Source organism: Hevea brasiliensis, chromosome 13 (assembly GCF_030052815.1).
Source record: "Hevea brasiliensis isolate MT/VB/25A 57/8 chromosome 13, ASM3005281v1, whole genome shotgun sequence".
Taxonomy (NCBI): domain Eukaryota; kingdom Viridiplantae; phylum Streptophyta; class Magnoliopsida; order Malpighiales; family Euphorbiaceae; genus Hevea; species Hevea brasiliensis.
Genome location: NC_079505.1, coordinates 58,117,265 through 58,189,353, shown reverse-complemented (window position 1 = coordinate 58,189,353; position 72,089 = coordinate 58,117,265). Strand labels below are relative to the sequence as shown.

Genomic DNA, 72,089 nt, shown 5'->3' with positions numbered 1-72,089 from the left:
TGTGGGTAGTTGATTTATGGGAGAATTTTTGAAGTTTGGTGTTTTAATGGTGGTACACCATTTCGGTAGCTATGAGAACTCAACATATTTAGTTTTTTTTTACTTGTTAATGGTAGTTTAAGATGTTGATGTAAGTGTTTATGTGTATAGAAATAATTTGGATAATGTATACTAAGTGTATGTGTGATAGTGCACTTGGTTTTGGAAGTTTGAAAGCAAATTTAAAGGAGATGTGTTCATGAGGTGATTCGGCAACCTTAAAGTTTAGTTAGAAATTTGTTGCTTCATGGTTTGGTTTGTTGAATTATGTTGCTTATGGTGGCAGCATGTGTATGTGTATAATTGTTTGGATTTGGATATGTAAATGAGGTATGTTCATGTGGTTAAATTGGGTAAATGGACTTTGGAAAATTCTGAGTTATAGTGCACATATTGAGAATGGTTACAAGCTATCCAAAATGACCAAAATGTGTTGTTAAGTGTGTTAATGGTATGGTACAAACCAGAATTGGCATGAAAGAATTAGCGTGGTAAGTATAGAATGTGTAATTGGTAAGTGATGAAGAATGTATAGTAGGGCAGTGTATGTTTTAGCTTAGAACCTTAAGTGTGTGACTCCAATTGGTATGAGACCAATTGGAGGTGAAACTAGGCACAAAAAGTGTCAACTTACATGAAGGAAGTTTACCTAAATTCTGCCTAGAAGGTGACTTGAAAAATGACCAAATCCAGATTAGTGACTTGAAAGCCTGAAAATTGACCATTTGGGCAGTAGTTAGTTTTTTTTATCATAACTTACTCAAAACAGGTCCAATTGACTTGAAATTTTTACCATGAATATTTTAGAAATAGAGCTACAATTCTTATGAAGACACCAAAGCCCAGAAATGGCCAGAACCAAGCCAAATAGCTTGCACAACTTCAGGTACCAAAACTGGCCGAACCAAAAGTGACCTAAAAATGACCTAATCCTACCATTTTAGTGCATTCTGTCTAGCATTGGTAAATTGACCATATCTTGGTCTATGCAACTTAGAATGACCTAAAATTTTGCCCCACGTGCAATAAGACATAGACCTACAAGTTTGTAGTTTGGATTGAAACCTGAAAATCGAGGGAACTAGGTCGTTCGGCTAGGTCAAAATAGTACACCGAAATCCGGTAAATTACAATAAAATGCAATACACTTGGAAATGAAATTGGTAACATATACCAACACTTAAGGGCTATAAAATGTGATATTGGTAACATTAGAATTGACTCACTTAGAGTGCATTAAGGGTCAACATTATAGGTTGACTAATGAAATGAATTGAAGGGAATAGTACCAAGAAAATTTAAATATTGGATTTTATTGTTAGAAACGAATTCATTGAGTACTGAAACACTTTAAATTGTATGTTGCAGTTGAAAAGGATATTGAGAAGCATAAGGAACATTGAGTCAAGGCCTAGAGGCTACTCAAACCAGGTCTGTGCACAATACTTTTTATATTCACTGCTTTTACCAGAAAATTTATTTGGAGAAATGAGTTATGAATAATTTTTTATTGTTTTGGCTTTGGGAATATTATTTAGAAATTATTGTGTTGCCTACTTAGCAAATGAAAATTTTGAGATAAAATATGATTTGTGGTTTGTATGAAATATTAAATATTGTGATTTGGAATTGTTTTGATCCACACTTGGCATGACAATGTTACTATGTCCCTCCTCCATTTATGGGGTAAGTGTGATTATATTCCTCCCTCTTTGACTTACCACTCTAAGGTGAGTGTGGATGAGTACTCATTATCTAGTTAGCTTTCACCCTCATTGATTTCGATTAGTGGGGTGAGTGTGCCTTGTCGTGATGTACACACGACATGTTCGAAAAATTTGTGTCATGACCTAAGTTGTGTTATTGATTGGCAACACTGTGTTATTCAATTGTTTGATCAAATTTGTGTTATATGAGCTTTGAAAAATAGTGAATTGTTTGGATTGTAAATTGTCAATAAAAGTTTTACATACCGCATTTTAAATTGTTATTGTGCACCACTGAGTAAATTTTACTCAGTAATAGCTTTTTTATTGCTGTCGCAGGTAGACAGACAAACAGAGCAGCAGAGTAGGCTGCTTGTACCACATTTTGAGATTTTGCTGGGTATATCGAGTATACCATATTGTGTAGTTTTTATTGTAATGTATGTGCACTGTATGTATATATTGTACTTGGTCTTGAGCAGTTGTAAACTAAAATTGTAAATTATTTTGGCTTGTAAAAATATTATGACATATTTCTTTTATCTCATCTTTTGGGAACACTGGAAAATTGATTGTTGAACTGAGTTGATAATGTTGATAAATTTATTGTGTTGAACAAATTATTGGAGTTTGGGATTGAGGAATTATATATTTGAAGTACTTTTTACAGGTTTTTGAAGAACTGTTTTATTCAAAATACAGATGGCACTCTGCCAAAATTTTTACAGAAATTGTTAATACTTCAAATGTGTTATTTGGTTTCACTTCAGTTAAAAAAAAATTTTAACATCTGTCAATAGTGCTCACCACTATGAAAAGAAGTAAGAAAAGTTTTAAAATCCCTTATAGTATATTTAATGGGTTATTAGTAGACGAAGTTGGTAATTCATTAGGTATACTACGGGATCATTTATGCCTAACAGAGGGGTAAGGTGTGACAACAATTAAATCAGAAAATAATAGATATTTAAAAAGACATAAATTAAATTAAGAACCTGTTCTCTCAAATCACACATAGGAACTTGAATCCCTTAAACTGAATTAAGAACTTAGCCACTCATGTTCATGGCTTACAGAAAAATAAAGAAAAATAAAGAAGAAATCTAAAAAGAATGAAGAACGAATGTCTTCTATGGAGAATGAAGGTCTGAATTGGGATGCTTTTAGATGCTGCCCAAAGACGTATTTATACTAAAAAAACCTAATCCCAAAGATAGGAACCAAACCAAACTAGGAAGGTTTTGAAATTCAAGATGCAGATTTTCAGCCTGCATTCATGTTTCTGGAATCAAGGCAGATTTTCAACGACTTTCTTTCCGAATCTGCCTCTGCCTTTTTCAGGAAATTTGTAGCCCTATTTCTTAGCTTTCTAAGGGGTACTCATGGAACCAAAATTGAGGTCTAACCCCCAAGTTATGGTCCAAAAACCGGGACTAGTTCAGTCAGACGGTCCAGCCCATTGTAACAATTTCATCACCATTTTTGACAAATAAAATGGCCTCATCTCTCGTCCAGCCCCTCATAGAAGTTGTAGAGGTGGCTCTTAAGGTTCAATTGGGCTTTGCCCTGCTTCATTTGGACATCTGAAACTCCACATACAAAATAAATACTGAAACTGGTCGTGACCCATCGAGTCTGAGCTTTTGCAATAGATCCATAGCTCATTTTATCAACCTTAGAGACTGATTTGGGCTTTGGTCCCTCTTTATCATTTGAAGTGCTCTATCTTAGCTTTTTAATAGATTAAATAGCAATTAATTTGGAGACCCACAACTTTAGAAACACCTGAAAAATACAGCAAAGGTCAAATGCTGAAAATTTCTCCATTTAACACAATTATTCCACAACTATCTAAAAATATGTCTAAATGATAAATATATTTTAACCAACTGAAATAAACATACAAAACACACTAAAAATACTTAATGTAATGGGAGTAAAATTAATAAATTATACACTTATCAAATTCCCCCACACTTATTCCATGTTTGTCCTCATGCATGGCTTAAACTCTCAATCATCTCCACTTAGAAGTTCCTTAACTTTACCCTATCACAACATTTTCTAATAAAAAATTAGAAGTTTGAAAGAAGAGGCAAGTAAGGTAATAACCATCATAATAAATTCCATCAACACCATACCAATATATCAACAATTTTCCAACACAAATCAAAAGACTTGAAATCAATTAAGCTCACACAATTAAAGTTCACTAAAATTTTAAGTCAATACACACCAAAACACAATGCTAATTTATCAAGGCACAACAATTATAACTTTTTGCAAATCTTAGGGGAGATAGAAATAAATAAATAAATAAATAAATAAATATATATATATATATATATTTATTTATTTATTTATATATATTTGAAATTGGTACTTCTCTCTTGTCACAGTTACTTTTTTTTTTATTTCAACCGTCACCTTCAGAAAAGTACCTTGCTCATATCCTAGCTAGCTTTTGTCTTGAGAATTGATATGGGATTCATGAAGACCCCTGGTTAGTTTGCTTAACTAAAATAGAGGAGCAAATTTCAAGTTCAACCTTTTATTTCTCCCAATCTATGCATTTACATATTATAAAGTGCCCTGATAGATTAAACAAAGTTCTAAAATATGTATGACACTAGTTTAAAGGACACATAACTAATCATTTCACCATTAAATCAAGCCTAAATGATTTATGCAGGATAAAAAATTGCTCTATGGTATGGAGAAGAGGGAAAATCCATCATTAAAGTTACTATTACCTTGCCTAAAATCTCAAAAATTCAATCTAAAAGAGAAAAGTCATTTCAAGGACAAAGCACTTCTCTCCGAGAGTTAATATAAAATCATGAATCAAGCTTTTTTTTAAATTCAAAAATTAAAAAAAAAATTGTAGCAACACACTTTCTCTTCCCCCACTGTTAAAACTTACATTGTCCCCAATGTAAAGCCCAAATGCAAAAGAAAAGAAAAGAAAAGAAAAAATGCTAGAAAATAAAATAAAATAAGGGAAAAAAAACAAATCTGATTGTGGCTAACAAGCCACCCATGGGTTACCTCCTAAGAAGCGCCTTTGTTTAATGTCATTAGCTCGACATGGTAAAGCTCCTTAATCAACTGAATGCTCTTGAAACCCCTCGTAAAATGGCTTGAGTTCATGACCGTTGACCTTGAATACTTTGTTAGTTCCTAAACTTTGAATTTCAACTGCACCATAAGGAATCACATTAGTAATAACAAAGGGTGCAATCCAACGAGAATGCAACTTACTAGGCATCAGCTTCAATATGGAATTATACAATAAAACTTTTTGCCCAATCACAAACTGCTTCCTTATTTTGTCATGGAATGCCTTTGTCTTTTCTTTATAGATCCTAGAATTCTCATAAGCCTTAAGTTGAATTTCTCATTAAAGTCCTGCAATTGTAATTTTCTTTCTAACTCATCCTCAAAAACATCCTGCACAAATGTATCAACAACGTTAATAGAAAAGACAGAATGATCATCAGCAGGACACTTCATGACATCAAAGATATTAAATTTGACAGTCTCTCCATCAAACTCCATAATTAAGGTACCCTCATCCACATCAATTTTTGTCTTGGCAGTTTTTAAGAAAGGTCTTCCAAACAAAATCAAAGCTGACTTTGATGTGGGAACACTATCCTCCATATCCAGAATGTAAAAATCTGCAGGAAAAATCAATCCTCCAACCTGCACCAACACATCCTCAACTACTTCTAATGGATAAGCATTATAACGATTAGCTAATTGAATAATGACACTGGTTTCTTTCAAAGGACCTAAATTTAAAGTTTGAAAAACTGATTTTGACATAACATTAATAGATGCTCCTAAATCTGCCATTGTACTTTCAAATTTAGAATCACCTATTCTGCAGGGAATAGAAAATGAACCTGGATCCTTACACTTAGGAGGTAATTTTCACTGAATTAGTGCTGACACATTTTCCCCCGCACTGATCTTTTCATTATTCCTCAATTTGCGCTTTGTAGTGCATAACTCCTTAAGGAATTTAGCATACTTGGGAACTTGTTTGATCGCATCAAGTAAAAGTATATTCACCTCCACCTTTCTGAAAGTCTCCAAAATTTCTTTCTCTTGTTCTTCTTTCTTATTTTTAGCCAACCTGCATGGGAATGGAGGAAGAACAAAATTATTAACCTTATTCAGTTTAGGTTCAGTATTTACCTCAATTTCAGGAACTTCAGACTCTTTTTCTCCTTGCTTCCTCTTTTTTATTGACTCATGTGGAGTCTGATTATCAACTTCTTTCCCACTCCACAACAGTATCGTACTCACATTTTCTCTAGGATTCATGACTATTTGTGATGAAAGCTTTCCAGAACCTTGAGCTTTTAGCTTGCTCACAGATGAAGCTAACTGACCAATCTGCCTCTCTATATTTTGAATGCTATTTCTAGTCTCCTGTTGAAACTGTTGTGTATTGTTAGCCAAAGCCTTAACAATTTCATCAAGTGACGTACCTTGATTTGAGGGAGGTGGAGGTGGAGGTGGAGGTGGCTGATTCACTTGTGGTCTCTGCTGATGGTATCGGTTTTGCACTGGTTGATTCCCGTAACTTAGATTGGGATGATCTCGCCATCCTGGATTATAAGTATTAGAAAAGGGATCATACCTGTGTTGTGGATGTCCATAATGTCCTACTGCATTAGCATGTTGCATTGATTCATCCTCTTGTAACACAGGACACATGTCAGTAGCATGACCCAAACCCGAACAAATTCCACATACCTTAACAGTTTGCATTTTTCCTACAGCCAATTGCCTCACCAAAGAAGTTAAATTAGAAATCTATTTCTCAAGGTTAGATGTACTTACCTCATTAACCTTCTTAGGTACGTGATCCATTCTCATTCCAAACTGCTGAGAATTTATTGCCATGTTAGCAATCAACCTCCTTGCCTCTTCTGGTGTCTTATTAACCAAAGCTCCTCCATTCACAGCATCTATCATAATGCGGTCCATTGGTAGAAGTCCCTCGTAGAAATACTGAATCAAAAGCTGCTCACTTATTTAATAATGGGGATAGCTTACACACAGCTTCTTAAATCTCTCCCAATACTCATACAAACTCTCTCCATTGTACTACCGGATGCCAAAAATTTCTTTTCTTATGTTGGCAACACGAGAAGCAGGAAAATACTTCTCCAGAAATATCTGTTTCATCCCATTCCATAAGTTGACAGATCCAGAAGGAAGGTAATACAACCAATTCTTAGCTGTGTCCTCCAGTGAGAAGGGAAAAGCTTGAAGCTTGATCTGATCCTCTGAAACTCCTTGAGGTTTCATGCTGGAACACATAACATGAAATTCCTTTAGATGCTTATGTGGATCCTCACCTGCAAGACCATGAAACTTAGGCAACAAATGGATTAGTCCAGATTTCAATTCAAAAGCAACATTTAAAGCAGGGTATTGGATACACAAAGGCTGTTGGTTTAGATCAGGAGCAGTCAACTCTTTGAAAGTCCAAGCAGCCATGGTTTCATTTTCGGAACTTGACTCTGAATCCGAATCCGAACTTAGCTCCTTTGGATATTGGACTCCTTCAGATGTACTTGGAATCTGCCTAGCTTGCTTAGCCAATTTTCTCAACCGTTTAGCTGTTTTTTCTACTTCTGTATCAAAGATCAACTTACTAGATTGAGAAATTTTTGTCATAAAAAAAAATCAAAGTAAAAATAAAAAAATGCCTCAAAACCCTAGAAAACAATGGAATTTGGCCTCAAGAGGGTGGGGCCAAAGAATCTTATGGATTATTAGTCTTGATCATAGCATTATTTCCTTCAAAATAGGTATGGGCCACCCTCCAAATTCAACCAAAATCCTTAATGAACAGTAATAATGAATAGTAACACCGTAATTAAATTTTTTTTTTCAAAAACCTGAAAATAGCAGCACTTCACAAACAGAGTTAATAACAAAATATCCTAACACCAAAAACATGAATTCTAATAAATTTCAATCCCCAGCAACGGCGCCAAAATTCCTGATGGGTGTCGAATCCACCAGAAATTTAGATTAATTGAAATTACCAGTAATTAAATATTTTCTGCAGCAAGTGATAAATCCAGGTCGAACCCTAGAAACTGAATTATTAAATTTCATGCACTTGGGTGTAATGGAAAATGAAAGAAAAAAAGATTGGGGGGGGGGGTTTGTAACACAAAATCAGAAGAAATTAGAAATTCAAAAACTAAATATGAAAATCTCAATTTAAACAAACTTCAGTCTAAGGTAATTCGCATTCCAATGCATTGATTTGATTATAGACAAAAGAAATACAATTATATCTTATTGAATACTCAACGTATATTTACCAAACGGCAAAGTAAACCCCTGACTTCCCTATACTCATCAATTTGAGCCCAGCACTCTTATTGACTCTAATTATTAACTGAGTTGGTATTAAGCAATCCTCATCAAATTAATAACTGCTTAAAGAAAAGGAAGTAGTTAAGTTGAACTACAATTTATGAAGCATAAATCATTTAATCCACCCTATTGTTTCCTTAGGTTATTATCGAAAACTTGGATCATAATCAATAAAACCTAATTACTACTCATGTTCAATCTTACACAATAATTACAGATTATGAAGATGAACTAGCAATTGATCAAATCAAACAATTAACTAATAGGCCTTTCTAGCAAATCATTCAACAGATAAAAAATAATTAAATAAGAAAATAATAGATATTAAAAAAGACATAAATTAAATTAAGAACCTGGTCTCACAAATCACACATAGGAACTTGAATCCCTTGAATTGAATTAAGAACTTAGCCACTCATGTTCATGACTTATAGAAAAAATAAAGAAAAATAAAGAAGAAATCTAAAAAGAATGAAGAACGAATGTCTTCTATGGAGAACGAAGGTCTAAATTGGGATGCTTTTAGCTGTTGCATAAATACGTATTTATACTAAAAAAAACCTAATCCCAAAGATAGGAACCAAACCAAACTAGGAAAGGTTTTGAAATTCAAGATGCAGATTTTCAGCCTGCATTCACGTTTTTGGAATCAAGGCAAATTTTTAGCGATTTTCTTTCTGAATCTGCCTCTGCCCTTTCTAGGAAAATTATAGCCCTATTTCTTGTCTTTTCAACGGGTACTCATGGACCTAAATCCGAGGTCTACAGCCCAAGTTATGGCCCAAAAATTGAGACTGATTCAGTCAGATAGTCCAGCCCATTGTGATGACTTCATTGCCATTTTTGACAAATAAAATGGCCTTATCTCTCATCCAGCCTTTCATAGAAGTTGTAGAAGTGGCTCTTAAGGTTCAATTGGGCTTGGCCTTGCTTCATTTGGATGTCTGAAACTCCAGATACAAAATAAATACTGAAACTAGTCGTGACCCATCGAGTCTGGGCTTTTGCAATAGATCCATAGCTCATTTTGTCAATTTGGAGACTGATTTGGGCTTTGGTCCCTCTTTATCATTTGAAGTGCTCTATCTTAACTTTTCAATAGATTAAATAGCAATCAATTTGGAGACCCACAACTTTAGAAACACCTGAAAAATACAGCAAAGGTCAAATGCTGAAAATTTCTTCATTTAACACAATTATTCCACAACTATCTAAAAATATGTCTAAATGATAAATATATTTTAACCAATTGAATTAAACATAAAAAACACAATAAAAATACTAAATGTGATAGGAGTAAAATTAATAAATTATGCACTTATCACATTAACTCCTCAAATCCTTCAAATTTTTTCACCATTTAACACTTCTCAACCTCCATACAAACTTTAATGAAGCAAAGAAAGGAAAATGGCACTTACCTCTTTTAGGAGTTTGCTAAAACTTCACCAAAACTCTTCTTTCTTGCTTCCAATATGCTGCCCAAGATGTGAAGATAAAGTTTAGTGAAGGAAGTCTTGAATTAAAAGTTGAAAATGATGGTGATTTGAAGATTTCTTGCAACTGTCCATGGAGGAAGAATGGTGAAGTGTGAATTGGCAATGGAAGGGTGAAATGAAGAAATTAGATGCTGAAGTGGTGAGTGCTATCCACTTATGGGTATTTATACCCCCATTATCTCCACTAATCATTATTTAATTAACTAAATAAATCAAAGTTTCAATATTTCCATTAATCACCCCTTATTTTTCCCTAATTACATTTTATACATAAGTTTATTTTTCATATTATTTGCAAAGTTTAATACCACTTATTTTTAATGGCATTTAGGTCAAAAGCCAACTCTAGGTGTCAAATGATCAAAATGTCCCTTTTCGAGTTGCATTTTTTATTTTTCGATAGCACCGAATTTTGTCAGTTTCTTGATTTTTTGTTTTTCATTGTACTAATTTATTAATTTTTTTTTGACATTTTTAATGTCAATTACACCTCTATAGGCCTTTAATTATGTCCCAAAAATTATTTTCGAGGGTTCCCCACAGTCTTAGGGTTGGCAATTGCCTTCGCCGTAACTTCCCAGTGCAGTCATCCATCGCTATGGCGCCGGCTCGTTTAACCTAGTTCATTTTCTCTCTTTTATTTTTTCTTAATTCTTCTTTTATTTTCTTATTATTTATTTCATCATTTTATGCCTTCTCACTATCACTGAAGTGTAGTCCCAGATATCCTGACTTTTCTGAGCAGACATTAGGTCACCGGAATAGCAGAATGTACGGACTACGTAAAGTGAGGGCATTACAATATATTACTTAGATTTTATTTTATTAATTAATCAAATATTCCCAAATTTGTAAGCATAAAAATGGATCATACAATAAAGAAGCAAGATTAACCTCCTAATGATCAATTCTTGGAGCTTTGAACGGTAGTTGATGAATTCTTCATCATTAGAAATATATTTTTGTTCACTTGATTTGGGGCTCTTTTATTTATTTATTTTCTTTTTCTAGAAAAATAAATTAATTGCTGTAGAATTAAACATGTTTTAACTTGATAAAAAAATTAAAAATTAAAAATTATTAAATTATTGAGTTAATATCATTGAAATGCACAAAATATATTAATTGTAACAAAATATTGAAGAAACACTTAAACAAGTAAAATATGTAAAATAAAAATCTAAACATATTCAAAGGATTTGTTGATATTGTGGTTTGTGCTTTTAGCTTTTTAGGACTGCATAATGTGATACATTGATAACAGAACATTCTTCCATGGAACGAAATAATTCATAATTAATTTAATTTCTCGTTTACCTGAAAATTATTCCCTCACCGAAAATTACATTTTAAAATTCAAGAGAATAGACATTCAAAAATTTGATAATGATTGGGTTGTGAAAATGCGCGAGGCATCAACACCATCGAGGATAATGTGAAGGCAAGAACTGAGGAAATCAATGCAATTACAAGAGAGCGAGGCGAGGAAGGGACCATCAAAGAAGACCAATAGACTTTTTAATGATATCTTAGTATTGCAATTAGAAATAAGTATAGATTAAAAAAAAATACTTTGTTGTTCATTTTTATTTCTCGTTTAAAATGTTTACAAGATGGTTAAAAAAATAATTAAATAACTTAAATTATAATAAAATATTTCTTAATTATCTATTTTACAATATTAACTGTTTTAGAGCTTTCACTTGTTATAATAATTATCAACTATTTTACTAACCATTAGTTATTAAATATTAATTTTTAGTGATTAACTATTCATGTAGTGATTTAAAGTAAAAATATTCGGTAAAAATAACTATTAGATTATATGTTAAATATATTAAAAAAAAGGTGGTATTATCTTTTTTATCATAGTCAAAATGCTCCCTTAACCTTTAAAAGTTAGAAGAGGTAATGTCTCATGAACCACTCCCTTAACATCTAAACACTAGTATAAACACCATACCATCAAATAATATAAATAAGAGAGGTAGTATTTTGATTAGAGTCAAAATACTAAATACAACTTTAAAAGCTATTACTGAATAAGGCCTAACTTGACTAAGTTACCCTTTATTTCACCTAATTAAGAAAGAGATGGGGAGGTGTTAAGATGGATTTTAGGAAATTATACAAATATTACCATGTTTAGTAGAGATAAGGGTAAAATTGGAATAAAATAATTAATACTCCTTCATCTTTTCCAAATGATAGATAAATATGGATAAAACAAAATTTAAAATTGTATAAAACACTTTTAAAAAATGAGTGATAAAAGTGGATGGAGAGAATATTAAAAAGAACTATAAATTATAATGGAATAGTCAGGACTCAGCTCTATGGGTTGGATTGACACTAGAACTTAGACCAGAATAAAGCCCCCAAATTTCACAGTAAGTTTAACTATTCTCTAACCCATAACCAAGCCTAAACTCTAAGCCTAACATATAGAAATAGCATATATAAAATATTATAGTACAATTTGAAGAGTCTAACTCAATCCAATCTATTAAAAGTCTACAAGTAAGAGAGCCCAGCTTAACCCTAATACCCAATGGAGTTCTAAGTGTGAAATAAATAAATACAAACTAAGTAGTACAACAACTTGCAGAAGAAAATACAGGTTAAACTCTAAAAGAAAATGCTCCTCTTACAACCTAGGGAAAAAATATTGAATAGGAATAAGCATTCGACTCAAAGAGTTTAGATATTGATTATAGTTATAATTTCTATATCTATCTATGTCTAAAGCAATCTTATAAATAAGAATGCACCAAATAAACAAGTCAACCAATCGTCACATGAAAGGATAAATTAGAGCTACACACGCATACCTAATACATATTGGGAGTCGACCCTATACCCTAGCTCGCTGAAATCTAACATGATCTTTTAGTCCTTTTTCTATGAGAGTCAGTGATCCATATAGCCTCCATACCTACCCTATAGTGGTGAGAGTCAATCGATCATTATAGCCACTGTACCTACCCAGGGATTATATATATATTCTTAAGGTGACACAACACAAAAAATTATAATGCAACAAATAAGGGGTGCTCCTAATATAATAACTAAATATGTGTGTGTGTGTGTGTTATAGGTGAATACATGAACATGCTAGAAAATATAAATAATATTAAAATTATGAAAATAATTAATATCCAATTGGCAGACGGGTTAACCCGAATGTAGTTGGTTAGGCTAAAAGAAGAAGATGGCTGGTTTCAATTACCTATACAGACATACCAGCATTTATTATTGTTATACCCTACTCCCCTGTAAGATGCAACATGATCCCGTAGTACACCTAATGAATTACCGTACTTCGCCTACCGATAACCCATTAGATATACTACAAGGGATTTTAAAACAATTTTCGTAAAATTTAAATTATCGGTTAAAATCTGGTGTTATAAATTTTTTTTTCAAAATTTCGGCAAAGTGCCGGCTGTATTTTGAGAAAACAGTTCTTCAATCCTGCAAAAGAAAATGCTCCCAATATGTTTTCTCAAATACAACTTCAATAACTTCATTTCAATTCACAATTCAATTCTCAATAAACAATCAATTCATTTTCAAACTACTCTCATCATAAGAAACATTTCATTGATTACAAGACTCAAAATTTATAATACAAAACTATTCAAGTAAATGAAATCTCAACTTTATATTTACAATAATTTACATTTAATTACATACCAAAATATTTTACAAGAGTTTTTATACAACTGCTCAAATAATTTACATACATATTATTACATGCATACATCAAAACCTATGTACATGGATATACCTATAATATACCTGCAGCTGATCTGAAAGTGTCTTCAAAGAAACTTATTCACTGCTCTATGCTCTTTTTACCTGCGATAGCATACAAAGCTATCGCTGAGTGGTGAACTCAGTGGTACACAACTATAATTTAAAACATAGTACAATATACATTGACAAAATTTACAGTAAATAATTTGGAAATTTGAATACTCATCAAATTTCAAAACTCAAAATATTCATTGCCAATAATGTAAATCATTTGTATAAATGGCTTTGATCACAAAATTCAATTTATCAAATCATGACTAACCATTTAAGTAATTCCAACAAAATCAATTATACATAAACCATAATTGAAATAACAATTCTTTACCATTCAAAAGCCATTCTGTATCTCAAAAATCATTATGTATCTCAAAAACCATGTTGTATCTCAAAAATCAATATTTATCTCACTAACTATGCAAGACTAATCCGAAAGGGCCATATTCGATGTGATTCTAACTCCCTATGGTCGAGGAGGTCGAATCATCGTGCACAATACCATCACAATAATGAATCTTCCGCTAGGGCCATAACGATAAAATAAACTTAGATCTAACCTCAAATCAGAGGAAAATCTAAGCCTGTGCACGTACCATGGTAATCAAAACACAACTAACTCCATTGTTTTCTCAACAAATGAGAGAGACGGGTAATAACCTAGTTAAGCATCTATAGTGAGATATAAAACAATATCACAATCCTTTTAGTGAGCATAAATCACAATATAATTCGATTCAAATTCAATTCCAATATCCAATAATTTTTATGCTTATCACAATTCAAATCATAAATTTGCATTTTTCCATGAAAATTACCATAACAATTCAAAACATGTTCTATCACAATTTTCCAAAACATAACTTATTCAATCCATAACAATGCTTAATACTTGTGGAAATACCATTTCACAAAGCTAAATTCATACATACTATAACAATTTCAATAATCATTGAATTAAATCCAATGCTTGCTGAACATAATACATAAGAAAAATATGTCATTTAATCATATGAAATATTCAAAACAAAATCAGTTAAAAACTAGTTGTGCACAAACCTCTGATAACTGTCTCCTGGTCTTGACTCAGTGTTTCCTTCCCTTTCCCTGAGTCTTTGCTAACTGAAAAACACAATTTGAAGTGTTTCAGTACTCATTCAAACTGTCTCTAACGATAATGCTTGATAAGTAATTCACTGAATTCTAATATTTGCTTAGTCAACCTAATATGTCGACCCTCGATGCATTCTAGGTAAATTAGGTTTTAATGTTATTAATATGTCACATTCGATAGAATTTTAGGGTTGGTACATGTTACCAAATTCATTTTCATGTATCTTGCATTTTCTTGCAATTTGTTGGATTCCGGGATACTAGTTTGACCTAGCCGGACGACCTAGTTCCCTCAGTTTTTGGGTTTTGGTCAAAACTACAAACTTGTAGATCTATGTCTTATGGAATGCAGGGCAAAATTTTAGGTCATTCTGAGTTATGTAGACCAAGTTATGGTCATTTTACTATTGCTGGTCAAATTGCACCAAAATTGGTCACTTTAGGTCATTTTAGGTCATTTTAGGTTCGGCCAGTTTTTGGACCCGAACTTGTGCAAGCTGTTTGACTTGCTTATGGTCATTTCTGGGCTTTGTTGTCCCCATAAGACTTGTAGATATGGGTCTTAACTATTCATGGTCAAAATTTCAGGTCAATTGGACCTGTTTTGAGTGAGTTATGGCCTAAACACTAACTACTGCCCAAATGTTCAATTTTCAGGCCTCAATTGCACTTAATCCGGATTTGGTCATTTTTCAAGCTACCTTGCAAGCAGAATTTTGGAATGCTTCCTTCATGAAAGTTGGCACATTTTGTGCCTAGTTTCACCTCCAATTGGTCTCATACCAATTGGAGCCACACACTTAAAGTTATAGGCCTAAAACTCAAACTGCCTTATTGCAATTCTTGCATACACATCAAGGATCACTTTTAACACTTACCAAACTCAACATTCAAACCAATTCTGGTTGTACCACAACCTAAACATAATTTAAAACATATTATAGGTCATTTTGGCAGCTTACAATTATATTCAATGTGCACCAACAAGTGCAGAATTTGTCCAACTCAATTTACAACAATTCAATCACCAATTCATGCCCATTTACATGTCCAACTTCACACCATCATTCATGCACTCAAACTGCCATAACAACCAACACATTTTAACATCATTATTCCATAAACCAAGCATGAATTCCATCATTCCTCAAGAGTTAACAAACTACCACAATGGTACACTTACATTCCATTACTTTCCAAGCTTTAAATTTTATTTTATATTTACATATACTAAGTATACATCACCCAAACAATTTCCTACACAATATACATTTAATCAATCATTTAATTCACCATTTACAAGCACAAATAAACTGCCTTCAAGGTGTTTCCATGGCTGCCAAAAGTACATATTCCCATTCAACATCAAATCTTAAAAATCTCTCCATAATTCAAGTACCCATAACCTCCTCACAAACTTTAATGAAGCACTAATAAAAAATACATACTTACCACTTTGGAAACTCTTCAAAACTTCACCAAAACTTGATCTTCTTGCTGCCTATCTACTGCCCATGGTGTGAGGATTAACTTTAGTGAAGGGAAGTGGAGAGAAAGAAGCTTGGATCACCCTTGCATGGAGCTCCAAAACCATGCGGCAATGGAGTTCTTCCCTTCTCCATTTTTGGCTGAATTTTGAGAAATAAGGAAGATGACAATCTGCTGGTCCAAGATGAAGATTAAATGGTCCACTTTAATGAGTTAGTGGAGCACTATTGCAAGTTTAATGTTAATTTATTCAAAAGTTTCAATTTCCCACATTTAACTCTCCATTTTTGCTATTTACATTAGGTACCCCTAAATTAATTTTTCATTATATTTTCCAAGTGTAATATTATTTATTTTTTATGGAAATTTAGGTCAAAAGACAACTCAGGGTGTCAAATGACTACAATGCCCCTGTTCGGGTTGCATTCCCGATTTTTCGGTAATATCGGGTTTTGTCCGTTTTTCGATTTCTCACTTTTCTTTGTACTAATTATTTAATTTTCATTTAATATTTCTAATGATATTTATACTTCAATAGGGGTCTATTTAAGTCCTAAAAATATTTTCCAGGGTTCTCTGCAGTCCAGGGTTAGTCAACAGTCCACGCCGTGACTTCCCCGTGCGGTCACCCATCGCTAGTGTTCCCGGCTCGCTTAACTTGGTTGCATTTATTTACTATTATTTTTCCTTTGTTTTTCTTGTATTTTCTTTTCTTGTATTTCAGTATTTAATGTCTCCTCACTCATATCGAAGTGTAGTTCTAGGCATCCTAGCTGTCCGGACAACACTGGTCACCAGAACAGTAGAACGCATTACCGAACATAGGGGTGTTACAATTATACCCCTGACTAAAAATAATTAGAAAATTGGAGAAGAAAAATAACAGTCCTAAAATTGTGTCGAAATTTTGGCAGAGTTTCCATTGTAACTAGACCTAAACCCCTAGAAAAAAAACCCAACCAAAAGTAGCAAGAACAAAACACAAGGTCTCGGGCCCATAACAACAGTCATTACATACCCATTTGGGGCCTATAATAAACCTAATTTAAGTCAAGATCTCCAAATTCATCTTAGATCCCTAAACTTCATTACATTCCAAATAATTTTTTGCAACACTTCATAAATTATAAAAACTATTCTTGGAGGTCTTTTACATCGTCATTCCATTAATTAAATTTATTTTACTTAATTTCACTAAGTCAAGAATATTTTATATCAACTAGCTTAAACCCAGGTAAAAACCACACAACTTGAGTTTGAGATTACCTTTGTGAATTCTACTACTTGGAACCCATTCAGAACGTTTAAAAACACTAGGCATGACAACCTTTTGGGATAGCTCATTAGGCCTCGGTCCCTTTTATCGGTGAGCTATCGTAAATCCTATTACACCTAAACAATGCTCATAAAGTGTTATTAATTATCATATATTATATTTAATTTATAGGAATAAAAAAGGCTCAAAAGTTTTCCAATCGATCTAGGTCGTCCGACGATCGCCTTTTCTAAATGGTGGCCGATCAAAGCGGAGTTGGTTTCATCCTAAATTTTTTAGTGTATTGAGTTCAATGGTGGTCTCAGATCACCGATCTGATAGTCAGATTTGCCAAAATCTTGTTGGAAAGCCATTGCCATACTCATTTTCTCTCTCCTTAGTTCTTTCTCCTCCAACCACCATAGCAGCTACCACTAGTTGGAAAAGAAAGCTAAAAAGGTGGGGATTCCGATGCCAATGAGAGCAGGCTCGTCGAAGTTCAAGTTTCGCTAGAAAAAGCCATAGAATTTGCAATGGTGTTTTTCTTCTTTTTCTCTCTCCTCAATTTCATGTCAACCCACCACTACAACCCTTGCCATGTTTACCCTAGAGGTTGTCAGAGGTTGTAACATCCTCTCAGTAGCAACTCCGTACATTCTACTATTCCGGTGACCGGTATCGGTCCGGACAGCTAGAACGTCCGAAAAAATATTTAAACTAAAGTGAGGAACCATAATTAACTCAAATATTAATAAGAAAAATTTAGAAAAAATTTTAGAAATAAAATACAACCAAGTCAAATGAGCCGGTGCCCAAGCGATGGGTAACCAGAGGTAAGTTGCGGTTCTCGCAACTAGGAGCCCTAGACCCGGGGAAAAATTCATAAAATAATTTTTGGGACTCCAGAGAAGGGTCATTAAGGTTCCTATGGCATTAGAATGCCAAGAAAATATTTAGAAAAATTTTTCAATCTGTACAGACAATTTTGACCCGTTAAGCCAAACGGAGGGCATTTTGGTCATTTCGCCTTCAGAGGTGATTTTTGGCCGACTTGTCCAGTTGAGTAAATAATTATTATGACATAAAATATGAATTAATATTGATGAAAAATTTATTTGAAGTTAGTAAAGAAAAAAGAAAAGAAAAATCCATAAAAATGCCAAATATGACATATTGTGATGTCATTTAAGAAGCTTCCTCCAATCACAATTAAACAACCCTTTAATTAACTAATAAAAGAGACCAAAGGAGACCAAAAATTCTGGTTATCTTCTTCTTCTTCAGCCAAAACGTGAACTCCCCTCCATAACCCTCCATGAAAGTTGTTTCCTTTAATTTCTTCCATTTCCCATGAAATTCCACCACTAAACCCTAACTCCTTTCATTAAAACTTGACCATATCTCTTTGGGAAGCTTTTGGCAGCCAAGAAGAGGAAAGAAAGTGAAGTTTTGAGTTGGGAAAAATCTGCCTACAAGAGGTTAGTGCACTAAAACCTTTTCTTTCAACTTTAGGTGTAGTATGCATGCCAAATTAAGTGGGAAATTCAAGAAATTGAAAGAATTAGTTAAGGAATTAAACATCCCTAATTCAGCAACCTTGGGAACCTTATGGGGTTTGATGAATTCCTGCATATATATACATGATTAGTGATGATGATTGATGAGGTTATATGCATGAGAAGTGATAGGAATTTAATTGATTAAGTTTTGAAATTTGAAATTAGGGTTTTGAGAGTGAAGAATTGGACTTGGTTTATGAAGTGATTAATGGAAATTTTAGTGGTCAATTAGTGACCATTTAAGGCAAGTTAATCATAATTTGAAGTGAGTTAATGCATGGCAAAGTGAATGTGTAGGCTGCCTAAAGACAGCAGCATGGTGACTGAGATTTCAGTCCACTTGCACAGCCATATCTTTGGCTGTGTTGGTCCAATTGGTGTTTGGCCAATTGGACATGAAACTAGACTTATAATGGCACATTTTTGCTGAAGAAACCATGCCCAAAAGACCAAAGCAAGATGACCAAAAGTTGGCCCCAATCCGGGTACCCTGCAAGCCAATTCTGCAGAATGACCAAATGAACAGTAACTGTTCATTTGACCATAACTCACTGTAGAAATGGTCAATTGACCTGAAATTTTTACAGCAACAAGTTAAGACATAGACAAACAACTTTTATGAAGAAACCTACCCCAAATTATGACCAGAACTTAATCAAAATGGCAATCACAGTCACTGTTCATGGTACTGTAGATTTGATAAATTCTGCAGAATTGAAATCCGGCCAGCTGTGGTTTTTGGACCATATCTGGAGTTACAAAACTCCAAATGGAGTGATTCAAAAAAGGAAATTCAACTAGACAAAATAAGAAACAACTTTCATGTTTACCATTTCCTCAAATTTCCACTGTAACAGTCCCTAATAGAATAGTAAACTTATGGTACAAAAACTGAAAATTCTGCCACTTAGTGTTAGGCTTAGAAATGGTAATGGTGATCACTTCCAACAAGTTTTAAATGCAAAATGTGGTATGTTTGGAGTGTCAAAACCAATGTACCTATTTTCTATCCAAAAGTCAACATTTTTATTGACCAATGAGGTGAATAGTGACACCAAACTTGAAATTCAAAGTTTAAAATTTAGAAATGCATCTAGGGGACTTTAAATTGCAATTGGCAATTAATACTAGCAAATATAAAACTCAAAATATGGGATCTTGGTGTAATTAGAATTAATATATCCATTAAGTATAAAAAAGTCAACATTTTGGTTGACTAGTAAGGTGAATAGTAATCAAAATGATTAGTAAATTAAGATGAAAACCTAGAACCAATTCTAAGCTTAAATGCTTAGAATTGTATGACAAATGTAGACTATGCATCCTAGTCAAAATTGTTAAAAAGGAATTAAGGCCATAAATTTGAAATCCATGAAATGTTTATGGATTACTTGAAACATGAAAAATAAGTCACCTAATTGATGTGAATAGATAGTTAGGGCTTATATGCCCATCACAAATGGAATTCATAAAATATTAGTAACTCAACTTGAAATATAAAATTTATAATTACATAAGTAGATTCTTGAATGTATAAATGAGAAAGGAAAAATGTTTTGAATACAATGGTACATGTGAACCATTGTTTAGAATTGTGATCAATATGAATAACATAATGAATAAATAAATAAACCATATTAATGTATAAATGAGACATTAGTTCTCATTATTGTAGAGAGGAGGAGTATTTTGAGTAAAATGGTATAAAAGGATAATTGATGTGAATTGTGATCATATAAATGATCAAATGAATGTATGAATTATAATTGAAATTTATCATGAAATAACAAAGTCATAAAACACAATATATTAATATTTAATGATATTATGTGCCCTTGTATTACCTAGACATGTGTGTCAGATTGGATAGTTTGGCATGCCAATAGGGTATTGTTTTAGCAGTACTGCGAAAGGCTTTATGCCTGTATTCATGGCTTTATGCCCGCATTCATGGCTTTATGCCCGCACTCATGGCTTAATGCCCGATTATGTGTTATCATGGCTTTTTAGCCATACTGACTGCATACGTGGTTGACGTTTTGTGTCCCATAGTATGACGGCCCGAGGCACCATGATGTCCAAGGTCAACGACTGTTATCGATTTAGTCGACCGTCAGAGGTTACTTGGGCAGTGTAATTATTTGAAAAAATAAAGACTATTAGTAATTAAAAATTGTTAAGTAAAATAATAAAAGAGTTGCATAAATAGGCATAACTTAACAAAATATTTTAAATGTACCTTCTAATGCCATATGAATATAAATTGAGTATTTTTATTAATTTTGTATATTGTACATTATCACTGTGAATTTCGGAATTAAACGCTTCCAAAGCGAAACAAATGAGAACAAAAGATATTTAATATTAGACACATTGTATTAAATTAAATTGATTCCTGAATATTCAAATTATGCTTCATTCTTTCTTTATTTGTATATTTTATTTTCTTGTTCTATTATTGCACCACTAAGCAGCAATGCTTAGCGCGATGGATTTGTTTCTCGCAGTACTTTGACTAAGATTTTTGGAGTCAGATCTGCGAAGTGCCCAAGTATTCAAGGTTGTCATCTCCTCAGCAATGTATGTAGATAGGGCCCATATAGATCATATTTTGTATTTAGTATAAAATGCTAGATATTGTATTATAATGTAGATTATGAGCAGGTAATTAATAGAAATGTAATGTAATTTAATAAATTAGCTTTTTCATATGTAATTAATTTATAGATCATGTAAATTATGAAATTATGTAAATTAAAGAAATTTGAGAATTTTACTTATGTGATTTGAGCATAAATGAGATTGTATGGATTCGAAGACAGATTTGAAATATATAGTTAATGCATGGAAATGAATATGAAATTGAGATATATGAATGAGATGTGAATTATGAGATAGTTATGAAAATATTTGATGAGATTTTATTTGTAAAATATTATTGAAATTTTCAAACAGGTAAATAGTAAAATACGTCAACTGGTAATAAAATAGGGGAAACTCCGCTGGTTTCTCCGTCGAAAAATAATTAATATTAAAATATAATGAGATCAAATTATGAAAGGAATAAAGTAAGATAAGATAGGGTGCTCCGGCACCGATTGTAGCACGCCTTGCTCGGCTACACTGTAGTCGGGTGAGGGGTGTTACAGAGGTTGTCGTCTCACTAGAGGGGATCACCACCATTAGCCCATTGCTTGAGTTAGGGCAGAAATGGGGAAAGGGCATCTGGGAAAGAAAAACAAAGGGGGGAGGGGGGGGGGGGGTGTAGCTGGATGGTTTTCAAAAATTATTTTCTTTTTTTTGTACTTCTAATTTCTTGTAAATCCCTTAACTTTTCAAAGTTATGCAATTAAGTCCTTCTTTTTTTGCTGAATTATGTCCATAACAATATAATTTGGTTAATTCTACATATAAACTTCATTATATAATTAATACTTATTAAATTAAAACTTTAACATTATTTAAAATAACAAAATAATACCATTAATTAACATTAATAAATTGATATACTTTTTAAGTATTACTATATATTAAAATAAACTTAAATTAAGATAGTACTAATTTTATTACTTTTATGTTCATAGTAATAATTAAAATCAAAATATAAATAAAAGTGTAGTAATATAACCATATTAAGCTTGTGCACAAAGAAAGAATTTGAAATACTATGTTTACATAACTTCTTTATAATAATAACAATACTTTAATATTAGCATAGTATTAAACTTTAGAAATAATCATTTAAACTAAATTTATGACTTTAAAATAATAACATGAAATGTATTTATTTAATAAGATAATATTAAAAAAATAAATTCTATTAAAATTTTTCAAAATTTATAATTTTAAAAAATTCAGATTATTACAATCTTCCCTACTTCAAAAAAATTCTTCATCGAATTTTAACAAATAGGGGATAAAGAAAGAATGTGATTGGAATAAGTACGAGTGCTTATAACTTGAGTCCTGCATAGATAGTTGAAAGCACGTTACTACTACTAGCCTTTATTATAGTATGTTAGCTACTGTCCTATATCTAAAGTAAAGTTGTCACATTTGGCTATCTATTAGCCGCTGATACCATCTCTGGTGCGTAAATACTCTTCCACGGTTCTCTAATGTGATATCTTATAACTCCAATCCTCATTCTTCTGCTTCATCAATTTGTGCTCCCCAGAAATGAGACCGACATCTCTTACCATGCAGTGTCTTATGAGATACTTCCCTAAAGCATTTGTCATAGGCATTTTGTTCAACATCATTACTTATCCTATGGCTATTGAAGCCTTAGTGAGAGTTTTTCTTTGCTTAACACGAATGCATCTTATTAATTCCTTGAAACTACGAGCTTCCAAACTACTTTGTGTCCCTATTGAGGTTCTTATACCAACTCTTATCCATATTAGGTAACCCACTATGTAAAGCTTTATCCAAGTGCCAAACATCTGTACACTATCAATCGATATTTGGAAAGTGAACTGGGTCTCTTCTCTGACATGACAAAAATCTATGTATTCCAAAGCAATCCAATTAGCATGATTTTATCATTTCCCATAACTTGTCCTAAACATCCCTTTGTGTGTCCCTCACATGCTCATTCGTTCTTATTCTCATCCTTGTAACCAACTCTTATCGAGCCTTTTCCTGTCCTTTGGGTCTTATTTGCTCTCTCTCTTTCTTAATTATACTATTGTTGATATCTTCTCTAACCTATTATACTTCTTCTTTAACCTTTGTCTCGAGTTTTTAAGCTTATCGTACCAATAGTACTTAACTATCCATCTTGTCTGTCCTTAACCTTGTCCTTTCTCACCTTGTGCCTCTTCTTTCGAAGGTGTCCATCCCACCACCTTCAAATTTAACTTTCTTCTTATTTTTTAGTCCTAGCTTGATTGCCAGCTTTATTACTTCTAGAATTCTAACTTTATGACATTACAATACAGAAACTCCTTCATATTATATGACATTACAATACAGACCTGCCATTCATATTATGCAACATATGCACTTCACCATGGAAGGTTCTTCCTATACCTCCTTCCCCAATTTGACCATCAGAACATTATCATTCCCTACTACACTTATAAGAAATTATGCAATATGGTTAGTTAGGAGCCTTAAACTTATATGTTCCACCTAAACTAACATGGCAATTGTAAACTTGTGTTCTGCCATAATCCTAGACAAGATATTTTTTGCGTTCATTCTTTTTGATATAGTCACATCTATTGTCCACACTCTTCAACTTTAGCCTTATATTTAGCCATCTTGATCTTCCTTTTCAAATTTCATCATTTCTTCACAATTATTGTGTTCTTTCAATGGTAATTTAGCTATACCAACCCTCTATTGCACCACTATCCTGCCTGACATATCATCTTATAATTTACAACTTCTTCTTATACTCCATATATCCTCTATACCTAACATCAATTTGTCTAGTGCCCTTGTACTTTATTGCATTCTAGAAGATACCTCTCACTAAAAAACTCTTCTAGAACTAGCCTTAGTCTTACCTACTACCATTTCTCTTATCCTTATACTTCCTAGTGACTTATAACTACCAATTGTGCCCATCTCTTTGAAGGAACGGAAGCGTGAAAAACACAAGTTTATACCATTAAATTCAAAAATTTTCACCTAGGGTCACATGCATCATGCAAGATTTATTTTTATCTATTTAATTTCAATGATAAACAACATATTAAAACTCTTTTAATATGTTTTTGGATTTGTATTTGCCATTTAAGATTTTAAAATTAATCAGATTAATTTTAGAACCCTAGATTAAATCAAGAACGATTACACTAACCTCTTGATGCAACTGCAGTGTCTGCGCCTTTGAGATTCGTCTTCAGGACACCAGATGTTGTCCCTCTAGCTTGTCCACACCAAGAACACCTATGGCAGCCCTTGAACAGCTTCTAAAGCCTTTTCTATTAATTAGAAATTCAAGTTCTGCCTTTTAAGAGATTAGAGATGTAAACAGGACACTAGAAACAATTTCTAGTGTTCTTAATTCAAGAGATTGATGGCTAATCTCTTTGAATTGATGAGAGATGAAGAAGAATAGAGGGAGGGCTGCAAAATGGCGTGACCAAGGAGTGTGGCTGCTGGTTGTATTTTATTTTCTCATAACAACACTTAAATAGCTAGGTTAACACATTAAACCCTTGCCACATGTCACCCTTTGATTAGCTCTAGGTTTAAGTGACCCAATCACATTGTGCCAAGTGTCAAACCTATATGTAATCTTGATTTTAATCATCTTACATGATTAAAAAACATTTGGCAAGCTTATGTGTTATGCCATGTGTCACCATCTCATGGTGCCACGTGTCACACTGCAAAATGACCAAAATGCCCCTGTGTCTTAATTTTGAGTTCTCAACCCAAAATAATTATTTTTCTTCTTCTAATTAATTTATATCAAATATAAATTAATTAATTAATCTCTATTAATTAATTTCTCATTAGTTAAATTTATATTTAAACACTTTAAATATAAATTTAACTTATATTATACATCCAATAATCTAGATTTGGTTTCAAGTCATGCTAGGGACTTTGCAAACTAATTGCAAACTAAACCTATTTAATTAATCAATTAAACTCTTTAATTAATTAATTAAATCATATTTAATTAGGTGATAACTTGTGTATGTGTGTGACTTACTAGACTCATCACTAATTGGCAATGAGACATGATATCAACTCTTAATATCATCAGAACTCTTTCTTACCATAAATGATTTCTCTAAATCATTTTATGAACCTCATAGACCATGGTTAACACCTAGCATAGCATGCCATGGCCACCCAATTAGTAATAAGGTTTACCTTAAATGAACCTATAATCATATGTTACCATGCTCTAGAATCTCTCTGTTACAAAATCCCAACTCAAGCTGGAGTCATGGTTTATGTCAAACTCCATTTGCTATGAATATTATATTCTCTTTTAATTCCAGTTCTTGATTAAAAAGATTTTCTCATCAGAAACTCTTTTCTGAATAAATCTATCTGTCCTGGCCAGGAACTTGAAACATCAAGAACAATTAAATGAACATAGGATTTTATCTCTATTTACTTAGAGGAACAGATTCCATCTTGATCAACACCTACCTCCATATATAACTAGTAGGAGCCAACACATGCCCATATACCCATACACAGTACAAGTATGAAAGCAGTATCAAACTCAAACTACCTATATACAAGATAACTGTGCTATCTCAGGTCTAAAGATTATATGCACTGATATGATTTATGACAAAACATTGACAAGAGTAAACTCCATGTGCTTGTCATAAGTGTCACTAGTTCAGCCTACTTATCATTTATAAGTGCCTATCATGTTTGTTATATGGCATGAGACTCACCATTCCATCTTATTTATATCTCATATAAATAACTTGGGAATAAACATGAATACAATCTTTCTGAATAAGTCATGTCCTTATTATGAAGTATCCTCAATTGTGAACCTATTTATGATACTTCGTGCTAGAAATATTGTCACTCATATTCTTAATAACTTAAGAATAATATTTCTAACAAAATATCAATGGACCTTTTCTATTACACATAAATATATTATGTAAACGGAAAAGTGGAAATGCCTTTTATTAATAAAAATATGTACAAGATACATACTAAATGATATGCTCTAGGGCATACTACTAACACTCTTCCTATTCTATCCCCTACTATTATTATATCATTAATGCTTCTGCACAAGTGACTCTATTGGCCACATTGAGGTCATTCGCATGATCATCCCTCATTCTTTTTTCTCATCATGCCTATTGATCCGTTAGATTAGACTTTTATTCAACTTATTATTTACTAGTTTTGCGTCTCTACCTAATAGGACAATTTAGGATACCATTGCACACCCTTTAGTTTTTACTAACTCTAGTTAGTTTACCCCACCTAATATCATGATACTACCCACATATAAAGTGATCATTTCCTATTACCACTGACTCCACCTTGGGAATGAGGAATAGACAAAGTCTAGTCCTAATCCTGTAACCCTAAGCTCAATATTTTGGCCCCTGACATTGCCCTAACTATAACCTGCTTTGAATCCTGCACTTATGAGTTTTATACCTTAACAACTGTTCTCATGGATGTGGTCCTATTATGGGGTCTCTAATCTTGCTTTTCAGCTCCTCTTATTTATATTGCTTAAACTAGTACTCTGTCTACTATTCTTCTTGATTATATTCTCCCTCTTGATCTATCAGCTCTATTAGAATCTTATAACTTTTTACTTTATCTTTTAAGTCATCTACACCCTTGTGTTACTCAAAATTGGTTCTCTGACTACTCTAGCTAACACTTCCACTAGCATTTATGTATCTCTCCTGCTACATAGGAAACTCTAACTGCCTAACCCTCATTTTTGCTATTATTTTATGTACTAATATATTATAACTTGACTCCACTGACTTGCCATCCTTGTCCTTTTATTCGCTTAGAGGATGCTCTTATCTAAAGTAATAAGAAGCTAAGAAAGAACTCAGGGAACAGTAGTCATACAATCACAGCTTGATCTCTCTTATAGTCTACCAAACTACAGACTATCCTCTATTACCTTGAGGAAGGGATCTACAAAGATTTTCTTTTCCCACTTCTATTCAATTAGATGAAACTTAGGGTTTTAGGTACCTAATCCCGATCACTAAGCTCTAAGGCTTTGCAACGGTCGTGACATAACCACTTTTAATTCCTACTATGGAACTTGTACCTCTACAGGATATCTAAACCAACAATTATCTATCACAGTATAGGCCTATTTGGGACATCATCTCATGGGTTACAAACACCAATAATAACCTCCTGTCTTTCCTAAAAAGACATTACCATACTCCGCAGCACAATTGACTCCAAGGGAGGTACTACACTATTTGAAACTTTAAGAAAAACATCTACCCTATTTCCATTACATGATAAGGATGTCTACTAAACTTTATGCTCATATTAGGACATTACAAGAAATTATGATGATTGAAATAGTCGCTGAATATTCTATTTTTCTTTTGGTGACGAAATATTTTTGTTATAGAGACTATCATTGTAACTTAGTAATAAAATGTATACCATGACAAAATTTATAATCATCACTAAAGAATAACCTTTTATGATGAAAAAATTAGTTGTCATAAAAGTTTATACCTATAGTGACATATTAGTCGCCATAATTTATGTTCAATTTTTGTTATTTAATTGTTCATTTCATCACTAAATCTGCGATTTTTTACGATGAATTCTTCATTTCGTCACCAAATAAATAACCCTTTTGTGACGAAAAAAGATTTGTCATAAAAACCTATATCTTTAATGACATATAACTCATCATAATTTACATCGAATTTTTGTCATTTAATTGTTCATTTTGTTATTAAAATTGTCATATTTTACTACGAATTATTCAATTGGTCAACAAAAAATAACTATTTTATGATGAAAAAATGAGTGTCATAAAAGCTTTTATCTTTAATGATAGATTTTTCGTCATTATTTACTTCTAATTTTTGTCATTTAATTATTAATTTTGTCACTGAAGTTTACATTTTTAATTATAAATTGTTTATTTTGTCACTAAATAATTAACCATTTTATGATGAATAAATTAATTGTCATAAGAGTTTATTTCTTTAGTGACAAAAATCTCATCATAATTTAAACCCATTTTTTGTCATTTAATTGTTTTTTTTAATTACAAATTTTTTGCTTCATCATGAAATTTACACATTTAGTGATGATATTAAAACTATCATATTCTTTTTTAATTATGAAAATGCTAATAAATTGTCATTTTTATTTTTGTTTGGTGACAAATTTATTAATATTATTATACTTTAAATGATGATTCTTTCGTCACTAAAATAATTAATTAGTAACATCTCATATTTTGTAACAAAAATATTAAAAATGGTGACAATTTAAAACTAAATTATGCATCACCAAAAGTATTATAATTTACCTTTTTGATCATTATAAAAAATTTAAAATTATAATAATTTAATAGACTAAAAAAAATTATAGTAATATCCAAATAAAATATTCGACTCGATAATTAAGCAAAATAAGTTCGATCAATATCTTGAAACTAAGAAGTATGCAAAATATCAATTTGATAAACAAAACACCATAAATTATTCAAATATACTTAAACTATCAAATATGGAAAAAAAAATTCAATTTAAATCTTAACTAGCAAGTCTTCAAAAATCTTGAAGCTCCAAAAAAATCATTTGCAGTTGGCAATTGATTTTTTTTTAGTAGCAAAACAAAATTAAAGCATTAATTCCACATATTCTAAAAATAAGTAAAAAAAAAGGCTAAAATTTTTATTAGTAGTAAACAATTATATTAGAAGGACTATGTGGATGGATCACTGGTTCAACCAATGGGTCATAAAAATACTAATGAAATATATATATATATATATATATATATAAAGCATTAAAATAACAAAACAACCTAAATTAAACTATAGTTAAGTTAAAAAAAAAAAAATCAAAGTTCAATTCAAATATCAACATCCAAAATAGCAGTACAAGTAAAATTAATTTAAATACTTGAAGTCTCATAGTAGTGCACCATGTTAATATTCTCTGGGATCTCCATACATAATTCACATCCATGAATTAAAAATTATATCAATGGTAGAGTCCAAATATTTAATGGCTTCTTTTCCACACACAAAAAAAAGTAAGAATTCATTAAAAAAATTCACTCATAGTTTATTATCCATTTTCAAATGTAAAATCATAATTAACTTTATTAAACAACCCAATCAAAAACTTATACTGAATCACCACAAGTTCTAGTATATTATTTGTAAAACCTTACATATTTAAACAAGCAATCACTATTAACTACAAAATAACCAGTAAAAGCCAACCTTGACATTCAATCCAAATATTCCAAATTCACCTCCAATAGTAGATCATCAATATAAAGTAATCAAAATTCTAATGTTAATATGTCCTTTTGTTCACACCAATGTGTGCGTGTGCATATGTATAAACAAATCTGTGAATGAAACAAAACTTTAATGAAACTTATTCAACCCAAAAAATTATGCTTGTATAAAAATATTCATATCAATAAATTTCAACACAAACCATTACTTCCAAATACAAGAGCTACACAACATCAAGCAACACTCACAGCATCAAGCATACGAACATCAAACAGATACAAGAGCTACATAGTAATGAGAAAACCTTAGACATGTGTAACACAAACAGAAACAAGGCATCCATAGGATTGAATTTGAAATGCAAATAAATAACAAAAATATCTTTATTGAAATGCAACATAGTCAGTGATTTCCTCCATAGGTGGAATTGAAATGAAAATAAGTAAGAAAAATAAACTAAAGTATCATTTAATAGAATTATTTATAGGTGGAATTGAAATGAAAATAAGTAAGAAAAATAAACTAAAGTATCATTTAATAGAATTGTCGACACCATATTTTGGCCGATCCCCAAAATTAATAAAACTTTGAAGCCGATCTCTGGTACTAAGTCTCCTCTGGACAGTTAATTACATTTCCGATCCTTCCTTGATAGGTAGTCATTATTCCGATCTCTCCTTAAAAGGAAGTGAATCAACGCTAAGTCCTTACATTCGTCAAAGCTCCGCCGATCTCTCAAAACATTTACCGAACTCTCAAACCCGCTGTCGAATTTCCTGACTGCGAGTATATTCCTGATCTCTGTTGATAAAATGAACTGGCAATAGATCTTTTCCTACCTGTTTTATTACCGACCTCCTTTCCAAAAGTTTAAGAGCTAAAGTTTTGGTTCGATTTAATGAGGATTCCGATCTTAAGTGTTCGAGTTAAATTTTCAATCAAGTTCCGATCTCATGCTTAAAGTGCTTTCCGATCTCTCATACTTAGATTAATAATCACATTTAGTTTTTGTTTTGCTGTGCTCATACAATCAAATACTCAGACAAACAATGGTTTGAAATTTTCCGATCACAATCATTCATTGAACAAAGAGGCATTTCATTTCATATCATAATCTGTACAAGTTATTCGGCTGGGGGATCACCCCCAGCCTGATCTACATTTGGATCACTCTCCCTCTCTCCCTCACCTTCGGCTTCCTCCTCACTATCTTCGCCGTCGCCCTCGGGAGCCAGGTCATCCATCCAGGAGAAGTCCTCTTCAGGGTAGCGCTTTTGGAGTTCGGCCAAGAGATCCTTATGAGCATTCACATAGGCTCCGGCTATTCCTGACACCATCTCTTCATCTTTTTCCTTAAGCTCTTTGCCTTTCTCTGTAAGCTCCTTATCCTTCGCGTTAAGCTCCTCTATAAGTTGAGCGACCTGAGCGGCTTCGTTGGACTGAAGTGCACGGACTTCTCGAGAGCCGTTCTCTTTCGGCCAGTCACGAGACTTCTCGGCGGTGGTCTTCATGGTACTTCGCCCGTCCCTCGACTTGAGATATGTAATCCCGGCGGATGAGAGTTGGGATCGAAGGAAGCCAATTCGATTTTTCTTCCCGACCTCCTTACCCACGTTGAATCTTTTCCCAACCATGGTCCGGTTCACCAGACACTCCACATTCAAGCTCATGGTTCGAGTAAAGATATCATCAAGACCATTCCGGGATAGCCTGTCCCGATACTCTTGAAAGAAGATGGTAGATCCCAGGACTTTGGCAAAATCGGGGTTCTCCCTAACAGTCCGGTTATTCTTCAAGCGATCAAGATTCGAGCGCCACGAGAAGAGGTCCTCCCGTAAGATTGAGAAGGCTCCTTTCCGTGCTTGGAATAATCGAGAGAGGCGGGGCTGCTCTTCCGATCTAGGAGGAGATCCGACGGCTTCAGTGGTCGCGACCCAAGGTTGAGGCGGGTCTCTTTGTATCTCCCGTGTTCGTGATCGGTGTTTGAAGTCGTTCAACGCTTCATCTCTTTTATCTTCCGAGATCTCTCTTTCTTTCTTTCGCTTCCTAGAACCTTCACCACCCGCCATACCGCATGTAAAAGAGGTTAGTGAGATCGCTAAGGTCCCGAATCGAGATATAGAAAATACCAATGCCGAGGTCGAGAGCGGAAGTTCGCGATCTCACGGTGATCGCTGCATGGTCCAATGGTGCGATTCGGCCACCGCATTTGGACAGAATATTTTAGAGTGGCAGCGACTTTTCAGCTCCATCACTATTAAGCTTTCCTCTTGACTCGTGGTAATGTGCTTGAGCGGGGCCCTGTACCACCAATACGAGGAAAGTCCTCAAAGCGGATCTTTACTCCTCGTAATGAAGAACCTGGTTCTTCCAATTCTTAAGGGATGAGGGCGATCGGAAAAGAGTCCGCAATGAGGCTTTGCTGAAAGAACCAGTGTTCGTCATCCTTTCGCGAGTTAGTGCATGCAGCTGGCGAACACCTTAGCCGAGGTCTGATTCCCTTAGCTCGGCATAGACCTCGGAAAGCTACCAAGATCCGCCACGAGTTGGGGTGGATTTGAACAATGGATGCTCGGTGAAGTTTTAGGACCTCCTTATAGAAATCGAGAGGGAATCTCGGACCGCTTTTAAGCGTTCCTCGTACACCATAACCATGTCATCCTCTTCAAAAGAATGATCGACACGAAGATCGCCATGGCACTTGATCACCATATGAATCGGGACAAATATTGTATTCTTGAACAAACGATTGCGGATCGGATTCTCGAAGAACCGACTAAGCTCGTCTATAGGAAGGGTCTCTCCTTGAAGTAGGTGCAAGCCTTGATAGTATGACCCGCCCCGACTCGGCAGAGACCCTAGGGGGTTTAGGTTGCGTGCTTGGCCCGACTACCTCTTCTTCATCGGAAGACCATGAGAACTGAATGGAAGGAGGGCTCGCCGCTCTCTGACCTTCGGCACCGCTCATTTTCAAAAGAAACAAAGAACTTAAACTAAAAAGAGGATCAAAGCCCTTACCGGAGTCTGATCGGCGTCGGAAGAACTTGAGAAAGCGAGAGAACTTCAAAGTTGTGAGCAGGGGATTGAAAATGGAATGAGAGAACAACTGGCTAACCCTCCCACCCCTATTTATACTAGTCCGAGCATTTAATGCTCGCGAGGTTCTAGGCAGCGCATCGATTGGTGGGACTCGATAGTCGTTTCGACACTTCTCTCAAATATCCGAATGTTCAGAGATCGGTTAATTGGAGATCGGCATAATAAGTTAAATATTTTGAATAAAGGATCAGTTAAGTGTCATTCAAGTAAAGAACCAGATCGGATAACCACATTAGAGATCGGAAAATAATCAATGCAAAAATAATAAGATGATAACCGACAAAATAAAGTCTTTATTTTCAAAAGTTCGGATTACATCATTTGGGCGATCTCTAGGGATCGGATTACACTAACATTGGATCACATCATTTCGTGATCTCTAGAGATCGATTGCATTGAAAATAAAATACATCATTTGGGCGATCTCTAGGATCGGACTACAATAAAGGTCTAACTACATCATTTGAGCAATCTCTAGAGATCTGATTACATTTCGTGATTACATCATTTGGGCGATCTCTAGAGACAGCTGGAACATCCTATCAAAAAGGACTATGTCAAAGCCTAGTCTTGTGGTGAATCAAAAGATGTGTTTGACCAGAGACCAGTGTTGGCATCGGATAGGTGTGCACTGGATGGGGTGACTATGAGTCCCATGAAGATGAGAGACATCGCCACCGATGTTACCACTCGAAACCGACCAGCCGGAACACCCAATGTGGAGGAAAACGCCGGAACACCCAATGCGATGAGAAGCCGAATGAACTCAGTTGAGCGACTCGAGATCGGTACAACCAAAGTCCGCAATACAGATCGGTCAAATCCAGTCCTCTCACCATCATCAGTAAAGGTCATTCGATCACCGGGATCGTGAATTTTCAGTCGGTAAGTAAAGAAGTTCATCGGACAAAGATCAAAGCCACGATTATAGCCGAACTTCCACCGAGCAATAGAACAGAAAGTAAGAGAAGAAGAGAGGAAAGTCGATGAAGAAAATGTCTCCGTCGACAAGGGTATATATAGGGGAAATGGGCATTTAATGTCGAAGGAAACGGCGGGCGCTTGAGAATCGGGATGTAATTAATGCTTTGACCGGACCCAGGCTGATTAAGGGATAATAGAGATCGGAAGATAGGAGATCAGCATGAGAGATCGGAATGGGAGCGTGTCGAGAAGATCGAGAAGGGGGAGGGATCGGAAGACAAAAAGAATAAGACAAATTCCAATAACCGTCGTCAGAATCAGAGCCGAGGTAGTTAAGGTGTTGCAGACGAGATCTCCATCGCACGCCTAAGAATCGCCCGCAATGCTGACAGGTGCCAGGGTATGTCATGACAGTCCTGTACATCCCAATCTCCACCGTTGATCCCACTTGTAAGGACAAACCCGGAACCCTTAGATCAAGAGAGAAGACGACAATACCGGCGTCTTTCGCTCTTAACCCTCGGATCGTTCCGGACAAGGAAATTTGGGACCGTCAGATGGAAAGAAGAAAAGGACAAATATTATGAAGAGTGATCTCAACCATTCATTTTGATTCTCTTTAATTCCTGAACCTCCGATCATGTCCTTCGAAATCTTGACCCTCCATCTCCCTCAAAATAAATCCTGACCCTTCACGAAGAGCATCCGATTCCTATAAATACCTGCATGAAAAACTGTTCAAAGGGGACGAAAAATAGACAAGAGGTTGTTATTATAGTAGAGGAACTCTGAAAGTTCATTTAGTTTGTTACTCTGCTATTTAGAAGTATCGATCAAAAAGACTTTTGAAACTAGTTTTCTGAAGTGTTTTCTTGAAAAGATTCTGAATACTGGAACTCTACATTTCCAGCTTGTTCATTATCTGGTCATACTCTCACTTTCTGCCTTTTATTATCTCTGCTTTCGCTGTCCAAGCTCAATATCATTCGTTTCTTTTGATCTGATTGCATTTTAACTAAGTACTCTCCAGTTCACGAAGAACACCGCTCTCAGGCTAATCGGTCCACTGTCTTATCCCTGTTTGCCACCCCATAACTATTTTAGCAGATCCGGTTCCTCACAGGTAAGAGTCCATATTGCTGTTTACGTTATTTTCCACACTTTCTTTGTTCTTTATACATCCGTAACTTTCTTCAAGGTTATTTTGTACAAGAGAACCCAAGAGAAATGTTATTGTAAGAGTTCATGCTACTGCTTTATTAAGTATCTACATTTATTTTCCGCATTTTCCTTGTTCTTCTTACGTCTACTATTTTCTTCAAGATCACTTCTGCATAAGCAATCCCCAAAGAAAGTCGCTCTCAAATCATCTTTTAGTGATCAGTTCATTTTATTGATCTTCATCTTTTTTGAAAGCAAGTTTTCTAACTCCTAGTAGTATGTAAATGGTTGGGTAAACGTAGGTAACTGCAACTTAGGGGTCTCTTTTAAAAGAGAGAACGTGAACAACACGTCAGGAAGATAGCCAAACTATTAGGCCGACGTAAACAGCAATTCGACAAAGATGTCATAAAGTGGAATAAGACCAAAGTAAACGAAACAGAGTAGATCGGTCATTAATAGATATTGGTAAAATGAACGCAGGGAAGGTCGGTAAATCAAGTCTAGTTTTCCCTATCTAGTCAAAAGGTATCGAGAAGCCTTATCCCCAGCATCTTAGAACGCCAGAATCCTTAGCTTTAGGTTCTTATGTCATGTAGTTGAAATTAAAAATCCGGGAGATCGGAGAAATCCCTTCCAGGCTCTTGTTAATCTGAAAGAGATTTTAAGAGAGTTCTTGTCCAGTCTCAATCCAAAATTTTAATAAACGTAAAAAGAGATCGGAGGAGAGTTCTTATCCGGTCTCCCTTCAGAATTTTAATAAACATTAAATAGGGATCGGAGGAGAGTTCTTATCCGGTCTCAACTCAAAACATTAATAAATAACTCTAAAGGAGATCGGAGGAGGATTCTTATCCGGTCTCCCCTCAAAATTTTAATAAATAACTTAAAAGAGATCGGAGGAGGGTTCTTATCCGGTCTCCCCTCAAAATTTTAATAAATAACTTAAAAGAGATCGGAGGAGGGTTCTTATCCGGTCTCCCCCCCAAAATTTTAATAAATAACTTAAAAGAGATCGGAAGAGGGTTCTTATCCGGTCTCCCCTCAAAATTTTAATAAACAACTTAAAAGAGATCGGAGGAGAGTTCTTATCCGATTCTCACACCCGTTCACTAAGGTTGTCTCATTTACTTATGTATCTGGGTGATCCAAATTTAGTGAAAAATCAAATATTCCTTCTACCAAAAGGATTAACATTGCCGTCTAAGCCCTCCTAACTAATTTATAAAGGACGCAGAATTAAATCTACTTACCCTTATTAAGGGACAGTGGTTTCATTTTTAATTTAACTTCTCAAATGGTTTTCTTTAGTTTCAGAATTATTTATAACAATCTATCTATTAACTCTTTATATAAAATGTTTATATCTACTATTATTATATTGCTACTTGATAATTTTGAAATATCAATACACTCCTACAAGTCAACTGATCTGCAGGGCTTACTACATTGTGATGGGAAAAAAAAAGAAAGTACTTAAAAGCAAATCACAAATCTAGGTCCACCCCTTTCTTTAACAATAATGCCAATAGTTTATCGAACTTTTCTCCTTGATTGGTTAGCTAATTTGTCACATCATTCAATTGATTCCTTAGTTCATTCACCTCTTTCTCGGACTTACTCAATTTTTCTTATATGGCTGAAAGTTCTTTATGAAGCTTTTGGGTTGCCAATTCAGTTGATGAATTTCGTTTGCTGGGAGGTTTAGGACTATGCCCAAGCCCTTTTATGTATCCACATCCATGGCCAAGGACCTTAAGAACTATTTCTTTTGTTGTCTTTTTAACTCCTTCATTATCATACTGATTTCTCTTCTACACCTTTAAATTCTATCATAAAAATAATATGAAATGTGAAATCATATCCCATTTACATCAAAAATACGCAAACACACATATATGAAATTGCCTAATTTTCTTCAACTGTTAGAGATGACCATCCTTTACATTCAGAAGAGTGAGTTAGTTTATATAGTTCTATCATATCACAAGATTCTCCATTCAACTCTTTTTGAGACTTACATTGAAAAACATATAAAGGAGTTAAATAAAATGTAAAATAATAAGGAATGCAACTTTGATAAATATAATTTTCATTTATTGCAAAAGAAAATACTCATAATTTCCTGACGACGAATAGTAAATGGTTTTCTACCAGAAATATGAAGGGCTTTAACCTTCTTTCTATTGGGTGCATTAATTTCACATTTTTTCTACAATGGAAAAAATAATTAATAGTGGTAGAAAAATCATACAAAAATAAATATTTAATATACAATTATACCTGATACTCGGGTGATGCAAAATAATCACAGAATTGTTCCCAATCACTTTGATTTGGATAATTTGTTAGCTTATTCCTCTTAGCTTCCTCCAAAGAGTCAAAATTTTTAAACTTTTCATATAATCTAAAGCACTCTTGTCGACGACTACTTTTAAGCCTAATCAATCACACAGGCTTTTACCTCTAGATCATCCAAATCCACATCCAAAGACACCTATATGTATCATTGAATTGAAAATTATAAAAATAAAAATAAAAGGCTAAATATATTATAGATCTTTTATTTTACTAAATGAAGTTTACAAGGAAATTATAAAAAAAATATTAAAACAAAAAAAATGATGCTAAAAAAATTTGTGATTTCACTTTCATTTAAGTGGGAAAGACTTTGTTTCAATTGACTAACTTGATCTTTATTTTTAACTTTATCAATATCACTCCATTTCTCTGGAACAGGAAGGATATCTCAAGCTACTATTCCAATTTGGCTAGCGAATTTTGTTGACTCCTCCCCATTATTTGGATGCCCAATTTCAAGATTCATAGTGATCTTCATTCTAGTGCCTATTGTTGCAATTGTCTTCATAAGACCTTTTGTACACCCCACGCCCGTCTATAGTATAGCCGAGCAAGGCGTGCTATACGGCGTGCCGGAGCACCTAGTCTGTAATCAACTCATTTTCTAAACTCAATTTGATTTTAAGAAGTCTTTTATGTAATATTCATATCATGCTGATACTATTTTCATACTTTAATAAAATCAGTATTTCAAAAATGGTAATAAAAATTTGGCGCGGTACCGTCTGTATTTTAGACAAAATATACTTCTAAACCTATTAAAAATAGTTCAGTATGATAATCTCAATCATCCAACTAATTTTTCAGTCTCACAATTTTATAATTTCCAAATACAGTCCATCAAATTTTACATTCATCAAAACACTATCCATAGGAGTTTAATATATACAAATTATTACAAACTTTAAAGTTTTATGAGATCTATACATATTGCATGAGAAAATGTCAAAATACAACTGATAGTCACTACACAAGATCCTAAGTCCTACCATGATGTAGTGTAGTGCAGATGACTCTGGACTCCTATGTAGATCTGATGTCTCACCCGGTCGTAGGTCTGCTGGGCTACCCAGCTGTGTCTCCAATACCTACGCATTACAAAAGCAACGCGCTAATTAATTTTGCTTAGTGGTGCCAAATATAAAGAAGTATACATTAAAATAAAGTAAATGAATTGTTTATGAATTTATGACATCGATATTCTTTGCTGTTGCTGTTTATATTTTTATTTGCTAACATTTCAATTTTTGCTAATATTGGTAGTGCTATATGTTAGAAGACTGGATTTAGCTATTTGAATTTAATAGTGCTTCAATTAACTGCCCGTGTAGCCTATATACTGACCAGACTGGATAAACGGATATATTGGCACTAGGTACCTAGTACCTCGAGCCGTCACACCATTGGTCACAAATTGTCTCATGGTGTGCAAACAGTGTAGCTAAAAAGCCATATAGTCAATCTGGCGATAAGCCAAGTATAATAATACAATACGTATAGCCGTAGGCTATTAAAGTCACAGTGCGGCATAACATGCTGTAAAAATACAGTATGGCATAAAGCCATTTATAGAACAGCTGTTAGAATCCTATTGGCATGCCAACCTATCCAAACTAGTCAACTAGGCAAACTATGACACATTATAAATTAATTGTTTAATTCTTCAATTTCTAGAATTTACTAGCTATTATGTAATTTCATAAGTCAATGCATATGTTGACCTTTTTAGGTAATATAAATAAGTTGTTTCTAGCATCAACATATCACAATTTACAATTCAATATGCTGTCAATATAATGTAATTTACCCTTTTCACAAGTTGGCATCCATTGCCAAATTACCTCAAGTATCACTTTATGTAATTGCCTAATTTTCAGTTTTAGTGTGCTAGATTGGTCTAGCTTAATGTCCTATTTCTCTTGGTTTTTAGCTTCTGGTCAAAGAAACAAAATTGTAGCTCTATGTCTTATTGAACTCTTGGAAAAATTTTAGGTCATTCTGAGTTGTATAGACCAAGATATGGTCAATTTACTAAAGCTGGACAGATTGCACCTTTAGTGCAAAATTTGGTCAATTTTAGGTCACTTTTAGTTCTGGCAGTTTTGGTACCTGAACTTGTGTAAGCTATTTGACTTGGCTTTGGCCATTTTTGGGCTTTGGTTTCTTCATAAGAATTGTAGCGCTATGTCTAAACTATTCATGGTAAAAATTTCAGGTCAATTGGACCTATTTTGAGTGAGTTATTGTCATCCTAATTACTACTATTCATATGGTGAAAAATCTGGGTTTGCAAGGTTGCCATTCCGGATTTTGTCATTTTTAAGGTTAGTTTCTAGGTAGAATTTTGGCAACATTTCTACATGAAAGTTGGCCTATTTGGTGTCTAGTTTCACCCCCCCATTGGCCTCATACCAATTGGGTTCACAGTTTTACACTTATGACCTAATTTAGGTATTGCAAACACACACAACCTGCATTTGACAATTACACTTCCAATTTTGACAATCCTCCTCCTCTCAATACTTCAATATTCAATCTTGGCACTTCTATATATATTGTACACAATTGCAGCAAGCATTTCGGGTAGAACACTCAAGTGCTCAATGCACATAATACACCATTAAAGTTCAACATTTACTTCAACCCAAATTCAATGTACATCAACACTTATATTACACATACACTTCCATGGCAATTACACAAACTGCCCACCATTTAACACCATCATATTTAATTAATAAATTTCATAAAATCACACACAAATTCATGATATTTAAGGCTACCCAACATGGCAGTTTACTAAAGTATCAAAGTCCCACTTTTAAACCCTTAATTCAAGCACTAACATATACATACTTGGACATTAACCTACTACAACTTCCATTTGAGTTAATCAACCTTAATTCTCATCCATTAGAGGTAAGAAAAACTCAATTACAATAAACCTTAATGGCTGCTGAAAATGGACAAGTTCATATCTCAATATTTCCTTCCTTTCTCTTTACTAAATTACTCACCTCAACCTAAACACAAGGTTTACTAAAGCAAGGGAGAGGATTTGGACACTTACCACTTTTGGAACTTATTAAAACTTTACCAAATCTTATTTTTCTTGGTGCTAATATGTTCCCCAAGGTGAGTAGGCAAGTTTTAATGAAGGATCCAAGTGGAAATGATGGCTTGATGATGGAGAGAGGAAGCTTCATGCATGGGCAGCCATGGAGGTTTTGGTTGGGATATTCATTTTGGCAAGATGAAGTTTGATGAAGAAGAAGATGATAATGAGTGGATTCTGCTGTCCCAAGGTCCCATATGCCTCCCTAATTAGGATTTAGTGGAGCACTAAACTCATTTTTAATGTTTAAGTATTCAAAGTTTTCTAATTTGCACATTTATCTCAATTCTTTCACTATTTACATAATGCATCTCATTTTAATTTTTCATGGCATTTTCAAAGTGTAATATCATTTATTTCTAATGGACATTGAGGTCAAAAGGCAACTCTTGGTGTCAAATGACCAAAATACCCTTCTTCGGGTTGTATTCCCAATTTTTCGATAACACCGATTTTTGTCTATTTCTCAATTTTTCATTTTTTTTATACTAATTTATTAATTTTTATTTGATATTTCTAGTATCAATTACATTTCAATAAACCTTTAATTATGTCCTGAAATATAATTCCGAGGGTTCCCCGCGGTCCTGGGGTTAGTAAAGGCCTTCCCGGTGCAATCAACCATCGCTGCGGTGCCGGCTCGTTTAACTTAGTTTCATTTTCTTTCTTTTATTTTTCTTTATTTTTTCTTGTATTTTTTTTATTTATTTCATTATTATATGTCTGTTCACTATCACCAAAGTGTAGTTCCAGACATCCTGACTTGCCTGGACTGATATTAGGCCACTAGAGTAACAGAACATACAGAATACGTACAGTGGAGATGTTACAACTCTTCCCCTCTAAATAAAAATTTCGTCCTCGATATTTACCTGATGTGAAGAGCTGAGGGAACTGTTGCCTCATTGTTTCCTCACTCTCCCATGTTGGCTCTTCCGTGTTGTGGTGCCTCCATAGGATTTTCACTAGTGGAATTGTCTTGTTTCTGAGCTCTTTTACCTCTCGTGTCAAGATTTTAATTGGTTCTTCTTCATATGTCAGGTCAGGTTGTACAATAATTTCTTCTACTGAGATGACATATGAAGGATCTGACCTGTATCTTCTGAGCATCGAGACATGGAACACATTATGTATCTTGTCCAGCTCAGGTGGTAAGGCTAATCTGTAGGCTACTGGTCCCACACGTTCAATAACTTCATATGGGCCAATAAACCTAGGGCTTAATTTTCCCTTTTTCCCAAATCTCAGCACTTTCTTCCGCGGTGATACTTTAAGAAATACCTTCTCGCTAACTTTATACTCAATGTCCTTTCTTTTCAAGTTAGCATAAGATTTCTGTCGGTCCGAGGCAACTTTCAAATTAGCCTTTATCAGTTTCACCTTTTCCTCTGTCTGTTTTACCAGGTCTGGCCCACTAGCTTATCTTCACCCAATTCAGTCCAACATACAGGTGTTCTGTATTTTCTCCCATACAGTGCTTCATAGGGTGCCATTTGTATGCTAGCTTGATAGCTATTGTTGTATGCAAATTCTGATAGTGAAAGGTATCTGTCCCAGCTTCCCTCAAACACAATAACACAACTTCTTAGCATATCCTAGAGGACTTATCACATATGTTCGGTTATTATTATCATTATCAGTTCAATTTATTGTTTGCAATAACTCAATGAGTTTCAGAATTTACCTGGATTATTCTTTCTGACTATCCATCCGTCTGAGGATGAAAAGTCATACTAAAATGGAGTTGTGTGCCCAAGGATTCTTGTAATTTCTTCCAAAATCTAGATGTAAACCTCGGGTCTCTATCAAATATAATGGAAAGAGGAATTCCATGTAGTCTAATTATTTCTGTAACACCCTGAACCTTCGAGTTATGAATAGTAGCATTTTTGGTCTGTGACTAGTACTATTTAAAGACACCTTGAGGACCAAAAATAAATAGAAAATTAATTGACATAGACACAATAAAAATTCAAGTAACCCAAAAATATAAGGATCCACCGGGTATATTGAAAAAGAGGGATTATGAACCGATGAGGGGTATTTTGGTCAATTCACCTCAATAGTTGACTTTTGACCAAAATGTTAATTAATTTAAGTGAAATTAATGAATTGAATTATGGAATAATTTTTTTAGGAAAAGAATTCAAGTATAAAGTGAAAGGAAAATAAAAGAAACAAAAATCTAGAATTTTAGGTCCATTTTGACCCAATTAAAATTTTAGAACCAATGGGCTTTGGACAACTCAATAAAAATTAATTAAATAAATAAATAATTGGGATAAGTATAAAAGGAAGCCATCTTCCTCTCTCCCTCATTTAGTTGCCCCCCACACACCTCCTCTCCCTCTCTTTTCTTTCTTCTCTCTTCATTCTTCCACTTACAACCTCTCTCAACCATTGATTTTCCCCACTTTTTCTCCATGGGTTTTCTATCTAATTGGTAGAAAATATCAAATTTATCTTTCATTGAGAGATTAGAAGCTAAGAGAATAAAAGAATTAAAAGAAATTGAAGATTAGAAGTGGTCACTTAAGGTAAGTTTCTTTTCATGTTAGATTAGTTGTATAAGCCTTGAATGAAGTTAACTTATGTTGAAATTTCATGAGAAATTGAAAGGAAACATGCATGGAACCTAAACTAGGGTTTTGGCCAACTTAGGGAAAATTAGAGTTTTGATGTATTTTAGTTAAATTGATGATAAATATAAGTTAAATTGAGGTAGTGTGCATGAATGGGAGTAGTAAGATTTCATGGGATTGCATAAATTAAATTATGGAAGATTAGGGTTCATGGGAAAATTAGGTTTTGGTGCTAGAGAGTGAAATTTGTATGTGTAGTGTTAAATTATGGTCATTTGAGGTTTATTTAGTTTGCATTGACATTGGGTTGATGAATGGAGATAATGAAATAGTAGGATTAGGGAAATTGCAAACTTTGATATTTAAAAATTGTAGGTTTTGTGCTAGGAAGTGCCATTGATGTGTTAATGCTAAATTATAGTCATTTTGAGTGAATTAAATGTGACTTGAGATTGGTTAGTAGAAGTAATTGAAGAAATGAAAATTTTAACTTAGGACAGAATTTTGCACACTGAATTCGGTGTGTTTGGAAGCCCATAACTTGAGCTACACAACTCCAATTGGTGTAAAACCAATTGGAAATGAAACTTGATACATAGGGCTAGAATTTTCGTGAAGATACCCTACCCTGAAAATGACCTTAAGCTATCCGAAATAAGCCTTGAACTTAGAGACAAAATTCTAGAACCTACAGAATTTGACTATATGAACAGTAAATTTTGCATGGCCATAACTCTCTCTAGAAAACTCCGATTTAGGCAATTCTTGAACCGATGGAAACATAAGACATATTAGAACATTTCATATGAAGAACTTGAGGCCAAATTATGGACTTAATCCAATCAAATTGTTGAGAAAATTTGAATCACCGAATCTACAGAATTGCAGATTTATCATATGAATAGTAAAATTCGCATGGCCATAACTCTCACTAGAAAACTCTGATTTAGGCGATTCTTAAACCGATAGAAACCTAAGACATAGTAGAATATTTCATATGAAGAACATTATACCAAATTATGGACTTAACTTGACCAATTTGCCGAACAAAATTAGATTGATAAATCTGCCAAAACTAAATCTGTAGCATAAATAGTGACGTGAACAGTAATCATGTTTTAGGCATAATTTGAGCTACACACTTCCAAATTAGGCGATTCAAAAAGGAAAATAAAGTTAAGACCTAGATGAACAATTTTCATGAAGAACACCTACCAAATTCTGATCGAAACTAGGTAAAAATTGGGTTCAAAGATTGGGGCACCAAGTTGTCCAAAACCAAAAGTTTCTAAAATTTGCAAAGCTAACTTGGGATGCATTAGACATGCATGTAATGAGTTTTTGGAAGCAATTGAGATTGGTATTGAGGTATTTTATTTGTGTATTTTCAATAGAAAAAGAATTTGGAACAGACAAGGAGAAGTAGGTAACAAGGAAGGAGAATTATTGAAGGTTTGTGCACAACTAACCTTTTCTTCGTTTTTAAACTTGTAAATTGCTTGGAATGTGTTAAATTGAATGAGTTTGCTTTGAACAAGTTTACTTTGACTGAAATATAGTTTTTCTCTTGCATTTAAGAAATTTGGGTGTTGCCACCTTTATATGGATATTATGATGAATTGAAATGTGTTTATTGGTTTATAAATGTGATTGTTGAGTGGGAAATTTTTGGAAATTGTTTTGAAACTACAGTTAGCATGACAGTCCCTTTCGGAACTCCCCAGTAGTAACAGCTACTTGGGGTTGATAATTGATATTGATTATGTCTCCCATAAATAACGGTTAGTGGGGTAAGACTACATGAGTACTCATTAGCTAGCTAGCCCTTCCGTCATTAATAACGGTTAGTGAGGTTGAGATTGCTTTGTCGTGGTGTACAACACAGCACTGATCGTGAAATTTTGTGTCATGGCCTGAACTATGTATTAATGTGGCAATATTAATGCTTTGTGAATTGTGATTTATGAAGTGTGATTTCTCTTTTGAAATGTTATTCCAATAAATGGCTCTTATAGACTTAGAACTATTATGAAGTTTTCATGCTTAAGAAAAATTTTATTTATTATGCTTTGACAAATTGTGTTTGACCTTAAGTTTTAAAGTTATTAGTTGTGCACCACTGAGTGATATACTCTGCGATAGCTTCTTTATGCTGTCGTAGGTAAGGGAAAGGAGAAGGCTGCGAAGTGAGAGACTTGGAAGCAGCATTTTGGTATTGATTGTGGGTATTTATGTTAGGTATACCCTTGTGATTCCTTTGGATATATTTTGTACCTATATGTATGGATGTACAGACATTGAGCAGTTTGTATTAAAAAGTACTGCATTACTAAGTATTTTGTGTTTGTAACTATTTGTATTTTATTTTGAGACTTATAAAAATATAACTTTTGTAATATTTAGTCTATCATTATTTCCAATGAATGTTTATATGAAATTTTAACTATTCTCATGCAGTTTTCCGCAAAAGAATTAATAAGATAAAAATGTATGATTTGTTTTAAAATCCTTTGTAACATAACTAATGGGTTATCGGTAGATGAAGTTCGATAATTCATTAGGTATGCTACGGGAACATGTCATGCCTTACCAGGGATAAGGTGTGACAATTTCACTGATGTACAATTATGCTAGCTTTTTCAGTGAGTAGTCAGTTTTGACTGGCAGAAAATGTGCTGATTTGGTCAACCTATCCACAATCACCCATACTGCATCGTGCTTCTTCTGAGTGAGAGATAGACCACTGACAAAGTCTATAGTGACTCGGTCCCATTTCCATTCAGGTATGTTTATGGGCTGTAACAAACCTGATAGAACTTGATGTTCTGTTTTGACTTGCTGACATGTCAAATATCTAGTTACATAGTCAGCTATGTCCTTCTTCATACCCGGCCACCAGTATCGAAGTTTCAGGTCATGGTACATTTTTGTGCTTCCTAGGTGCATAGCATACACACTGTTATGTGCTTCTTTTAGAATACTGGTTTTTAACTCTTTATCATCTGGTACACACACTCTTTCTTTATAGTACAGGCACCCATTTTATTTTACTTCATATTCAGTTTCCTTCTCCTCAGTGATTTTGCCCATAACAACTATTAATTTCTCATCTGTCTTCTGCCCATCCTGTATCTGTTGTAACAGATTCGGCTTCACTTACAGCTCAGCCAAAATAACTCCGTCATGAGTTAAGGGTAGTTGGACATTCAGAGATCTTAATGCTATAATAGATTTTCTGCTTAAGGCATCAACGACTACATTTACCTTCCCAGGGTGGTAGTCAATCACACAATCATAATCTTTCAGGAATTCAATCCATCGCCTCTGTCTCAAATTAAGTTCCTTCTGGGTTGGCAGATACTTTAGACTCTTATGGTCTGTGTATATGTAGCATTTTTCTCCATACAAGTAATGCCTCCATATCTTCAATGCAAAGATAATTGCTGCTAAGTCCAAATCATGAGTAGCGTAATTCTTTTCATGTGACCTTAACTGCCTGGAAGCATATGTGACCACTTTCCCTTCTTACATGAGTACACATCCTAACCCATAATGTGAGGCATCACTGTAGACTATAAAGTCTTTTCCTGACACTGGTTGTGTTAACACTGGTGTCTCTATCAACATAGCCTTCAGCCTGTCAAAACTGGCTTGACACTTGTCATTCCAGTCAAATTTCATATTCTTGTGTTGTAATTTGGTCATTGGAGCAGCTATCAGGGAAAATCCCTTTACAAATCTTCTATAATATCTAGCTAACCCCAAGAAACTTCTGATCTCAGTTGTATTTCTGGGAGGCTTCCATTCCATCACTGCTTCAATCTTCTGGGGATCCATTCTAATCCCTTCAGCTGATACTACATGTCTAAGGAATGCAATCTCATTCAACCAGAACTCACACTTGGACAATTTAGTATACAGTTTCTTCTCTTTTAGAGTCTGTAGAACAATTCTCAAATGCTCATCATGTTCTGCTTTATCCTTGGAATGCACCAGGATGTCATCAATGAAGACCACTACGAATCGATCTAAGTATGGATGGAAGATACGGTTCATAAGGTCCATGAATGCTGCTGGAGCGTTTGTTAACCCAAATGGCATCACCAGGAATTCATAATGCCCATACCGGGTTCTAAATGCAGTCTTAGGCACATCTGCATCCTCAACTCTTAGCTAATGATACCCTGATATGAGATCAATCTTAGAAAACACATCGGCTCCCTTCAACTGATCAAACAGATCGTCAATTCTAGGCAACGGATACTTGTTCTTCACTGTTACTCTGTTAATTGCTGGTAGTCAACACATAACCTCAGTGTCCCATCTTTCTTCTTTACAAACAGTACCGGAGCTCCCCACAGCGACACACTGAGGCGTATGAACCCCTTGTCTAGTAATTCTTACAGCTGGATTTTTAACTCTTTCAATTTAGTAGGTGCCATCCTATACGGAGCAATTGAAATCAGAGCTGTACCCGCATAATCTCAATAGTAAATTCAACTTTCCTTTCTGGTGGCAAACTAGGTAATTCCTCAGGAAATACCTCAGAGAAATCTCTTACTGTGGGTATATCAGACAAGTTAAGTTTACCCTGCCTAGTGTCAACCACGTGTGCCAGATAAGCTTCACACCCTTTTCTCAACCATCTCTTTTCAACTGTAACTGAGATGACATTAGACAAGAAATCTGTCCTTTCACCCATAACTGTTATTTCTTCATTCTCAGCAGTTTTCAGAGAGATTCTCTTCAATTTATAATCTACTATTGCCTGATGATGGGATAACCAGTCCATTCCCAAAATCACATCAAACTCATGGAAAGGTAGTTCGATTAAGTCTGCTGAAAACTCTTTCTCTTGAATCTTCAATGGACAGCCCTTATACACCTTGTTTACTACCACACTGTGGCCTAGCGGATTTGTGACCAGGATGTCTTGGTCACTTTCCTCTACTGGTATTCCCTTTTCTACGGGTAGCTTGACACAAATATATGAATGAGTAGATTCAGGATCCACTAATGCATGCACAAAAGTATTATAGAGGAGGAATGTACCCTTGATGACATCTGGAGCATCCTGTTCCTCCTGTGCCCTTATAGTATAGGTTCTAGCTGGTTTTCTGCCTTTTGCTCTCCCCACAGACTCTGATATAGGTTTCTGTGAAGTACTAGCTGCCTCAGCCTTACCCGACTTTCTACCCCTTGGAGCTGGAGGGGCAGGCCTATCAGTTGATACCGGAGTGGATGTAGCATTTTTGCGAGGACAATCTCGGATTAGGTGGTCTGTAGACCCACACCGTAAACAAGCACCTATCATCCTCCAACATTCACCCTTATGCCATTTTTGGCAATGTGGGCAAGCAATAGTTACTGTTGGGGCTGGTCCCCTGAACCCTATCCCTGGAGAGCTAGCCACTGTAGGTGTGGACTGGCCTCTCTTCGGTGAAAACTGAGATTTGGGCTTCTGTGACTGACCCTGACTTGGTGCTTTACTGAAATTCTGAGTAGGCGAAACTCTGAGTAAGCGAACCTCTGAATTTCTTACTAAGGGCAGAAGATGTACTGGTCTGACCCTGACCTCTTTTCTGCTGTTTGTCCCTTTTGTTTTGCTCATTTATTCTAACTCTTTCAACCTTCAATGCGGCTTCCACTAACTTGGCAAACTCTGTAATCCTCAAGGCTGTAATCATTACTTTAATGTTATCATTGAGTCCTTCCTCAAATCTCTTGCATCTCTAGCCTCATTAGGGACAATTTTCCGCCCATAGTGGCTTAGTCTGACAAATTCTCTTTCATATTCAGTCACTGTCAGCTGTCTCTGGTGTAGGGTAATAAATTCCCTTCTCCTCTTTTTCATGTATACACTGCCCACATACTTCTTTCTGAACTCATTGAGAAAGAAATCCCATGTTATTTGTTTTGGTGGCACCTCACTAGTTACTGTATCCCACCATTGGTATGCAGCATCTTACAATAGTGATACAACAGCTTCCAAATTCTGCTCTAGAGTACAATGAAGTTGTTTCAAGACTCTTCCAGTTCTGTCTAATCAGTTTTCAGCTGTGACAGAATCATCTTCCCTTTTGCCCAGAAAATCCACTGCTCTAAACTTTCTAAGTTTCTTCATATGAGATTTTTGATGTGGAGGTGGTGGTGGTGGCATAACTCCTGCCATTTGTCTAAAGAACTCAGCCATTTGCTGAAATGTGGCTGGTGCATCTGGTACTAGTGGAGCAGGTTCTCTCCTGTCTCTTGGTTTAGTCATAGATGGAGCATGACTCTCCACCTCCTCATCGACCGCTCTCTGCGATGTGAAGTCCATATTCTGATCAACATAACAAATCAAAAGATCTATATTAGAGTCATCTTAACACTTACAATGCAATGCATGATATGCAATCTATCTAGGTTCAGAAACGCCTAAACCGTGCTCTGATACCACTAAATGTAACACCCCACGCCCGTCTACAATATAGCCGAGCAAGGCGTGCTGCACGGCGTGCCGGAGTATCTAGTCTGTAATCAACTCATTTCCTGAACTCAATTTGATTTTAAGAAGTCTTTTATATAATATTCATATCATTCTGATACTATTTTCATACTTTAATAAAATCAGTGTTTCAAAAATTGTAATAAAAATCCGGTGTATTGCCGTCTGTATTTCAGACAAAATGTACTTCTAAACTTATTAAAAATAGTTCAATATGATAATCTCAATCATCCAACTAATTTTTCAGTCTTAAAATTTCATAATTTCCAAATACAGTCCATCATATTTTACATTCATCAAAACACTATCCATAGGAGTTTAATATATACAAATTATTACAAACTTTAAAGTTTTATGATATCTATACATATTATATAACAAAATGTCAAAATACAAATATAGTCATTACACAAGATCCTAAGTTCTACCATGTATGCAGTGTAGTGCAGATGACTCTGGACTCCTATGCAGATCTGATGTCTCACCTAGTCGTAAGTCTGCTGGGCTCCCCAACTGTGTCTCCAATACCTAAGCGTTGCAAAAGCAACGCACTAAGCAATTTTGCTTAGTGGTGCCAAATATAAAGAAATATAAACTAAAATAAAGTAAATGAATTGTTTATGAATTTATGACATCGATATTCTTTGCAGTTGCTGTTTATATTTTTATTTGCTAAAATTTCAATTTTTGCTAATTTTAGTGGTGCTGTATGTCAGAAGATTGTACTTAGCTATTTGGGTTTAATAGTGCTTAAATTAACTACCCGTGTAGCCTATATACTGACCAGACTGGATAAATGGATATATTGGCACTAGGTACCTAGTACCTCAGGCCGTCACACCATCAGTCACAAAGTGTCTCTCAGTGTGCAAACAGTGTGGCTAAAAAGCCATATAGCCAATCTGGCGATAAGCCAAATATAATAACACAATACGTATAGCCATAGGCTATTAAAGTCACAGTGCGGCATAACATGCCGTAAAAACACAGTATGGCATAAAGCCATTTACAGAATAGCTGTCAGAATCCTATTGGCATGCCAACCTATCCAAACTAGTCAACTAGGCAAACTAGGACACATTATAAATTAATTGTTTAATTCTTCAATTTCTAGAGTTTAATAGCTATTATGTAATTTCATAAGTCAATGCATATGTTGACCTTTTTAAGTAATATAGATAAGTTGTTTCTAGCATCAACATATCACAATTTACAATTCAATATACTGTCAATATAATGCAATTTGCCTTTTTCACAAGTTGGCATTCATTGCCAAATTACCTCAAGTATTATTTTATGTAATTGTCAAATTTTCAGTTTTAGTATGCTAGATTAGTCTAGCTTAATGTCCTATTTTTCTTGGTTTTTAGCTTCTAGTCAAAGAAGCAAAATCGTAGCTCTATGTCTTATTGAACTCTTGGCAAAATTTCAGGTCATTCTGAGTTGTATAGAGCAAGATATGGTCAATTTACTAAAGCTGGACAGATTGCACCTTTAGTGAAAAATTTGGTCAATTTTAAGTCACTTTTAGTTCTGGCAGTTTTGGTACCCGAAATTGTGCAAGCTAATTGACTTGGTTCTGGCCATTTCTGGGCCATAGTGTCTTCATAATAATTGTAGCTCTATGTATAAGCTATCCATGGTAAAAATTTCAAGTCAATTAGACCTGTTTTGAGTGATTTATGGTCATCCTAATGACTACTGTTCATATGGTCAAAAATCTGGGTTTGCAAGGTTGCCATTCCAGATTTGGTCATTTTTAAAGTCAGTTTCTAGGTAGAATTTTGACAATATTTCTACATGGAAGTTGGCCTATTTGGTGTCTAGTTTCACCCCCCATTGGCCTCATACCAATTGGGTTCATAGTTTTGCACTTATGACCTAATTTAGGTGCTGCCAACACACACAACCAGCATTTGACAAATTACACTTTCAATTTTGACAATCCTCCTCCTCTCAATACTTCAATATTCAATCATGGCACTTCTATATATATTGTACACAATTTCAGCAAGCATTTTGGGCAGAACACTCAAGTGCTCAATGCATACAATACACCATTAAAGTTTAACATTTATTTCAATCCAAATTCAATGTACATCAACACTTATATTACACATACACTTCCATAGCAATTACACAAACTGCCCACCATTCAACACCATCATATTTCATTAATAAATTTCATAAACTCACACACAAATTCATGATATTTAAGGCTGCCCAACATGGCAATTTACTAAAGCATCAAAGTCTCACTTTTAAACCCTTAATTCAAGCACTAACATACACATACTTGGACATTAACCTACTACAACTTCCATTTGAGTTAATCAACCTTAATTCTCATCCATTATAGGTAAGAAAAACTCAAATACAACAAACCTTAATGGCTGTCAAAAATGGACAAGTTCATATCTCAATATTTCATTCATTTCTCTTCACCAAATTACTCACCTCAACCTAAACACAAGGTTTACTAAAGCAAGGGAAAGAATTTGGACACTTACCACTTTTGGAGCTTGTTAAAACTTCACCAAATCTTGTTTTTCTTATTTCTAATATCTTCCTCAAGGTGAGTAGGCAAGTTTTAATGAAGGATCCAAGTAGAAATGATGGCTTGATGATGGAGAGAGGAAGCTTAATGCATGGGCGGCCATGGAGGTTTTGGTTGGGATATTCATTTCGGCAAGATGAAGTTTGATGAAGAAGAAGATGATAACGAGTGGATTTTTCTGTCCCAAGGTCCCATATGTCTCGCTAATTAGGAGTTAGTGGAGCACTAAACTCATTTTTAATGTTTAAGTATTCAAAGTTTCCTAATTTGCACATTTATCTTAATTCTTTCACTATTTACATAATGCATCTCATTTTAATTTTTCATGACATTTTCAAAGTGTAATATCATTTATTTTTAATGGACATTGAGGTCAAAAGGCAACTCTTAGTGTCAAATAACCAAAATGCCCCTCTTTAGGTTGTATTCCTGATTTTTCAGTAATACCGATTTTTGTCTGTTTCTCGATTTTTCATTTTTCTTTGTATTAATTTATTAATTTTTCTTTGATATTTCTAGTGTCAATTACATTTCAATAAACCTTTAATTATGTCCCGAAATAAAATTCCAAGGGTTTTTCGCGGTCTTGGGGTCGGCAACGGCCTTCCTGGTACAGTTACCCATCGCTGCGGTGCCGGCTTATTTAACTTAGTTTTATTTTCTCTCTTTTATTTTTCTTTAATTTTTCATGTATTTTCTTTTTATTTATTTCATCATTATATGTCTGTTCACTATCATCGAAGTATAGTTCTAGACATCCTGACTTGTCTGACTTGATATTAGGCCATTGGAGTAACAGAACATACAGAATACGTATAGTAGAGATGTTACACCTTAACCCATCGTTTATCCTCTTCCTCTCTTTCTTGATGTAGATGCTATTTAAAAATCATTTTACCAGGTTAAGAGAAATTATAGTGCAGTTACTAAAGTAGAGAAAAGTAGAAGTCCAATATCTTTTGATTTTCAAAAAAGGAAAATTAAATTAAAGTATATTGTATTAAGCATAAATTAATAAATAAGTACACTTGTATAAAATCAATTTCACAAACCTAAAATTATAAACTTAATATCTCATAGCCACTAATTAAGTTCAATTCAAATGTCAATACATATTTCATATTATACTTGGTATATCACTTGACTGAGTTAGTGGAGCATCAATCCTTTCAGTTTTAACTTGTCACGACCAAACTTATGGGCCGAACCGACACTAGGACCTGGGCCAGCCTAAAGCCCCAAAGACCTATAGTAAGCCTAACTATTCCTTAACCCAACTCTAAGGTCCATTTGGCCCAATTTCAAGAATTCAACCGGACAGAGTCCGGCCATAAAGTGGACCTTTCAATGGGGAGTTTTTTACTCACCCGACCTGTAAACACAATATATAATCAATTGGAGAGCTCAGCTCACCCTCCACATACTCAAATGTCATAAAAATAAATGGGAGCTCAGCTTCCTCATCCAGTCCAACAAACATGCATATAATAATAAGTTTACAGGCCCAACATGACAATTATATTACAGTCTCCAAAATAAATATTTCTAACACATGTGAAAATTCTAGGAGTTAATAGAATTATACAAACATTAATAAACAACCTGCGAAGGAGAAAAGCAGGTTAATCACAATAAAAATCCTATTGTAGCCTGAAAAATAATGAACAGGAGTGAGCGTTCGACTCAAAGAGTAAAATATCAATTTTAACCATAATCTCTATAACTATCTAAAGCTAATGCACCCTGTAGAGTGAAATGCAACATCAATAATAGTTTCACATCATAACAGCAAAAAGGTAATTTGGAGCACTCACACACCCAGTAATGTCAAATCATAAATATATGGGAGCTGATCCCCTATACAGCTCTCTTAATCCAACCTGTGCCAGCGAAGAACTCAAGCCAGACTTTCGCTTAATAAACCAAATCGGGGTCCCAGCGAAGAACTCAAGCTGTGTCTAACCCGAAGGACTGGGTCTCAGTGAACATCTCAAGCCGGGTCTACTCGTCCTGTACATAGCCAACACTATACCACACGCACGCCAACGCACTCACACTGCTCCAAATTACCACAACAACATCCATGGCACTTCAACAGTTGTGAATGCAACATAAAACGTGCCTAGAATTTAACTACATAGATATATACATATAAGTGATGCATGGGCATCCTTGAACATATAATAATATCGAAATTACAATTAAAATTAATATTTTACTCACAGACTTGACAGCAGTTACTGTGGTAGTTGGGCGAAGGAAGAAGGCTGTCCCGGCTCACCTGATAATTTTATTACAATTATTTAATACAATTGACTCAATACAAACCAAGAAAAGACCAAATACGTTCTAAGTCGTGCCAAAAATTCGGCAGAGTCTCTCCTATACCTAGGACCTACCCAACCTGCAAATTAGTTTAAAACACACTTCTATATCTACCAACCATACACCCACAACTCAATCATATCACACAGCCCCTCCTGGGCCCATCCAAATAGTCATCAATCACAATATGTAAAATTACAGTTTAGTCCTTATAATTGACCCTTTTTGCAAAAACTACCCAAATAAACTCTAAAAATTCTAAAACTTTGCCCCGCGACCCTTAGCAATATTACTAGGCCATTGCAAAAAGAATCATAATTTTTTGAGCTACCACGAATATTTAATGGATTTTTAATCCCATTTAAGCACCAGAAAATTATGAAAAAGCAAGGTTCAGGTTTACCTATGCCGATTCCGACTCCAAGGACGCGCTCGGGACGTCTGACAATGGTGGAGTAGCCAAAATCTTGATCCAATTCGGAGACTTTTTTAATTGCCGGTCTATTTGGCCAGAAATTCACAGACATGGATAACTGTCGAATTTCCGTGAATTGAAGGTACCTACACGAAGGTCACAACACGAGGGTTAGTATATAATTTTTTTTGGAATTTTCTAAGCTCATTTAATGCTCGAAAAAATACTACGAAGTTCCATGGGACCCATCGAAAAACGGTATCAGAAAATTTTGAAATTTATATTGTCGTGAAGCTCTCGACAAATGGAGCACTCTGGTACTCTCGATTTTTTCGTGGGGTTCACGGTTTGCGAGAAATCTAGCCCAAAAGTCAAAATGGGCTAAAACTTCCCGGATAAAAATTGGACAAACCGCTTGATGGATTTTGGTGTTCTTGGTGTCTATGGAAAGCTCTCAAGGTGTAGATAGTGTTTGACACAAGACCCAGCCCAATTGGTGGCCGAATCGGCCGAATTTCGGAGGGAAAGGTGAAGCATCGCGCGCGCACAAGGGAGGCATTCGTGCATTTTTTTCGGTCACTTGGGACGACGCCCGGCCGTGGGGGGGCGTCGGGGCGGCACGCCGGTGAGGTGGGGAGGCTGGGGAGGCGGCGACGTGGCCTGGGGGTGAGGGAGGAGAGAGAAAATGGGAGAGGAAGGAGGAGAGGTCGAGCGCGCGAGGGAGAAGGAAGAAGAAAAAGAAAAGGCAGGTCCGATTCTACCGATCTGATCTGATCCGGTTCGAAAACGAGGCCCAAAAATTACGAAAAAATTCTAGAAAACTCAGAAAAACTCATAGACTCCAAATATATTTTTAGTTTTTCCACGTGGTCTTTAAATTAATTTTTTAAAAATCATCAAAGTTTTATATTTTCTGGAAATCAAACCCGATTTCTAAAATCCAAAAAAATTTAAATAATTTCCTAAAATTTAAATAAAATTAAAATATCAATATTTACCCAAAAATAATAAATTTAAAAATGAGGGGTATTACATTTTTCCCCCCTTACAGAAAATTAGTCCTCGAATTTTACACAAGGCAGAATAAAGTACAGAATTACACATTGAATAGATAATGGTACTTGCTACGCATGTCCCGCTCTGACTCCCAGGTGCACTCTTCCACCGACTGACTCCACCACAAAACCTTAACCATAGGGATCTATTTTGATCTTAGCTGCCTCACTTGGTAGTCCACTATGGCTACAGGTTGCTCCACAAATGTCAGATTTTCTTTCAGCTCTATTACATCCAGCTGTAGCACATGAGAAGGATCAAGTATGTATTTCCTGAGCATGGAGATGTGAAACACAGGATGAACATGAGAAAGGTTGGGTGGTAGCTCCAACTGGTAGGCAACTGCTCCAACTCTATCAGTAACCTCAAAAGGTCCAATATACCAAGGTACCAACTTGCCCCTCTTTCCAAATCTCATTACTCCCTTCATCGGAGAAACCTTCAGGAATACATAGTAGCCTACTGCAAACTCTACATTCCTTCGTCTGGGATCTGCATAACTCTTCTGCCTACTGAAAGCTGTTTTCAATCATTCCCTGATTAAAGAAACTATCTTTGAAGTGTACTGCACTAGGTCTACATCATGCACCTTCACTTCTCCCATTTTCGTCCAACACAGAGAAGACCTACACTTTCTTCCATAGAGTGCCTCATAGGGTGCTATCCCTATGCTAGAATGATAACTGTTGTTGTAGGCAAACTCCACCAAAGGTAGCTGATCATCCCATTGACCTCCAAAATCCAAAACACTCATGCAAAGCATGTCTTTCAGTATTTGGATTGTCCTTTCGGACTGTCCGTCTATTTGAGGGTGGAAAACAGTACTAAAGTTCAACTGTGTGCCAAGTGCCTCCTGCAACTTCTTCCAAAACCGAGAAGTGAACTGGGGCCCTCTGTCAGATATTATGAAAGCCGAAACTCCATGCAATCTAACTATTTCTCGAATATAAAGCCGGGCGTACTGTGCAACAGAATATGTGGTCTTCACAGGCATGAAATGAGCTGATTTAGTTAGGTAGTCTACAATTACCCATATAGAATCATATCTTCGTGTGGTACGAGGCAACCCAGTTACAAAATCCATAGTAATCATTTCCCACTTCCATTCTGGGATAGGGAGCTCTTGCAGCTTCCCTGACGGCCTCTGGTGTTTAAACTTCACCTTCTGACAAGTCAAGCACTTGGACACGAAGTCTGCTATGTCTCTCTTTATGCCATTCCACCAATAGCTATCTTTCACATCATGGTACATCTTGGTAGAGCCTGGGTGAATATTGTACAGTGTATAGTGTGCCTCTCGCATAATTTCATTTCTGAAATTGTCCACATTGGGCACACATATCCTAGAACCTTGCATAAGGGCGCCATCATTGGCAAATTCAAACTCACCACCTTCACCCTGTTGTACTCTTTCTATGATCTTCATCAATTGTTGGTCTCTGTGCTGGGAAACTCTAACTCTGTCTTGTAAGTCTAGCCTCACTGAAAAATGGGCCAACAATACCCCCTCATCTGAAAGATCTAGGATTAGACCTTGATCCATCAATTCATGTACTTCCTGAATCAACGGTCTTTTCTCCGCTGATATGTGTGCAAAGCTGCCAGAAGATTTTCTACTCAAAGCATCTACTACTATATTGGCCTTCTCAGGGTGGTACTGGATGGTGCAATCATAGTCCTTCAGAAGCTCCATCCATCTCCTCTGTCTCAAGTTTAAATTCCTCTGTTGGAAGATGTACTTCAAACTCGTGTGGTCGGTGTATATCTCACACACTTCACCATACAGATAGTGTCTCCAGATTTTTAGTGCAAAGACTACAGTCGCCATTTCTAAATCATGGGTGGGGTAGTTCTGTTTATACCTCTTCAGCTGCCTTGAAGCATAAGCCACTACTTTTCCATTCTGCATCAAAACACACCCTAAGCCAACTCTGAAGGCGTCACAGTACACGGTATATCCTTCACCACTCATCGGTAATGTCAACACAGGGGTGGTGGTTACACATTCCTTAAGCTTCTGGAAACTCTCCTCACAATCATCTGTCCAAATGAATGGAACATTCTTCCAAGTTAACTTAGTTAGGGGAGCTGCTATCTTGGGAAAATCCTGCACAAAACGCCTATAGTAGCCAACTAGACCCAGAAAACTTCGCACCTTAGTGACTTTTGTAGGCCTAAGCCAATCAGTCATAGTTTCAATTTTCTTGGGATCCACTTGAATACCTTCACTAGAAACCATGTGTCCCAAGAATGAGATGCTTTCTAGCCAAAATTCACATTTTGAAAATTTGGCACATAGCTGGTGCTCCCTCAAAGTCTGCAACACCATCCTCAAGTGCCACACGTGTTCTTCCTTGGTCCGAGAATATACCAAAATGTCATCTATGAAAACGATGACAAAATAGTCCAGGAATGGCCTGAACACTGTGTTCATCAAGTCTATGAAGGCTGCTGGTGCATTAGTGAGTCCAAAAGACATCATCAAGAACTCATAATGACCATATCTTGTCCTAAACGCTGTTTTGGACACATCCTCATTCCTGATTCTCAACTGATGGTAGCCTGATCATAGGTCTATCTTGGAAAAGAATCTAGCCCCTTGGAGTTGATCAAACAGATCATCGATTCGAGGAAGTGGATACTTGTTCTTTACAGTCACCTTGTTCAGCTGTCTATAGTCAATACACAACCTCAAGGACCCATTTTTTTTTTCTCACAAATAGAACAAGAGTGCCCCAGGGTGAAGTGCTCAGACGCATAAAACCCTTGTCCAAAAGCTCCTGTAGTTGCTCCTTTAGCTCTTTCAATTCTGCTGGTGCCATCCTGTAAGGCGGCATTGATATGGGGTTTGTACCCGGCACAACATCAATGCAGAACTCTATTTCCCTTTCTGGTGGAACCCTAGAAGCTCCTCAGGGAAGACATCAATTAATTCTCTGACAACAGGAATATTTTTCATGTTGACACCTTCTACAGATGTATCTCTTACCAATGCCAAATACCCTTGACATCCACGCCTCAACATTTTTCTAGCACTAATTGCTGACACCAAATTATATGGAGCCACGCTCCTTTCACCATCAAAGCTAAACTCTTCCACACCAGGTATGTGGAAATACACCTTTTTGTTCCTGCAGTCTAAAGTGGCATAATGAGTTGTCAACTAATCCATTCCCAGAATTACATTGAAATCCATTACTGGTAGAGGAACTAAGTCTGCTGGGAGGATTCTTCCATCCACTACTACTGGGCTACCCGGAAAAACCATATCTACATCTATGTTGTCACTAACCGGGGTAGCTACAGATAAAGGGCATTCTAATATTGTAGGGTTCCTACCCAATCTCATGGCAAACACTGGGGAGACAAAGGAGTGCGTAGCACCCGGATTTATCAAAACACGAGCCTCATAGGAACAAACTAGAAGAATACCTACCATAACTGCATTGGAAGCCTGAGCATCCTTGTGGGTCAGGGTGAAAACCCAAGCTTGACCCCTACCTGGGTTGCAGAACCCTGATACTGACTTCTACCTCTAGATCTGTCTCTAAATCCACGTCCTCCTTGTCCTCAGCCCTGTTGGCCACTGAACTGACTGCCATGCTGGAAGCACCAAGATACAACTGACGAAGAACATTTGCAACAAAACCCTGTGACCCCATCTGTGGCTCACTGAACACTGGGCATTCCCTAGCAAAGTGACCTGGTTGGCCACACCTAAAACATACTCCTGAACCCATCAGACAAGGTCCTGAATGTCCTCTTCGACACTGTGTGCAAGGTGCCAAGGAGGATCCTGAACCAGACCCAGAACTGCTGTATCCCGAACTATGAACACTGTTGGATCCGTACCCTGGTCTGAATCCTCGAGATTTGTGTCTAAAACCACTCTTCTTGTTCCTACTTCTTCCTCTGTAATTACTCTGGCCTCCGCTATCCGGAGCACCCATGTGGGGAACACCTGAAGAACCCTCTGCTCTATTTTTCTTTGCCCTTCCGCTGTCATCCACAGCATAGCTAATCTCAATTTATCTGGCTCGATCAACCACCACATCAAAAGATCGACGACATCATGGCCGTGTCCGCATACCTCCCGCCAAGCCCCTTTAGGAACCTCTTCACCTTCATAATTTCTGTAGCTCGCTATAGGGGCATATCTACTCGGGCCTGCAAATTCGTAGCATATTCATCTACAGACCTGCCATTCTGCCTTAAGGCCTCAAAGGCCCACTGCTTTTGATCTCTAAAACTTTCTGGTACAAATCGGTTGATAAACAGTTCCACAAACTGGGTCCATAACAAACCATCCACCCGAGGTAATATGTAGTCATTCATCCATTGTCTAGACATAGACCCCATGACATGCTGCATACACTCTATAAGTCTTCTATCAATCAACTGCAACTCTGTTCCTGCCTGTCTGCAGAAATCCAAAAATCGATATGCATCGTCTGACACATCATAAGTACCAGGTACCAACTTCTTGAAATTGATTATCTGTTTGTAAGGTTCCCCTCTTGGTGCGGTGGACTGCTGCTGCTGTGGAGGGTGGACCATAGACTGTGCCATCATATCGATGGTTCTCTGCAAACCAGCTAGAGTAGCTGCCATTGGGTCCATGGGACCCTGTGCCATAAAAGACTGATCCTAAACTGGTGGCAGCTGCTCTTTTACTTAAGCAGCTCTAGGCCTCCTACCCCGCCTCCTCGGGGCAGGCGTCTCATCCTGTGCTGACACCTCGTCAGGCGCATCTGGTTCTGGTGTCGTGGCAGCTCTCCTGCTTCTACGCATTTTCCTGAAATTCAGCAGTATTAGCCCACAAAATTCAAAACTGCATATTACACAGCTCTATAGACTCATGTTTACACACAATATATAAAGCAGAAACTAGAAGCAAAGATGACAATGCAAGACGAATGTGGACCCTATTTTCCGCATGTGATTCCTATTAGAATCTTCCCAACATTTTAGACAATTTTCCCCTATGAATCTGGAGCCTAAGCTCTGATACCACATTTGTCACGACCCAACCTATGGGCCGGACCGGCACTAGGACTTGGGCCAGCCTAAAGCCCCCGAGGCCCGTAATAAGCCTAACTATTCCTTAACCCAACTCTAAGGCCCAATTTCAAGAATTCAACCGGACAAAGTCCGACCATAAAGTGAACCTTTCAACGGGGAGGTTTTGACTCACCCGACCTGTAAACACAATATATAATCAATTGGGAAGCTCAGCTCACCCTCCACATACTCAAATGTCATAAAAATAAAGGGGAGCTCAGCTCTCTCATCCAGTCCAACAAACATGCATATAATAATAAGTTTACAGGCCTAACATGACAATTATATTACAGTCCCCAAAATAGATATTTCTAATACATGTAGAAATTCTAGGAGTTAATAGAATTACACAAATATTAATAAACAACCTGCGAAGGAGAAAAGCATGGTAACCACAACAAAAATCCTCATGTAACCTGAAAAATAATGAAAAGGAGTGAGGTTCAACTCAGAGAGTAAAATACCAATTTTAACCATAATCTCTATAACTATATAAAGCTAATGCACCCTGTAGAGTAAAATGCAACATCAGCAATATTTTCACATCATAACAGCAAAAAGGTAATTTGGAGCACTCACACACCTAGTAATGTCAATTCATAAATATATGAGAGCTGATCCCCTATACAACTCTCTTAATCCAACCTGTGCCAGCGAAGAACTCAAGCCGGACTTTCGCTTAATAAACCAAATCGGGGTCCCAGCGAAGAACTCAAGCCGTGTCTACCTCGAAGGACCGGGTCCCAGCAAACATCTCAAGCCATGTCTATCCGTCCTGTCCATAGCCAACATTATACCACACGCACGCCAACGCACACACACTGCTCCAAATTACCACAACAACATCCATAGCACTTTAACAATTGTGAATGCAACATAAAACGTGCCTAGAGTTTAACTACATAGATATATACATATAAGTAATGCATGGGCATGGTTGAACATATAATAATATCGAAATTACAATTAAAATTAATATTTTACTCACAGACTTGACAACAATCACTATGGCGGCTGGGCGAAAGAAGAAGGCTGTCCCGGCTCACCTAACAATTTTATTATAATTATTTAACACAATTGACTCAATACAAACTAAGAAAAGACCAAATACGTCCTAAGTCGTGCCGAAAATCCGGCAGAGTCTCCCCTAGACCTAGGACCTACCCTTCCTGTAAATGGGTTTAAAACACACTTCTATATCTACCAAGCATACACCCACAACTCAATCATATCACATAGCCCCTCTTGGGTCCATCCAAACAGGCATCCATCGCAATATATAAAATTACAGTTTAGTCCTTATAATTGACCCTTTTTGCAAAAACTACCCAAATAAACTCTAAAAATTCTAAAACTTTGCCCGCGGTCCTTAGCAATATTACCAGGCTATTACAAAAAGAATCATAATTTTCTAAGCTACCATGAATATTTAATGGATTTTTAATCCCATTTAAGCACTAGAAAATTACGAAAAAGTAATGTTCGGGTTTACCTATGCTGATTTTGACTCCGGAGACGCGCTCGGGACGTCTGACAATGGTGGGGTAGCCAAAATCTCGATCCAATTCGGAGACTTTTTCAGTAGCCAGTCTGTCTGGCCGGAAATTCACAGACCTAGACAACTGTCGAATTTCCGCGAATTGAAGGTACCTACACGAAGCCCACAACACGGGAGTTAGTATATAATTTTTAAGAAATTTTCTAAGCTCATTTAATGCTCGAAAAAATACTACGAAGTTCCGTGGGACCCATCAAAAAACGGTATCGAAAAATTTTGAAATTTATATTGCTGCGAAGCTCTCGATGAGTGGAGCGCTCTAGTACTCGGTTTTTTCGTGGGGTTCACGATTTGCGAGAAAATCTAGCCCAAAAGTCAAAATGGGCTAAAACTTTCCGAACAAAAATTGAACAAATCGCTCGATGAATTTTGGTGTTCTTGGTGTCCGTGGAAAGCTCTCGAGGTGTAGATGGTGTTTAACACAAGACCCGGCCCAATCAGTGGCCGAATCTGCCGGATTTCGACCGGGAAGGTGAAGGGTGTCGAGCGCGCAGGGAAGGCATTCGCGCGCGTTTTCCAGCCACCTGGGACAACAGCTGGCCATGGGGAGGCATCGGGGAGGCGCACCGGCGAGGTGGGGAGGCAGCGGCGCGCCCTGGGGGTGAGGGAGGAGAGAGAAAATGGGAGGGGAAGGAGGCGAGTTCGGGCATGCGAGGGAGAAGGAAGAAGAAAAAGAAAAGGGCCGGTCCGATTCGATCGGTCCGATCCGATCTGATTTGATTTGACTGGCCCAATTCAAGATACAAAATTTTAAATTTTTACTCTGCCTTAGGACCGAAAATGAGACCCAAAAATTACGAAAAAATTATAGAAAACTCAGAAAATTTTGTAGACTCCAAATATATTTTTAGTTTTGCCATGTGGTCTTTAAATTAATTTTTTAAAAATCATCAAAGTTTTATATTTTCGGGTAATCAAACCCGATTTCTAAAATTCGAAAATTTTCAAATAATTTCCTAAAATTTAAATAAAATTAAAATATCAATATTTACCCAAAAATAATAAATTTAAAAATTAGGAGTGTTACACAACTACACCATCAGATAAATTATCAAAAGGTACTTATGATGAGACTTGATGATTACCATTCAATGGAGGATTAGGTATTTCAATTCCATCTCCAAAGATCCATCATTTGGCGGACTAGATATACCTTGAACGCGTTCAACACTTGCTCGACTTAGTAGCCCTCTAATATCTAGATTAGAGGAACCAGATGTAAAACACTCAATAAAATGACTCTAGAAAGGATTGGGTTGCTTTTTCTTTGCAGTACAACTTGCCTTTTCCTTTAGCAATAGACCACCAAAAGCCATTATTCAACCTATAATTATAAAAAATTACAACCATGTATGATATAATTAAAAGAATCCAATAGAAATGAATGCATAATCATAATCAAAATAAAAAATTAAGATTAGATTACCTAGACACGCATTAGACATCTCAAATCAAACATCAAAGTTATCATCATCATCATCATCAGGAATGTTTTGTATGTCTTTATCACTATTCACATAATCAACTAATGTGTCTTCTAAGCTATTAGTTTCATCAACATCATCTACAAAATTATCATCTTTATCACATTCAGGAAGTTTTGAAATTAGTACTGACTCAATATCTTCTGAATCAATATCAACCCTATGCAGCAAATGTAATTCCTCCCCCTAATTTCAATTAAATCAACTTCATTCTCTTGATATACTTCATGCTCAACAACTTGCAAGCAATGAACATCCATGGCTTCATTCTGTAGCTCATCAACATCATATATATACTTATGTTGAAATGGTTGTATCACTTGCCACTCACTTCCTAATTTTGGGTCATCTATATAAAAAAATTGTTTTGCTTAATGTGCTAAAATATAAGGGTCATTTTGATGCCAACGCCCAATAATCTTAACACTAACTATATTTCCTTCCTTTTTAACCCTTGTTTTTTTTTCCCCAGGTCAAACGAGCTGCATTTGAAAAGAATAATGTGCTTATCATTAACATAATCTAACTGAATAATATCAATAAGCTCCCCATAAAAATCAATAGTCTCATCACTATGGCTTCCTTCAATTACAATCCCACTATTTTGACTTGTGCGACGATGATCACGTTCTTTTGTAAGATATCACACTCCATTCAAAATGCAGCCTATGTACTTTTTAACACATCTACATGGAGCACATGATAACGAATAGAGAGCTTCAATGGATTCTGATGGTTCTTTGTCATACGAATGTGCCATCTAAACATAAAATTTATAAAAATAAACATTTTGTCATTGCCTATAAATTAGATATTATACACATACATAACATATGCTTACACGTTGTTGGAACCATATCATAAATTGCTCTCTATGTCTTTGATCTATATTTCGACAACCTTACAATTGTAGCTCTGTCTTATGCTCCCTAGGACAAAGTTTTTAGATTAATAAATTAATTATTTTTAGAGCAACCAGAAAATAATACATTAACCAAATTAGTTATCATATGCTCACTCGAAATAAGGCTTTACTTCCTCGCAATTTTGTAAGACATACCATTGTGCCATGTTGAACTCTTCTTTTGATAACTCAACAAATTTTATAGCACCAAATGGGTGACACTTTTGTGAGAATATAGATAAGCCACTAAAATTGTCAATATCATTATTTCTCTCATCTCGATTAAATCATGTTTTAATACCATGCAAATACATTGAACAAAAGCTTAAACATTCCTTTGTAACATATGCTTATGCAATCGAACCTTCTGGACGAGCTTTGTTTCGAACACTTTGTTTTAATTCACATAATGACCTATTGAAAAAAGTGATTGGATTATGAGAATGCTACTAGAAATTTTCTATTAGGGAAAAGTTAGTAAAAGATTGTATTACCTTTCAATAGGATACATCCATTTAAATTGAACTGGTCCGAGTAAAGCTTCATTGGGTAAATGATCAGTTAAATAAACCAGGACATCGAAAAAAGCAGGCGGATAGGTCATTTCCAGTTTGCATAGTATGATTATGATATTATCTTTCAATTTCTCCCCCACCTTTCTATTTAATTTTTTACAACATAGCTGCTGAAAAAAATCACCCAACTTGGACAATAAGTTGGATACCTATTTGTTTGAGCGCCCACAAATGCCAACAGGAAATATCCGTTGCAAAAGAAAATGACAATCATGGCTTTTTGATCCCAATATCTTTTAATCACTTGCATTGACACAGCGAGAGATGTTAGAGGCATATCCATTTGGAAATTTAATAGACTTTAAAAAATCACAAAATCTTTTTCATTCTTTCTTTTTCATCACATAACATCCAGTCGGTATCATATATTTTCCATCACTTCTCTTTACCATATGTAACTCCTTTCATATTCCTAGATCTTCCAAATCTTTTCTTTCCTTCACAATATCTTTGTCTTTCCTTCAATGGTCATAAGGGTCCGCAATATACTCTCACATATATTCTTTTCAATATGCAACGCATGATTATGCCTCAATTTTAACTGACTCTAATAAGGCAACTCAAAAAATATGCTTCGTTTTGTCCAATTTAATTCACTTGAAGAATGTTTTCTCTTTCTGTTTGTTGGATGCTTCCTTGGTATACATATGGGTAATTGATCCAAATGCAACAAAACATCTTCACCTATTAGTTAGGTGCCTCCCCATCTTCTTTCTTACCATTGAACTTCCTACTTCTCCTCCATCTGTGTTCTTTTGGCAGGTATCAATGATGACCCATATAGCATATTTTATTTCACAACGATGACCTGTAAAGTAGTTGTTGAATAATTTCATTAATGTTATCATTCTCCAAATTAAAAATTTTCCTTTACTTTACCTTTAGCAATTAAATCTGCTTTTAAAATTTTCTTTAACAGTGCAAAGAGTTGAATAGAGAAAATAATGAAGACTTTTTTTTATAAAAATTATTTATAAAAATATCACAATCAATGGAAGCAAAGTAAATGGAGGGGGAAAAATTACATTCACTATAAAATTAAAATAGAAATCTAAATCTAAATCATTAACATATAAAAAGAAATAAATTATATATTTCTATATTAATTGGGGCAAAATTAAATCGTTGATTGTGAATACTTGCTTATGTTTAGTAATTAGTTAATATAGAAGGAAATAAATTTAATTAATATTTTCTATTAATTAGTCTTTTCATGATAATGCAAACTGCAAAATAATTTGTGATAATTTTCATGATAATGTGCAAGTTATAGGAATCGAGTAGTAGTTGTAGTTTATAGAAATAGTAGACAATGTACAAGAACAACTGAAGAATAGTACAGAACATATTAACAAAATTGTAATGCTTTTGCTACTTAGATAGGCAGAGATAAAAGTTTTAGGTCCACAAGAATGAGCAAAAAAAAATTGAAGAAATATTTTAGTTTTTCATTATTAAACGAGGGTACAGTGTACACAAGTAAAACTACCCATAAAGTGAAATTGGAGCAAAATTGGATCAGAAATATACTTCAGAATCGCAAGAAGGTTACACTAAGAAATGCAAAAACTCTAGCGATCAGTAGTCGCCAAATAAGGCAGAAGCTCCAACCCAAAAAAATCCGAGACTAAATACCAATCAAATCAAACCCCATCAAAAAATAATGCAGTGGCCACAACCCAGACCATTAACAAAAACAGTAGAGACCAATAAAATGCAAGAACTCAATAAAACCAATAACTTGATAGCAGCAATAATCACTTTCCGAATGAGAATTTTTTAAAATGACAATGAAAAAAAAAACTTTCATTTTGTAGATCATAGACAAAAAAATAGATACATATGAATTGTCCACTATCAAGCAATAAAAGTTATTATTTTTGCCATATCTCAATCCAAACTTTCTTCAACAATCCCAAAACACTGATACCAAGTTTTTATCAATTGAAACAAACCATCTTACGACATCATTCCAACAATAAGACTATTTCAATTCATACCACACTATCAGTCCACAAAAGAATCAACCTTCTTCATACATGATAACCATAACAATTTCATAGAAATCAAACCAATAAACAATGAATGACATTTTATTGCTTCACTAAAATCTAGACTCCAATAAAACTAGAAAAAACATAGACCATCACTCCTTGACCATTAACGACCTAATTAAGCAACTAATCATAATTAAGTTTAAACCAACCTATGCACAAAAAAGAAAAAAAAAACAAAAACAAAATTTTAAGCCAACCTAAATTCAACAGTGGGAACCCAATTCCAATATATCCAGCCCTCAATCTTCATTTGCGCTAAAAGCTCCAGAATTTGTTGCATCTATGAGAAGCTATTTGTGAGAGGGATAGAGATAAAAGAGAATTATTTTAGGGCAAAGTTACCGACCCACTAAAAATACTGCAAATATTAAAATTTCCTGGTAATTTTAATTGAGGGTTAATATTAGTATTTTGTATCTTATTAGTCAGAAAATATTTTTTTTTCCTTTTTAATAATAATAAACATATCTTAATATCAATTTTTTCCTTAAAAATTAATCTAATATGCCAAAACCAATTGTATTATTATTCATATACAACATTACTCTTAAATATAATTACTTCATTTTAGCTTTGGAATTTTATAAAAAATTAATAACTAAAATTGTTTATATGAGCTCAAATTAAAAACAAAATCAGCTAAAAAAATAACATCATTTGTACCTTAGGGCAGAAATTTAATTGTTTGAAGATAACAATCATCTTCAGGGGAATAAATTCAATGGATTGAAGCTTCGATTAATTGAAGATTCGGTTGATTGACACTGGATGGATCATTGGCATCGCTGGGTTGAGGAAGAGAGGAGTCTAGGTGTTGATGCTTGGCTGTGTGTGGTAAAGCAAATGAAAGAAGAAATTGAAGCAAATCTTTAACCAAGCTATCGTTTCCATCCAAAGCATCAGAAATTGTTGATGCTAATGAAGAGAAAGACATTGACCCATGGGTAATTTCGAGAGTGTGAAGGTATTTTGAAGGAAGGACAGAGAAGACGGGATGGATAGAGAGGAAAGGAGATAAAGAAAGGGGAGGGATGAACAGTAACATGTATATGTTATTAATATATATGTTAAAAGAATTATAACATATTTATTTTATTGGTTTCAAAAAACAATATTTATTTTATTATAATATAAAATGAGATTCTGATATCGTATACGTAATATATATATATATATATATATTGTTAAAACTATATTAAGATTTAAAAAAAGAAGCATATTAAGATTCATGTTTCTTTTATGAATTTAGGTAAAAAGGAGTATTAATTAACCCGAAAAGAAATGTGAGAAGTGGATATTAGCTCACTTATATAATATTTAATTTTATTATTTTATTAAAATTTAATATTTGAATATATCAAAATTATATTTATTATTTCTAAAATAGTTAATATTAAACTCATAGTTTATAATTTTATCTATATTTATTAGTTATTATAAATTTATTTATATAATATTATCATTATAAAAAATTTTAAATATTTTATTTAAAATATAAATAGTAATTTTAACAGTAAACTATAATGTTGTATATTTGTATTTTTTGGAAATAAATAAGATAGCATAACAATATATTAGATTATAATAAGTCTAAAGAAAATTACCCCAAATATATTTCTTCAGTAGGAATGATGTCATTCGAAGGATCTTGGTGTGTGTATTAAGAAATTTATAAGTCTGTAAAATATTTAAATTCTATTTATTTAAAATATATTATATAAAAATTTATAAATATTAATATAAATTAATATATTTTATGTTTAATTAATCTAACACATAAAATTCAAACCCAATATAAATAAGATTCGATCAAATCATACATTAAAAAAAAAAAAATTAACCCATTGTCATCCTTATCATAATATATTGCATGTGGATTGAATTGGTGTGAAATGGCACAATTGTAAGATATAATAGCCTAGGGCCGGACGCAGGATTGAATGATAAAGGGGGCCAAAATTTAAAAGTTGTATAATTATTATAGTTAATAAAAATTTACAAATAATACATTTATCCAACAATGTAATTTATAAATTTTTGATAAATAATATATTTTATAAACTATAGATGGCTAATTTTCAAATATATATATATATATATATTTTATTATTATATAAATGCAATTAAAATAAGTAATATGAATTTTAACAAATATCTAAACAACTAATTTAAGAAAATATATACGTAATATAAATTTAATAATATTCATATTAACAGACCATCACTTAAATTTGTTAGGAGTCACCGCCTAGATTTACTAGTGCACGTACATTTTTTCTTAATCAAAACTGGTGCACATACCTTAAATTAAAAATTTTTTGCAGTATGATTGTTTGAATATTAGATTAATTATAATTTTTTGATTGACATCCTACTATATATTATAAAAAAATATTGTCAATTAATTACTTATAAATTGAAGCATAAAAAGCATAAATTCATTGAGGAATTTTATTAAATATGTTGAAAAAGAAATTAATAAGAAAAAATAGATTAAAAAAATGTAAATTTACTATTAAAATAATAACAACATAACTATTTATAAAATAATCAACATTTAAAATTATGAAATATTTGAATTTCAATTAAAATAATTAAATTCTTTTGTAGTTAACTATTTAAAATTATAATTCCTAAGAAAATGACAAATAATTATATTTTAATTTTAGGTTTCTGTTTTTTTATCTAATCTTATAACTTGTCAACTTCCATAATGGGTTGAAATTGAAATGAGGCTTGTTTTTTTTTTGGCGTAGATTACAACGATCCAAGGGCTATTAAAGGAGGAGGAAAGGTCAATGTAGTCACTAACTTTAGCATTTCTATTTCAATTAGCATTAAAAGCTTATTATTTTAAATAATATTAATTAAAATTATTGAAAATTAATTTTAAATTAAATATAATATATTTTAATTATAATAACTTTAATATATTTTATTTCAATTATATATATATATATATATATATATATATATTCATTTTTTATCAATATATAAATGCAATCAATTAAAATAAGTAATATAAATTTTAATAAATATCTAAACAACTAACTTAAAAAAAATATGCAAATAATATAAATTTAATGATATTCATATAAATAGACCATCACTTAAGTCTTCCGGAAGCCGCTATCTAAATTTGCTAGTATACACACCTTTTTTTTTTTTTTTATCAAAATTGGCACACATACCTCAAATTAAAAAATTTTGACAGCATAATTGTTTGCATACTATATTGATTATACTTTATCGATCAACATCCTATTATATATTATAAAAAATATTCTCAATTAATTACTTATAAATTGAAGCATAAAAAGCATAAATTAATTGAGGTATTTTATCAATTATGTTGAAAACAAAAATAATAAGAAAACCATATTAAAAAAATACAAATTTACTATTAAAATAATAACAACACAACTATTTATAAAATAATCAACACTCAAAATTATAAAATATTTGAATTTTAATTAAAATAATCAAATTCTTTTCTAGTTAACTGTCTAAAATTATAAATCCTAACCTATAAATTAAAGTTAGAAATTATAGGAATCGAAATTTAAGAATTGGATAAAAAATCAATTCAAATAAATACAAATAAAAAATGACAGACAATTTAATTATTTAATTACATCAAAATTAAGAATACAACATGGATTTAAATTGTTTTAACTTTATATAATATTTAAGAAAATAGGGAGTCAAAAGGCTTACTTAAGTGCTTGGTCTTTCTCTATTCCATTTACTTATAATATATCAATTTAAAAAAAAAAAAAATGCGGGGGCCCTAAGGCATGCGCTGGGTTTGGCTGTAACAACCACACAATTATCATTTGTAAATTTCAATATGTAGGATTTGACTTGCTATAGCATGAAAATCTCTACCCACGCAATACCAGTACTTGAAAAATAAATAAATAATGAGAAATAAGAGTTACTTAAAATGAGTGAATAAATTCAAAATAATAAATTATATGCAATTTTATATAAATAAATAAATATAAGTAAATTGATTATTATAATCTCTTTTTTGTTATTCAAAATTTTTTTTTTAATTATAGAATATGTTTATAATTCTATAAATTACTTTTGAATGACACAATAAAAATTGTCATAATAGAATAGTTTGTTTACTACAATATTTATCCTCACAAAAAATAACTTTTTTATCATTAAAATTTTTTTACCATTTAAAACTTATTTAGAAATATTGCTCACAAAATTTTTGTCTTCAATTATCAAGTTAATTATAAAAGATAATATTTAATAACATATATAATTCGTAATCATTTATTTTTACTAATGAAATATTTATTATCATGATAAAATTTATTTTGCTACGATTTTTTTTTGTCATAAACAATTTTGATAATATTTTAACAAGAGACTAGTTAATGACAATTTTTAAAATTTATCATCAAACATTAAGTTGTAGTGATGCAATATTATTTATAATGATAACTAATTTACAACGATTCATTTTGTCAAAAAAAAAAAATTCCATATAAAATAGATGACGAATTTTAATATTTGTCATCAATTT

At 34.4% G+C, this 72,089-nt stretch overlaps 1 protein-coding gene and 1 non-coding gene across 19 annotated transcripts; one reads left to right on the top strand and one right to left on the bottom strand.

Moving 5' to 3' along the window:
• Positions 1-6,792: 6,792 nt before the first annotated feature.
• LOC131172407 (small nucleolar RNA R71) lies at positions 6,793-6,899 on the top strand. The gene has a single exon (XR_009142885.1). It is a non-coding gene; the product is annotated as a small nucleolar RNA R71 (small nucleolar RNA).
• A 31,258-nt stretch (positions 6,900-38,157) lies between these two features.
• On the bottom strand, positions 38,158-68,603 carry LOC110672097 (uncharacterized). 18 transcript variants are annotated; one of them, XR_009142537.1, is made up of 9 exons: positions 68,207-68,603; positions 67,741-67,833; positions 65,406-66,294; positions 63,609-63,847; positions 62,458-62,615; positions 61,334-61,381; positions 54,837-54,994; positions 54,332-54,389; positions 38,158-38,455 (listed from the first exon to the last, which is right to left on the bottom strand). XR_009142537.1 is itself a non-coding variant. In XM_058132042.1 (6 exons), the coding sequence occupies exons 1-5, from the start codon at positions 68,243-68,245 to the stop codon at positions 54,346-54,348; spliced, it is 372 nt and encodes a 123-aa protein (XP_057988025.1). In that variant the 5' UTR covers positions 68,246-68,602; the 3' UTR covers positions 38,158-38,455; positions 54,332-54,345. The 18 variants fall into 18 exon arrangements, 5 of the variants coding, with proteins under 5 accessions (XP_057988025.1, XP_057988022.1, XP_057988023.1 ...); XR_009142543.1 differs by having other exon boundaries at positions 67,741-67,823; XR_002498207.2 differs by lacking the exon at positions 65,406-66,294.
• Between the last annotated feature and the right edge of the window lie 3,486 nt (positions 68,604-72,089).

Excerpts from the sequence above, each read along its gene's own strand:
- LOC110672097 (XM_058132039.1), bottom strand. The coding sequence starts at position 68,245 with ATGATTGTTATCTTCAAACAATTAAATTTCTGCCCTAAG. Across the intron at positions 67,824-68,206 it reads AATTAAATTTCTGCCCTAAG|ATGCAACAAATTCTGGAGCT; the intron begins GTACAAATGATG and ends AGCTTCTCATAG. Across the intron at positions 62,616-67,740 it reads GTTCCCACTGTTGAATTTAG|GTACCTTCAATTCGCGGAAA; the intron begins GTTGGCTTAAAA and ends GGCTTCGTGTAG.